Source organism: Pinus tabuliformis, chromosome J (genome assembly GCF_031772625.1).
Source record: "Pinus tabuliformis cultivar Carrire ecotype Pingquan chromosome J, CPIR1, whole genome shotgun sequence".
In the NCBI taxonomy this organism is placed as follows: Eukaryota; Viridiplantae; Streptophyta; class Pinopsida; order Pinales; family Pinaceae; genus Pinus; species Pinus tabuliformis.
The window spans coordinates 1,009,643,053-1,009,715,141 of NC_142295.1; the positions used below are offsets into that span (position 1 = coordinate 1,009,643,053).

A 72,089-nucleotide genomic window follows, 5' to 3' on the forward strand; every position below is an offset into this window, starting at 1 on the left:
ACGGAAGAACTTCATCAGAAAGAGGAAATGGGACAATTGCTCAAGATAATAGAACAACACAGTCGCCAAAGTGAGCATCTAGAGAATTCCCCTGGATTTGACGGGAGCAGAGAAGGACAAGGGCAAATGAAAGAGGGACAGAACAGGACAGAAACATAACAGCATAAGACAGACGAAAGACCAGAGCTTGTTAGGAAGATGGAGGGGGGTAGAGGAAGGACAACCCACGAGAACACGGGGGCATAGATGGCAAGGAATGGAAGAGGAGAGGGCAGGACAGCAAATCCGAGGATGGGCAGTGAGTAAATGCCAAGTGATAGAGTGGAGTTAGTGACTCGACAGCAAGAGCAGCCGGGAGAGGGAATAAGTAAATGAAGAATGGTGGATGGGAGAGGAGGGCAACATCCCAAGGCAGGCGAGAAGGGAGGCATGCCAAGGCAGGAGGGAAGGGAGGACATCTTGCGGTAAAATCACGAAGGGGTAACAAAAAAAGGATAAAGCCTAAGGAAGAGGGAAACCAGGCATATTGCATGTGGACAAGAAAGGAGAAAGGTGGTGAGAATGAAAGAGCAGACAGGAAGTGGGAGCAGAAGATGGTAGCGAAATGTAGAACAGTAAAAGGGTATGTGACATTTCTCACCCCAACCTATGAAAAAGTAATCAGTCTGAGTCATAGAGTAGGAATGAAGAATGTTATGCAAATATGGGTTGATAATAGCAATTGTCATAGAAATCCTAGAGAAATGAAAGGAAATTACCGTGAAGAGCTCCTGGGTGTCAAGGACGAAGAGAAAGGTAATATCAAGGGTGAGGAGTATGAGAGCAATGGCTTGTAGGACCCAATTTCACCTGACCCCGATCGTAGAATAGAGATCCTAGTCAATCATAGTCCAGGAAAAGGAAAAACGCATGCTGCATTGAGAAACGACAGAGGGGATAGGAAAATCCAAAATGCCAGGGGGATGGAGGTGCACCTCATGGTGAGGGGAAAAACCATAGCTAGCCAAAATGTGGCTGACCATGCCAAAAGATCCATAACAAAGAGAAGGGCCTGCAACCCAATTCGCACAAGGAGCAAACTTTCGAGAAATAAAAAGCACTCGAACCGGGAAAGGGCTTTTCATATGAATTGGGCAAATCCAAGTAAACATGGGTACCCCAAAACAAAAAGAACTATAACGGCCATAGCTATTCCTATCAAGGAAGGGAACTCGAGTTTAGAAACTCAGAGGGTGGGTAACCAAAGGAGTGGAAAGAAGAGGCGAGGGGCAGAAAACCCCTGTACAAAAATGAAAACTTAATTGATAGGACTGACAATTGTGTGTATTCTGTTATAGGTCTCGCATTAGCATAGGCGAGACTATGAATCATAACAAAAAGAAATAGGCAAAGAGAGCTAAAGGCCAAGAGGAAACAAGAATGGTGCCCAAGAGAAGTAAGAGGATGATTAAAAGAGAAGAAGGCACCAACAGTAAAGGAAAGAAAAGGGATAGGAAGACTGATAGTGAGCAAATGAAGAAAATCATAGACTCCTATATGGAAGGAAACCCGAAGGAGGATAGAGACCAAATTTGGAGCTGGGAAAGAGATTTAAGAAACAACCTCAAGTGTAGAGACTTACCCATGGAAGAATGGGAAAGAATGCTGCAAGACCTGGGGACATCAAATGGTAGGCAATCGTTATTCAAAAAGACCCTGCAGCAATACTCGATCATGGAACACGTTGTAGCCCACGCTATGACTCTTCACCAAGAACACATGGAAGGCGAAGTTCTAGACAAACAGGAAAGAAGTAAGGAGATAGACCCAGTTCGGGCAGAAATTCTCAAAGATATCGCAACTATACAAATCCAAACCTACAGGAATAATCTCGCACTGGGCCAGATCGAGTAGACTCTGTCAGAGATTAAATGGAAACTAACACAAGGACGCGAGCTTCCAGGCCCTGGGGTAAAGGCTTTAGGCCCTGGTGCAAAGGATTCAGTTTAGATAGCATCCTTTGATCAAAATTAGTATAGTTTAGAGTCTGAGTTTTGTATTTGAATTCTGTTTTAGATGCAAAAAATAAGTAATCATGTTATGATTTGCAGATACAATAGTAGAGACAAGCATTCTAGAAGTAGATGGTTTCTGATGAACTTATTCAAATTTTGGACTGGTTATAATGTTGACCAGTGGTCACCTGGTTTCCTTCGGGCAGGTGACTAACTGGAGGATATGGATGTAAAACTTTTTCTAAAAAAGTAAATACAGACAGCTATACAATAATTACAAAAAAAAAAAGAGAAATATATCACAAGAAAAGTATTGATACCCACAGACATTTACCATCCATTTAATCTATATTATTGCCCTCTCATTTAGCCCAATTTTAAGAATTTGAACATAATAAGCTTAAGACATTTTGAAGGAATTAATATTTAAAACTTTTTTGGGAATGCATGGTGGAGCACTATTATAGTTATTTGTCACTCCTAATATGGATTGATGACCAAACGTAGACATCTTTGTGAGATACAAATTTTCCTCAATACCTTCAACTCTTTCAACCCATAATAGCATATAAATATTAATATGAAACCCTTTAAATCAATATAAATGTTGACAACTTTGACATCTAAGTTGATCTACTCAATGAAGATAACTTTTGTCATTTAAATTCATAAGGTATTAAATACATAAGATATGGATGGGAAAATCATATAAATCTAATATTCATAAGAAGAGAAACAATACATCGACCAAGTTTTCCTAAGGTATTAAATACATAAGATATGAACGGGAAAATCATATAAATCTAATATTCATAAGAAGAGAAACAATACATCGACCAAGTTTTGTTACGTTATTCTTCTCATACTACGTCTCGCCTAAGTTGTTTTGTGAATAGCTAAAACGGCTCTAAATCATCAAGACTAATTGAATGGTTAATCGAATGGTTTTATATAGTTTTTTTACTTGAGCATTTAAGATGGAAAAGAATTTTTGGGAAATATTCATTAGCATATTTCATGATTAGCTTTCAAGAGCAAGTGTTCGATACATTGTACTGAGTAGTTCAATACGACCACATCATGATCTACATTATGGCCATAATTGGAGACTATTCCATACATTATTAGGGGAAAATATGACCACTTTTGATTCACTATTAAATATTTCTGGTTGTAACATCCCTCCATTATATGGAAAACTTGGCTAATCTAAGCTTAGAAAAGCTAGGTCTGATGTGTAAAAAGGAAAGTAAATAACTTATTATTAAATAAATAAAATAATTTAATCACTTGGAAAAATGAGACACCAAGAGATGAGATTCTTGCCAAATCCCATTGGTGAATGGGAAGGGATAATTCTTTCATGATAAGGCTTCTAGATCCAATTCTAGATAATCATAATGGATTGGAGATAAATATCCATTAAGCTACTTAGCTAGAGAAAAATGCTAAGTTAAGAAAAACATAAAAGCCTTCTGGGAGAGAAAGACAATCTTTTATGAGGAAAAGCCTCGCGGGAGATAAAGGAAAGCTTTTATTGGAAATCCCTAAGCAAATGGATAAAGAAGATCCATAAAAGTGAGAGGCTGCTAATGGAAACCATATCATGAAGAGGGTATTAAATACCCTTTGAAGATATCAACAAGAGGCAGTTGATCCATGGCATGAACTCTCGGCTCGTGGGTGAACTGGAGAAAGTCGATTCTAGGTTGGGTGGTAGTGCTCAGTTTTCCAAGTGACGTTATTTCCATTTTTCTTGTCAGATTCCATTTCATGGGATGTACTTTATGTTGTTCCTTACCCTGTATATTGTTGAATTGTCTCAACATATATAGATAGCTGCATGTGTGATCCTTGTGTAGGAGGATGATTGAATAATGATCCATGAGACAACGAGGTATGATGAATAATTATTTTTTTAAGGTTGTCATCGTATAGCCAATGGTTCAGGTTATTCATGCTAGTCCTTTTGCACCATGAATTTCATCCACTAAACGTTGTCTTGACTATTTATTCACTATGAGTCATATTGCATAATATATATGTCAACGATACTTTCGACTATCATAGTAGGACTATGAACATGTTATATCGCAAAGCTAGCTAGAGTATATTTATGACATTGTCTCCATTAATTCTTGTGTTGAATCCTTAAAGGAAGGAAACTCGAATGCAGGATCTTAAATGATCATGATTGATTCTTTCCTCTGCGATGTGATGTATAGAATTTCCTATGTTAACTTGGTTTTTGAGATGACTATATATAGATGCATGTGACAACTATTGCATATAATCCAAGCTAAATTTAGTGAGGGAACATTATGTGGTTTTTAATATTCTGTCAAGAAGGTATCTACCAATAATATGTGGTTTTTAATATGGTTTCAAGGAGGTACGTGACAAATGATATCAGAGCTCTAAGTTCCAATGTTGTGGCCTATAGGCCAATTCACCTCTATAAGATATAAATGAATTGTAGGTCCTAAACTAGGTTTACACAATAAAGAATTTCAATGAAGGGTTCCGTCATAAATTTCTATAAGGCAAATGTTTCAGAATTCATAACAATTGAAATTAAAATGATTTATTTTGACAGTGTGAAACATAAATTTTGACATGGAAAAATAGATATGTTTGTTGACTAGGAAGACACAACAAACCCAACCTTCTCTAATCTAGTCATCCATGCACTAATCTACTCACTAAAATTATTCCAAATAAACAAGTAACGAAACAACATCGTGGCTAATTCATATCATATTGAGTCATACTTAACTACACCCTATGTACCTCAACTAGAAGTTGTGAAATCCAAAATTTGTTTCAACCAATGTGTTAATAAGAATTCATTAAGATGAGTCTGGTTTGAGTAGCACATCCTCATTTCAGCATTTGATTGGAAGTGTATTCTCATAGTTGTGTTTTGAAATCAACCTGGGTGCACAGATTTAGAATCTCATGGAAGATTAGTTTTTTTTCATCTCTTGCTAGCTCTTGTAATGGAGGAGAATAAAAAAAAATCGATTCACCAAGGAGATTCAAAGATAGTTTTAATTAGACGTGGATAAATTTTAGAGAGATTTTTCTACTTAAATTAGTTTCTAGTTAATCTCAATAATTCCAGTGGGAGACATGTTCTACATAAAGAATTGCAGTGATAACCTAGCTGTGCACCTCCTACAGTTAAATGCATAGGGAGTTCCCCCGAGCGCTCCTCCCTTCACTTGTCACTGGCGAGGTTGGCGCTGAATTAATGACTGTGGTTTACCATTGATGGGATGAGGTGTAAAGTGTGTTGGCATGACCATTTATGCAGTAAGGCCAAGAATTTTCCACTCTCCATGTGCTGGTGAGAGAGTAGCGCCTTTCTCAAGTTAAATCCATGCTCACGAGATTTACAAAAAGGAAAAACCCCATGCCTTTGAGCCTTAAGGAATGCTTTAGGAGCATGTTTTATTTGTATATCTAAGCAACAACACTTTTCTAATTAAAGGTATAGAGAAAATAAATTAAAAACTATTGTTTCCCTTTTGATCCATAATACTGCTTGTCACCGTGGCTTATTCGCAGATCTGGAGGCATGCGTCACCCATAAAGTAGTCAGTATTTTTAACATGTCTGACCAATTGATTGGAAGGTTCTCACATAGCTTCTCGATCAATTGGAAGAGCCAACAGATGATAAGCATATCTATTTCCCTCTGGGGGAGAGTACTTTTCACAAGTACTGACATCTACAGTTAATCATGTCTCATTTATGTTGGCATGGATTAAGTTTTCTCTCTGTTAAGGTTCTTCTCAATACATGCTTGTTGTATCTTATAAACATACATATGAGAGCCAAAGAGTGACAATGGCCCAAGACCTCTCCCAAATCCTTTTACATTCTCCCACAATTTCTCCTACCAAGGTGATCGAGATGACCTCCATTATCTCTTGTTCGATCTACCTCAACATAGATGTCGGCATTGGCAGTGCACTAGCATGGATCTCTGATGAACATGGAAATATTTTAGGTTGAACCAGCAAATATTTTAGGTTGAACCAGCAGTCCTTTACATGTATGGAAGGAGGGTGACTGTATGGAGGTAACGAAAGTAACAACTACATAACTCGTGTTTCAACATCAACATCTTTAGTACCTTTTTTCCTCTATGTAATCTGATAATAATTTGTTGATGTTAAAATGGTTAATCCATATCAACTTGTATAACAAGAAAAATTGCTTGTGTTAAAATATATAGAAATTTGTTGACAGCTAGTTGTTGATATTGTCACCCTATCCAAATTAGCAATCATCAACATATATATGGCATGCAATTTGTGCAGCAACCAGAGCACCATGTAAATTGGCAAAAGTGTCTCGTGAAAACATTCTAATGTGGGTTTTACTGCTACGTGCTCTCTTGTTGTTGTGGGTGCGGATGACTCTCATGTTACTATTTCTTAGAGTGTTGATGCAAGATGAAATGTAATAGTTTGGATGGATCATAGAGTTGTAGAACAGGCAGAGCAGGTCAATGCATGCAATCCACCTGTGTTGCGGTATGTTGATGGTGCACTTTCCCCAGAAATGGAACCTCCTAAGGTATGATGTGATACAAATTGCATTGAATGTTAGGAGTAGCTACTTAACTAATGTTTCTTCTACTCATACACTTTCTGAACATTGAATCTACAAAATATCATGAGGATTAAAGTCTAATTTGCATGGGAATATTTTGATATATATATTAAGTCATTTGGTCTCTCACACTAATGGTGTAGCTAGTGATACATTTCTAAATCAATTATCAAAAATGTATTTATTTACACATTGCTGTAAAATCCATGATGCTCTTGGAGTGATTCACAAAAGGGTTGTTTAATAAAACATGTTTATCTTTTCTTATTTGACACTAGAAATCAAACAAGATTATTCGATTTCTATCTTCATGAAGAGGCATTGAAGTACTGGATAATTGGTGGAATCTTTTACCATACAATTTCGCTGCTAAGGGAATGAGACTATTATAACACCAAACATGCTATAAAAATACATTGCACTAATTTTTTCAACATTGTAGTGAGCATATCAATTCTAAAAGAAAGGTAATCTTGTTTACAATTTCAACAATAAATATGTTCCTAAACCACTAAATGCAAGCTATCACGCAAAATTTAAGGATCTCATTTGTTAGGGTTGTAAAATATTCCAACCATTTTGTGTACCTAAAATTTTTTACAACATCCAAGAAGCAAGAATTATAGCATACACGGTTATGTTGTTGTGTATTGTGAGGAGAAAAGAAGAGTTGTAGGGTCTTAAAATAAACTTTCTGAGGTTTCAATCAAATCACTCAAGGCTATTAATATAGATCTGGGTGATTTCTAATAGTGGTATTTGGTCAACCAAATGGGGGACAACCTTGTAATTCCTTTATATACACACAAATTTATTGATATTCAGGATCTCAGGATCAATCTAACAAAAGTCAAGTAAAATTAACTCTTGCAAATGTAAATATGATACAATGAATTTGAATGAAAATAATGTAGAGAAGGTGTACATCAAATATTGCATCGCATGGTGTGACTCAATAGAAAAATATTTGGGTTGCCCTATAATTGTAATGATACTGAACACTCCCAGTGGTATAGATTCAAACTGTGGATCATTCTTTTAACACTTTGCGATTCACGTTGTGTGCTATTGGAGGAACCTTAGAATATCCGTAGTTTGTATTGAACATATATGACATTTGTTGTCTCTATATACTATCCTATGTGGCTATATTTTTTGGTGGGATCATGATATATAGGACAATGACATCAATCTAGATATTAGTGATCGCATAGATAATAGTTTCTAGACTAGAGATTCTCGTCGCTCTTCAATAAAACCATTATGCAGAATTATTGTAATTACAGTAATCGATATACTCTCCCAATGGTTCGAAGACAATTGAGTTTGAAAGTTTAGATTTAATCCTTGCACTTTAACTTAAGTCTAAGTGTGGTATTTCATACACCATGGCGGATAGCTATAGTAGCACTATGGAGAGGAGAAAACTGGAAAGGTTAGATGGGAATAAACAATTCTGCATTGTGGTTATATAAAATATAACTTTGCAGTGATGTGGTGGACTTAAGAGTCATACAATGAAATAACGACAAATATGATACTTGTAAGAGATCTTAAGGCAAGAAATGTTGAACTCTTATGAGGTAAATGGAAAACATAAAAGATAAAACGAAAAGTGTCATTTCCATAGATCATGGTCAACATGAATAAATATTTAAAATAAAAGTATATAAATGGACACTATATAAGTCTCCATAAATTGATGGTTAATTAAGTGGGTACCATCCTAAAATAAATTCTGAAGATTTTACTCATGGAAGATATCTCCTTGTAACCTACCGGGACTACGCAATTTTATTATTGTGATGATTGGTACATCTACATGTAGTGATGCAGTTCATTTCTGATATGGTTTTGCCAATCAATGAATTATTTAATCCACCCTTAGTGGGAAAATGATCCACATATATACACTATTGGAGGGAACTAAACCTTACCAAGGTATTATTCGGATATTCAAAAGCAATATGCGTAATTAATTGGACATGCATATTTTGGAACTTTGAAGTTCCATTGAGTAAAGAAATATCTCAATAATTATAACTAAAGTAGATAAGAGACAAAAATTATATTCCAATCTGGATGGAACTAGGGTTAGAGTTTTGAAGGAAATGCAAAAATGCAGTACAACTCACTATATGCATGTTGTAGGAGACATCATACATTAATAAATTTTGACTCTAATAAGAAGGTCAATGGGACTGATTCCAAAAGTACATGTACTATAAATACATAATGTGAGTGTAAAACAAACTCTTGGTGCTTCTCGGTTAATAGCAGAAAGACAATATTAAGCTTAGGAGCACATACTCTTAAGGCTCACTGAAATTCTAATATGTAAAAATTTGCAACTTAAAGTGTGAAACCTCAAACTACACAACCTTAATGTACATATATGTTTAGCTATAGATGGGATTATGTTAACATCTCTCAAATAAGAACCTTTCAAAAAATATGCTTCCAGTAAAATTATGAAAGATATTACAAATGTACTTCTTGTGGAAATTGATAAGGTAAAAATGATCAATGTGTTTCTACTTTATAGGAATAAAGTATACTTGCAGATTGGAGATGGTGGTGCTTAATGCATTAGAACAGTTCAGAGGAGCCTAATGATTAATAGGAATTGTACACTAGATTCGAAACATGACTGGTCCGAATTAATAAACCAATCTTTATTAAACCAAAATCTTTTGCAGTAATACAACTTAAGATAATCAAAATATCTTAGGGGGGTAGTAAAATAATGAATGCATCAAGTAAAATGGAACATATAAAATGTTCTAGATGAGGAAGAATGAGGATAACAAATCATGCAACAACTTGGTGCTAATTTAAAAAGATGATGGCTAAGTGGCACTAGTAATCAGGATTGTTGTGCACAAAGATATTGGGTATCTAGCAATCTATTCAAACAATCTGGAATAGGTCTTCCAGTTAGATTGCATTAATATTGTTGTTTGGTTCTGAATAGGACAACATAACAAGTAGTGCAGAAATGACGCATGAATTCATGGTAATTGATAAATGAGTTATATTATCTTGTAGTCGAGGGGTGATTTAAGGTTTAAGGTGAGGTGTAAACATATATATGACCTAGGTTCACACTTGGGTACGCATAGTGCCTAAAAACTTGGAGGGTGTGAAATTGAGAATATTGTAACCTTCATTTATAACTCATGTATGGGAAATGTATGTATTTGCATAGTGATTGCTCAATAATTGGTTTTAGGCATACATTGAATTATTCATGGCCAACAAGGTGTTGGAAGAAGTGTAAAAAGAGCAATAATAAATCATATGGCATGATTAGTTAAGTGTGGAGTACTCTGAGTACCAAATGCTTATTTTCTTGGTTAAAGACAAAGTTAAGGTTGTTATTAGACTTCAAATATAACATTGAAGTCCATACTAGACTAACTATCATAGTCTATAGTTTGCTTTATGATTAAGCGGAGGTCATATTTTGGTGTTGTTAAAACCTTGTCTAAGTGATAGATTTAATCCCAAATCTCAAAGTTATTGTATGATAAAGTTCTAGTATGCATGATTACCTCTATGGTACTATTTTGTTGACATTGTACTGCAACCACAAGATACATGAAAATTATTAGCTAAATAAAAGCACTTGAATACTTTGACATAAGAATTATTTACGTATGATCTGGTTGCAGAAATTGAACAGGTCCATGGAATTCCTTATTCTCTAGTCGACAAACCAATCATAGTTTGATCAGACTTTCCTAAAGGTAATATGAATAATTGAAGGAATTTTTGGCATAATACTAACATGGTTGAAAACATGTGGATGAAGAATATGTCATGTAAGTGATGTTATGGACATTAATATTGGGTACATGTGTACATGTGGTACTATGTACAAACGGTACATATGATATTGGTATGGATGCACATATTGCATGATAATATATGACATGTATAGTTGTGTGTGTGTAATGTACACCATGTGTAGGTGCACATGATAGAAGATAAGGAACTGGGTGATTGTTTGGTATGGCAACTAACCCAGAGTGCATATAGAAGAAAGAAGATAAGAAGTGATTCAAGGATAAGTATCGGTGTTTTATTTTTGTTTTGTATGCATGTGATTATGATTCTGATCTATGTGGATTACGTATGATCTATAATTGATGGGTACATATGATTTATAGTTTATGGTTATTTTGAGCTAACCTAATGTGATATTTTTATACCTGTTGATTTGTTAAATGTGCTAGTTTCACTTGTTGTGACTAATTCAGGGAAACTGTAAGAAGCAAGTGTTCGGCAAAAACACAAAGGAATTGGAAGAATGCATTAGAAGAACATTCATTTTCTTTAAGTATAATGAACATGAGTAATCATATTTAAATTGTGGGCAACATAACCCATAGTTACTCAAATAGTAGTACTGTATATCAAGTTATGATATTAACTATGGTAAAAAAAGTGCATCTTAAATCTCTCACAAAATTGATTTAAGAAAATGTTACAGGTAACAATGGAAGGAGATTTTTTCGTAGAACTGTTTTGTAACCGATATAAAATGGAAGACCCTATTCAAGTAGTAAGGCCATGTGAGTATGTAAAGTAAGAAATAACTACTTGTGAATGAGAAATAATGTTGTAAAATGCAGTAATACACCGAGGACGGTGTAAATTTAAGGGGGGAAGTATGTAACACCCCTCCACTGTATGTAAAACTCGACTAACCTAAGCTTAGAAAATCTAGGTCTGATGTCTAACAAAGAAAGTAAATACTTTATTAATAAATAAATAAAATAATTTAATTGCTTGGAAAAAACGAGACACCAAGAGATGAGATTCTTGGCAAATCCCATTGGTGAATGGAAAAGGATAATTCTTTCATGATAATACTTCTAGATCCAATTATAGATAAGATTAATGGATTGGAGATAAATATCCATTAAGATACTTAGTTGGAGAAAGATGCTAGGTTAAAAAAAAGAAAACATAAAATCCTTGTGGGAGAGCAAGGAAATATTTTATGAGGAAAAGCCTCGCGGGAGATAAATGCGAGCTTTTCTCAGAAAATTCTAGGCAAATGGATTAAAAAAATCCATAAAAGAGGGACACCGCTAATGGACACCATATCATGAAAGAGGGTATTAAATACACATTGAAGAGATCAACAAGAGGGATTTGATCCATGTCAAGAACTCTAGGCTCAGGGGTGAACTGGAGGAAGTCGATTCTATGTTGGGTGGCAGTCCTCGGTTTTCCAAGTGACATTATTTCCATTTCTCTTGTCAGATTCCATTGCATGGGATGTACTGTATGTTGTTCCTTACCCTGTATATTGTCGAATTGTCTCAACACATATGTATAGTTGCATGTGTGATACTTGCGTAGGAGGATGATTGAATAATGATGCATGAGACAACTAGGTATGATGAATAATTATGATTTTAAGGTTTCCATCGTATAGCCAATGGTTTAGGTTATTCATTCTAGGCCTTTTGCACCATGAATTGCATCCACTAAAGGTCGTTTTAACTATTTATTCACTATGATTCATATTGCATAAGATATATGTCAGTGATACTTTCAACTATGACAGTAGGACTATGAACATGTTATATGGCAAAGCTAGCTATTGTGTATTTATAACATTGTCTTCATTAATGCTTGTGTTGAATCCTCAAAGGAAGGAAACTCTAATGCAGGATCTTGAATGATCATGATTGATTCTTTCCTCTGCGATGTGATGTGTAGAATTTCCTGTGTTAACTTGGTTTATGAGATGACTATATATAGACGCATGTGAAAACTATTGCATATAATCCAAGCTAAATTTAATGAAGTAAAATTATGTGGCTTTTAATATTGTGTCAATGAGGTATCTTCCAATAGTATGTGGTTTTTAATATGGTGTCAAGGAGGTATGTGACACCAGTTATTCAAAACATTTTCTATTTTTAAATCTCTTTATTTTTAGTAAGTCTATTTTAAACATAAGATGCCACCTTGTTGACATGTGTCACTGATTAGGCATTGGTTGAACAATAGTATAGATAATTCCACCCCATTAATTACGCCGTAAGGCGTTTCCCTCTGAAATAAACTCTCCAAACTGCTGTCGTGTCAAAATATATGCCATTCGATTTGGATGTTAGACGATCCAGTAATCCTTAACCGTTGATTTCAATTGCGCAATGCCAGGCGCCAGGCTCCATACGAACCGTCAACCGTCTTTCAACAAGATAGGTTGCGGTGAGCACAGACGAGAAGGAGGCGCCTGGGGAGGCCAGACATCGTGGTGGTGTGGAGGGAGAGACATTAGTATTCGCAGAACCACAAAATCGATGGCCACGCACAGCCAAATAATCAAGCAAGACCGTCATCCCGTCTGGCTTGCCGATGCGCTGATTCTTTCAGCCGTTGCATACAGCGACAATCCTCGGCAGGAACTTGAAACACTGAACCGTAAAATTTACCCTATCATCGCCGAGTCCAAAACTACTTACTTGGTCTTTGTATGTTTTTTAGAGCAGGTAGCCATGGCAGCCATCGGGAACCCAATTGCTGGATTAGTGCCTGATCCTGAACCTGAACGCGAGACAGGTATGTTGGACCTGCCAGAGAGTTGTATACTGGTCATTTTCTCCTTGACTATGCCGTGCGACATTGGCAGATTGTCAGTTGTCTCCAAGCTCTTCAATTCTGTGGCCTATTCGGGCGATCTGTGGAACAAATCCCTTCTTAAAATATGCCACCAGATCGTATCCAGGGCTGACCCCCCTGTCCCAGCTTCAATGGTAAAACTGTGCGCTCGCCTCGTCGATCCAATTCTCATAGATGGGGGCACAAAGGTATTTATATATCACTTATTCTCAGGGTTTTGGTTGTCATATTTGGGAAAACGCCGTTCATCAACTCATTAATAATTCATATTCATATGTTTTTGTTCTGCTGGAACAACAATAGATGGCCTGGCTGGAAGGATCCCCAGCGAAATTGGGTTACATGTGACTCCAGGTTTGATTATCAATCTTCTTCTTTTTATTTTTCAATTTGTTTGTTTAAGGGTCTCCTTCTCTTGTTGGTTTTGAGGTCACGGTATTCTGTGATGGCTTCTCATGGAGTTATCTGGTTCAAAAATCATATGCAGGCAGCTATTGGCTTTAGAGCATGACGATGATTTGGAGTTCTTTGGGGTTAATTTTTTGGTCGACCCCATATTGTATTTTCCGAAAACGAGGCTCAGGAATGCCTACATTGCTCTACAGGTATGGAGGATTGCGTGTGTTCAAAGCGATCCTTCTAATGTAAGTGGAAGCTGGGTGGGAGTCAATTTTTGCACAGTTGTGTCTTTCGCCTTTGGACCAATGTTGTGGTTGGGGTTTATCTGAATCATGCTGAGATTACTGGATATGCCTTTGGATCAATGTTGTGGTTGGGGTTTATCTGAATCACGATTCATGCGGAGATCACTGGATATTTCCCTGGGGAGCTTAGGTTTGGGCTATGATCTATCAAAGGTCAGATGCCCAGGCGGTAAGAGACTCTGAGAAAGCCAAATGAACGCCTAATGAGTACCTTCCTCTTGATGTATTTAATACCCTCTTTGCTTTGGGTCTTCCTGTTGATTGCACTTGCAGGGAAGTTGCACACATTTTGTCTTTGCTTAGCCTTCTGTGGCAGGTTGAAGATTTTATGTAGACTTTTATAGGTCACTTGATTCTTTTTAGAATTTGGTCCTACTTTATTCATTTAGAGTTTTGGTCATACTTTCGGTTAGCAGTTTTTAGTCTTTACAGGACTCTGGTGTTTGTATTCGTTTGAAGTCTTTGTTGTGGTTCTTAATCAACACCAATTTTCTTTCAAGCTCTTTGGAACATTAATATGACAGTTATTAGTGTTTGCCGTCTCTGTGCCTCTGCATCTCATTTTTTTGCCGCTTCAGATTTCAATCATGTTCTTTGTGGTTACTTGACCCTCTTTTTCAGAGATTTAATCATACTTCCTAATTGGATCTTTCAACCTCCTCAGGCCTCATGTTCATGCATTTCGATACATTTTTGTGAGTTCGTCTTTAGTTTCAACTCCTAAGTGTTTAGGCATTGGTGTTACTTCCTTCTCAGGGTCTGGTTCTTTGCAAACACTCATCCACAAAACACAGGGTATCTATCCAGACCTTGTAGCCCAGACCCATTTTTTATTTTTCACGTCTTTTCATACTTCCCTAAATTGCACTTATAAGTTATAAGGTGTGTTTGTGTACATTCACCATGTGGTTATGTTTACAGTGATCTAAAAGCTGTGTATATTTGACTTCTGACTTGTTGCTGTTGTTGGGTGAACTACCAACCGCCCAACCTTAATGCCGAGTATTCCCAGTCTGCCGTAGATAAATGGCCTTGCTCTCTATTTCATAAAAGAAGCAATGATTCTCTAGTTTTTTCGATTGTTTTTAGTGTCTGTTCTTTTTATAAGTTGTGTGCTCTTTGTATGGGGTTCAAGCTAGCGCATGATCCTGGTTAACTCTCCTTGTTTTTAAACAGAGGAAACCCTCACAGATTATACATTGACGTTATGGTTTGCATTCAGATTCGAGGTGCTGGTGGAATTATCAGTGGTTTGGTGGTTGGAGATCCGTGGTCAAATCGACTGCAGGCTTTTGTCTCCGAATACCAACTACAGAGTGGTGTTTGCCCTTAAATTCACAGAAAATCCCTCTGGGTGGGAAGTGCCAATTAGGTTTTCTGTTACAACGCCAAAGGGAGAACAAATGGAATTAGAGAAGCGTTTGAATGAAAGAAGAGGCGAAAACCAGGGTATAAATGGTGGATGGATGGAAGTGGTTGCAGGAGAATTTACAACCAGACCCGAAACAGACGATGGTGATGACTCTCACATCAAATTTTATATGAAAGAAGTGTTACGGAGGATTCCTAAACGTGGGGCTTCTTCTGGTCGGCGTGAAGATTGAGCCCATCTACACATAATTGCATCTATTGTGTATATTGCATCTGTTTCATGTTGTAGACTTAGTTGCATTTATTGTGAATAGTGCGTCTGTTTCGTCGACGCTGCTGGTTGTGTCCCTCCCTACACATATTTTATTTGGTTTTGGAAGTTGCACATGATGACTCTGTTTCGTAGGCTACTCTGTTGACTTTGTTGAGTTTTACCATTAAATAAAACAAAACCGGCCCTGATTTACGAAATGAAAAAAGCCTCATTTTCACGAGATTTTATTTCCTTTTCTAGATGGCATTTTTGGTTTTTTGATAAAAAGGCAAGCACTTATTTTGTAGTTGGTAACTATGTTGGAAAAGATTTTGACTGAATTGAGAGTTACATATTGTTAGCGTTGGTCTTTTCCAATGCATATTTTTCCATGGAGCTAAGTGTTGTGATTCATGTAGGATTATTATCTGCCTAGTTGTTACGCCGTAAGGCGTTTCCCTCTGAAATAAACTCTCCAAACTGCTGTCGTGTCAAAATATGTGCCATTCGATTTGGTTGTTAGACGATCGAGTAATCCTTAACCGTTGATTTGAATTGCGCAATGCCAAGCGCCACGCTCCATACGAACCGTCAACCGTCTTTCAACAAGATACGTTGCGGTGAGCACAGACGAGAAGGAGGTGCCTGGGGAGGCGAGACATCGTGGTGGTGTGGAGGGAGAGACATTAGTATTCGCAGAACCACAAAATCGATGGCCACGCTCAGCCAAATAATCAAGCAAGACCGTCATCCCGTCTGGCTTGCCGATGCGCTGATTCTTTCAGCCGTTGCATACAGCGACAATCGTCGGCAGGAACTTGAAACACTGAATACCACATTCGGCTTGCCGGAAACGGCGATCTATGAATTTCTGGAAGAAGACAAGCTGCGAAAAGAAGGCTTCGAGATCGGCCGAAAGCAGGTTCTTCTGGTCGTTAAAAGCCTGGCCAAAGATCACATGATCATCGCCTGCAGAGGCACCACGGGGTTTATAGATGCGCTAACGGATCTCAACATAATGCAGAGGTCCTTGAGCCTGGGAGCGGGAGCTGCTCATGTGGGGTTTCTTGACAGAGCCGAGAGCATCCCATTGAAGTATCTTAGGCGCCAATTAATACAAGGGAACAAAATTGTATTGACGGGCCATTCTTTAGGAAGAGCCGTTGCCTCGTTGCTCACCCTCAGATTGTTGGAATCGAGCCCTAAGTTTTGCCACGAACAAGTTCAATGTTATTCGTTCGGATGCCCTCTCTTCGCGGATTCAAAATTGGAAAAACATATAAATTCGCGTTACAGAAGACACTTTGTGCATATAGTTTCCAAGAGCGATATCGTCCCCAGGCTTATGTCGTTTGTGCATTTTCTGTACACCCTGTGGGCCAGCTTGGAGGTCGGCCCACTGGAAGATGTGTTCAGCATAACGCGGCTAGCGCTTCTGGTATGGCAAGTGCTCCCCAGAATCCGTAAGCAGCGTCTAGGAATAGCAACAGTGGCGACGCAAGCGGTGTCGTGGGTACTCGGCTTGATTCGTGGCTTCGTCCATCGGTTGTTAGCTTTGGCGTTGTCCTACCATTCGGGGTCAGGCTACTCCTTCGTAGGCCAGATGGTGCTGCTTGATGCAGACAAAAGCTTCGATGAGGATATCGATGACTCCTCGGATGTGGATAAGCACCTGGCCTTTCAGTTTACTCAGGTTGTTTCCATGGACAGCATAAATGAGCACAGCCTTCTTAGCTACATCGAAAATGTCTTTTCTGTTAAGACGAAGGAAGAAGAATCTGATTCAGAGCCGGAGGTCCACAGAACCACGGTTAGTGTTTCGCTTGCTGATGGTAGGGATAGGAAGAGTAAATTGAGTAATAATCGGATTCGTCTCACAGAGTTCGAACCCGAGACCTCTCATTCTACCGAAAACCCTGCCGGGAATATTTTGAATAAAAGAAAGAATTCAAAGTCTTTCCGAAGCAAGGTTGCGTGCTTAATCTTTGCTAAGCGTATGCAGGAGTCTGCTCCCATACCCATCAGGCAGAAACCGAAAGAGAGAAAGATGGCTTGCAATAGTAATGAAAAACCTGGGCAGATTGGGCAGATTTGCTCGCAAGTGGAACACACTTTTCGTGACATCTTCCATTTATTATGCAGTTATGCAATTTCGCAAATTTTATGCATTGCAATAGCAAATGAAAGGACCCTGTGGGATGTAGCCTGTATCGCAATTTCTCCTGTGCAAGGAAAAATGTTTGCCCTTAACCTGAACCACACGTCTCGATGTTTGGTACGAACATTTCAGCTGTTCCTATCCTGTCATTGTTCTGAGGATGTACGGTTGAAAATTAATTATGTTCGGCAAAATGGACGTCTTTTAAAATGCAAAACGGTCAAATATTTTTACGCTGTAAGGCGTTTCCCTCTGAAATAAACTCTCCAAACTGCTCTCGTGTCAAAATATGTGCCAGCACGACGCTCCATACGAACCGTCAACCGTCTTTCAACAAGATACGTTGCGGTGAGCACAGACGAGAAGGTGAGGCGCCTGGGGAGGCGAGACATCGTGGTGGTGTGGAGGGGGACTGATACAGAGATACCCATTTGGGTAAAAGGTTTCCTATTTATGATGGTGGAAGACGTTTGTACACAGCTGGGCCATTGCCCTTTACCTCAAAATAATTCAACATCTTGCTTGTTGAGGGGGACGATGGACGTGGTCCAATAAGGGAGCGTCAGTTCAAGATACTTATAAATTTTAGGTCAATTCCTATCTGGGAGGGAGGATGATGCTCTGCATGAAGCCCTGCAAGTTCTTGATATTGTTCTATGTGAGCCACCAACTAAAAGGTACATTCCTGTTAGCAGATCATTTTATTCTGGCAACCTGGGGGCAAAGCAGTCCCTTGGAGAGGGATTGGAAAGCTGGCGTGGGTTTTACCAAAGTTTAAGGCCAACCCAAATGGATTATCGCTCAATATTGATATGTCTTCAACTGCATTCATTGAATCATTACCTATGGTTGATCTTGTTTCGCAACTGTTGGATAAGGATGTGAGAGCAATACCGTCTCCATGCTATACAAAGAGATTGGTCAACACAGGCTTCTTTAGTTATCTGGATGTATGTTTCAATTGCCTCGTAAGGAACGAAGGAACCGTCTCTGAGTGTTGGGGTTGCTTCTCGAAGTAGTGAGGGGCTGAACCGTGCTTTCCTTTGGTCTGTGTCTCAGTCAACAATACTTTGTAAGTGATTTTGAAACTTTTGTAACGACATCTTACAATATTCCCGTAGCTAAAATTCATTTGATTGAGCTGAAAATTGTGCATGACTTAGCATCATCCCAATGCAGAAAATTTAGTTGAGATCGAGAAAATAACCGGTGGCTTCGTAACGCAAATTGGCAGAGGAGGATTTGAGCGTCTACGCCATGCATGTCTCTATGCCATCTAAGTACTGTCAAAAACATCGAAACAAGGAGAGCAGGAACCCTCAACAGAGGCATAAATTATTGCTTGAGAGGTATATATAATTGCTTGATTGATTAAGGTCTCATGTTTTCATATATAAAAAACAAAAAATTGTCATTAAAAATAAAATGTCAAAAATTTTGTTGTCATAAAAATTAAATGGTTTGATCTCTCTTTGGGCAGTTTTGGAGAAATGTGTGAAAACAAAACAATGACACGTGGGAAAAACAAGGTATAATATAAGTTTCTTTGCGTTCGAAATTCCACCATAAATTCGTGTGTCGTTTGTGGCATATTGCGGTGAAGGAGAATTATAAATATTGATTTACCATTATATGTCCATGGTAAACTTCCCTGACCTATGGTTGATCTTGTTTCGCAACTGTTGGATAAGGATGTGAGAGCAATACCGTCTCCATGTTGTACAAAGAGATTGGTCAACACAGGCTTCTTTAGTTATCTGGATGTATGTTTCAATTGCCTCGTAAGGAACGAAGGAACCGTCTCTGAGTGTTGGGGTTGCTTCTCGAAGTAGTGAGGGGCTGAACCGTGCTTTCCTTTGGTCTGTGTCTCAGTCAAAAATACTTTGTAAGTGATTTTGAAACTTTTGTAACGACATCTTACAATATTCCCGTAGCTAAAATTCATTTGATTGAGCTGAAAATTGCGCATGACTTAGCATCATCCCAATGCATAAAATTTAGTTGAGATCGAGAAAATAATCGGTGGCTTCGTAACGCAAATTGGCAGAGGAGGATTTGAACGTCTACGCCATGCATGTATCTATGCCATCTAAGTACTGTCAAAAACATCGAAACAAGGAGAGCAGGAACCCTCAACAGAGGCATATATTATTGCTTGAGAGGTATATATAATTGCTTGATTGATTAAGGTCTCATGTTTTCATATATAAAAAACAAAAAATTGTCATTAAAAATAAAATGTCAAAAAAAATTTTGTCGTAAAAATTAAATGGTTTGATCTCTCTTTGGGCAGTTTTGGAAAAATGTGTGAAAACAAAACAGTGACACGTGGGAAAAACAAGGTATAATATAAGTTTCTTTGTGTTCGAAATTCCACCATAAATTCGTGTGTCGTTTGTGGCATATTGCGGTGAAGGAGAATTATAAATATTGATTTAACATTATATGTCCATGGTAAACTTCCCTGTGATGCTCTATTATGTCCAACCTTGTGTTTGATAGGAAAAAACAATTTCTAAATCACTATATGTCCACTCGTTTTAACTAACAATCTTGTTATTGAACAGGACCAAATGTTTTATAGAAGTGACCGACTCAAAAACAAGACTCGACATTCCATTGAATGCAAGCCATGAATTAGAGTATCTATAATATCTGGGAGAGAACTGGTGGATACAAATGTCTCTAAGCTAAGGAAAAATAGTCATATCCTCTCGTATGTAAGCTTTGTTCATGTAAATATATTCATATTTGTGGGTATGAAGATATTGGAGAACTAGAAATGTAATGGTGTTTTGGATTTTGAATTTTATCTCTCAGGGAGATAAATGATTTTGATAGTAAATATTGAAATCTTTTGGGATGAATAAGTGGTAAAATAGGTCAATATGAGCACAGTGTGGAAACTGGCGGAGTTGGCCATGCTGGGAATAAAAATCCAACACAATGAAAAACAGGCAACGAATGAAGTTATAAGTGAATTGAAAAACAACAACCGAATGAAATACAAACAACGAATGAAGTTGTAAGTGAATTGAAGAAAAGACATTTGATTTATTAGGGAAACTAATTCACTAGATCACAAATCTGTCCATGATCAAATCTTTTATGTGGCTCTAGCATCATACTAGACTAACAACTCATCTCCAAAGTATCTATATTCTCAAACTTATATCACCTACTTACATAGGTTGGGTTTCTATGGTCATAAAATATTCACTCTTTATCCTGAGAATATAAGATTTGTGAGAATCCCGCAACAACCTTTAACTAACACAGTTTCATCCCGTATGACATCACTGGAGGCCGAAAGCAATTGAGCCTTTTTATCCCATCAATGCAACTTTTTAAATCCCCAAATACCTGAATATCTTTGATGTTGAGCCACTGAAACAAGTATAAAAAACCCGAGATGCAATAATTTTTGCCCAGTTATTAGTACCCTACCACCTTAAAAACATGTTTATGTTGTATATATGGCCGTAGTACCAGCTGAGATATGTCAAAATAATAATATGGTATAAGAACTCTTATAAAGGTTCATAGTTGTGTGTATGAAAGATATATAATTTATCAGTTCTGTTGAACATATAAAAACCAGTCACAAAGTTTATAATATAGAGAAAATAAGATTGTCCTCCTGATAATCTGCAATCAAAGAAAAAGCATGTAAATTGCTTTGAAGAAAAACTGACTTTATTACATTCTTTGAAGAAAAACTGATTTTATTACATTGTTCCGAGAATTGTTGATCCTTTTGTTTAAATAGCCTTGCTTTGCCTTTGTCCATTTGAATTGGATGCGGAGGAATTGTTTGGATGGCCAAAAGTGGTAGGAATCTGGGCAAAATAATTTCAAAAAATCTTGTAGATGCAGTGTTTGAATTTTATTTTTGATAGTAGAAATAGATTCAGCACCATCAGTAGAAATAGATTCAGCACCATCAAAAACGTCTAGGACACTTAAAATTTTGAAATTTAACAACTATAACTTGGATTTACAAAAATCTTTACCACATATTTTCTAAATATAACCTAAATTTCCATAACAATCCAGACAATTCCTCAGCTAGTTAAACTATGGCATTTAGATTTGTTCTTACACAATTCATGGATCCTTTGATTCTATGCATGTGATGAAAACTGATAGGAGAGGCATGAGATTTGAAATCATATTTTGATATATTGATAACAAGGTGTAGTTTCTTATTTCAAATGTTCCACTAATCAATCTATAATAAGTTTGGAATTTCTAGGTGATATTTTTTTCCTTTGCCATTAGGATATTTAGAGAAAATAATTGTGGATAATTGTTTCACACTGTGTCTATATTTACACAGAATAAAAATTGGAGTATGAATTGTTTATAAAAATTTAGCCTCCCATCCATCCTTTTGATGTGTCTCGTCACGCGGCTCTATTTTCTGTTTTACTTTACATATTTATTGCCTAGCATATTTATTTCTTTACATATTTACGTCGTAAGGCGTTTCCCTCTGAAATGAACTCTCCAAACTGTTGTCGTGTCAAAATATGTGCCATTCGATTTGGTTGTTAGATGATCGGGTAATCATTAACCATTGATTTGAATTGAGCAATGCCAGGCGCGACGGTCCATACGAACCATCAACCGTCTTTCACATGCTGCAGGCAACGATAGCAAAACTCGCCGTATTCTGTGCCTGCCAGGAGAAAAAGAGAGGCTCAGACTCTTCAAATCCGACCTCCGCCAAGAGGGAAGCTTCCATGCTGCCGTTGAGGGTTGTGAGTACATTTGTCATTTGGCAACTATAATGGATTTCGCCATTGAAGCACAGGTATTTTTTAACAACCACCCGAATGCACAACTTCCGGAAACAACGAATTTATTACTGGATTTTGACCCCTTTTTTGGATATAAATTTTCCCTTTTAATGTACTTTTTCTTCAAACACAGATGAATGTTATCGAAGCTGAGGTGAATGGTACTCTTGATATTTTGAGGACTTGCAGTCAGGCAAAGTCTGTGAGGCGTGTAATTTACACATCATCCATAACTGCAGCCTCGCCACTTAATGATGATGGCGAATTCAGGGACTGCCTCGATGAATCTTGTTGGACCCCAATCGATATCATGAGACGTGAAAAGCCTATTTTCTGGGTAAGTTCGTTGTTACTACTCACTTCAAAGATTTGTATTAAAAGATCTGTAAGTTTATCTTAACTTCAAATATAATCAATCTAGATTTATTAGGGTTAGGGTCCAGAAGATCAAATTTATGAGTTGTAAAGTTGCATGCTCATAATAGATTTAGAATTAGATCAATCTAATCAATCTGGATTTATTAGGGTTAGGTTGTAGAGGATCAAATTTATGAGTTGTAAAATTGTATGCTCATAATAGATTTAGAATTAGATAAATGTAGACCGGTTTTAAAAAGTGATGAAATCCCAAATAATTTTCATATTCCACTATAAAATGAGCTTCTTAACACAATCTCTTACCCAACACAATCATTATTTTGACTCGACTGTAAAATGAGCTTCTCAACCATTATTTTGAAATTAATTTGAAATGCAAATCTCTTGATATTTAGAAAAATGTAATTTACATTTTTATCTTGTCACACGTATGGTATGCGTTCATTAGATATTTGATCTTATTTTTGTAAATTTTCATGGCTTGGTGTTTCTCTTATGGATTTTTTTATTTCATTGAGTTTAGGTTGATTATGGATTCTCTGTATCTCATGGGTATAAGCATAGTTTTGTTACATATCAATAAGATAAATGAAATCTGAAATCAATATATAAATGTTCATTTCATCTAATCTTATATTAAAGTCGCATCTCTGTATCAATGTTGAACATTTTGATTCTCAGTATCCAATGGGTAAGAGCATAATTTTCAGATCTGCCATTAACAGAAAAATGCCCATTTTTCCTGTTCTTATATTAATGTTCACATCTCTCAGGCAACGCTGAACATTTTGAATGGTTAAGGGAGCTTCATGATATCATGGGTTCCATTTTATTAGTCCACACTGAGGATGCTTGTAATGCTCACATATTCTTGATGGAGCGTCCCTCTGCGAGAGGTCGATATATATATGTTCAACAGTCCGTGCTACCAGCATTTTTCCAAGGAAAATAACCTTGCAAATTGAAACCCAACGACACCCTCTATGAAGAAACCAAAAACACCAGAAACCCTTGTCTTCTCGTCAAATCTACCAAAATATTCGTATAACCGTAAGTAATTTCAATACTCTTCCACAAGAATCCTCAGCAAACATATCAGTCTTCAACAGTCCAAAGGTGAGAAATCTCTTCAAAGATGACTTATTGCTTTGGCTCACTGTTTCCAATAATCCATCTTTCACAATCTTAGAAATGAACTGTGTATGCAAATAGCCACGCTTACAAAGATAGAATTAGGTAGAAATGAGGGTGATGAATATGCAATATACAACCAATCAATAGGATGCTCATTGCTATCATTGTTACAGTCACACATAAGTCAATGTCATGCAACCAATGTTACTCTTACAGCATCAACAAATCGTCAAGGATTTGTCACACAAGGTTTCTGTCCTGTGTCAAGGTCTTTAGCTATTAGTGATACTGGTGAAGCTTCAGACCTAGGATCACAACTTGAAGAGAAGAAACAGGTAGAGCCTCCTAATATGAACATAAATATCACAGATACCCAAAGAAAAGCTCGGTCTTCTCAAGTAATGGTGCTTCTGAGTTTGCTACTGAGGCATGACAACACAAAGTTGTACATTGCTTCCTTTCTATTTTTTGAGGGGAAATTTACACTATGAGTAGCCACTTGTGATATTAAAACAGTGAGCTCTGAGGTCAATATAATGCTCAGACTTATTGAGAAACAAGAGCTGGAGATATTCAATAGAAAAAGATGGAGATGGGTGTTTCAATGGACAATCTGCTTCAAACAATTTCAGATCACGGAATCAGGAATCGATTTCAATTATTATGCCTCTATATAATTCATTCTCTGATGAAGGATTCATGGTGGAAGGAACTTGAAAAAAACTCGTTCCTCAGATTTTGGCAAAGATGATTAGATTTCAGAAATGACAAATCAAACATCCATAACCATCAGTGTTGTTAGATTTATCACCAGCAAAATCTAACACTGAAAATTCAAATTCACCAAAGAGTATTTCAGAGGAAAATCATCGTGATGATTGAGTAATATGGAGAACAACTACAGATCCATGCTACGAGCATTTTTCCAGGGAAAATAATCTTGCAAATTGAAACCCAACGACACCCTTTATGAAGAAACCAAAAATACTAGAAACCCTTGTCTTCTCGTCTTCCACAGTCCAAAGGTGAGAAATCTCTTCAGAGATGACTTATTGCTTTGGCTCATTGTTTCCAATAATCCATCTTCTACAATCTTAGAAATGAACTGTGTATGCAAATAGCCACGCTTACAAAGATAGAATTAGATAGAAATGATGGTGATGAATATGCAAAGATGTGGTTGATACAGAGATTGCAAACTCAGAGGTTTGCTTTATTTCTGGATGAAGTTTGGAGAGATGGTTCCCAGTTGATGGAAGAAATTTGGTTTCTTGCTGCGAACCCACCACTCCAACTCGAGACTCGTTGTAAGTTCAAGGAATCACAAAGTCCTGTTAGAAATTGGAGTTGCGGAGACATCTATAATAAGAATGGGGCATTTGGTAGAAGAGGAAAACTGGCAGCTATTTTTTATTCATCCTTTTCGAATTCCATGATTCAGTTGGGGCTTACTCACGAGGTTCTTCTTCGGTTGTCCACACTCAGAGAAAGTGTTCAACCTTCATCCAGTTCTTTGTTCTTGATTGGCATATCTGATTACAAGTTATTTTCTCAGTGATATAGTGATAAAGTAAATTCAAATTAACTCACATGTACAATTTATAGTGTTCTTCCTACCTCTCCTCTCCTTTGGCTATAGCTTTCCCATTGAGCAACTTGGTAGCTTCATAGGCATGAACAACAATTTATATGCAATATTAATTCAATAATTAATAAAAAACAGTGTAAGGCACCCTAAATCAATTTCATTTCTACTACATCTCTACATTTCATTTAGATTTGCCCATTCCATGTCCTGATTGTTCCTCAATTTATGCCTTACGGCGTTTCCTTTGCAACATTTGGTGCAAATGCTAGTTTAAATTATCCCATATGTAGACCTTTTATAGTGGGTACACACTTCCTCTCTGATTTGTAGCAGTAAACCACCATCTTTTTCTCTCCTCCCCTTATTAGTTGACTTTTAGTCTTATTTTGTAGTTTAACTCCACTTACTTCCAACTCAATCTATTTTAGGATATTTTTCTATTGATGACTCTCCTAGTCGTATTTTGACTCATTCTACAACTAGGAAAAGTCAATTTTGAGTTATAGTAAGTGAATGCAAATGAAATCCACAACTTAATTCAAATTAGTTGACCCGTCTCCTTCGTTTATCAATTAAATTTTCAATGGTTTCACTCTCTCTTCTTTCCTATTTTGCAAGTAGTTAATCTGGTATTTTTTACACATGGTTCATGTGACTATGCTTCAAATCAAATATTTTTGACCTCATCAAACTTCACATAGAGAAAGCACAATTTCATATCCCATTGAAAATTTAGCAAACTTAATTATCTTTAGGATTTCAAGATTGATGAGACTGCGGCATTTTCATTGAATTCTATCATATATGAATGTATGTGATTGTAATTTAATTAATAGAAACAAGCTCTACATGAACCGCAATGTTGGTGGTGTTGATTTTTGAAATCCTTTCTCATGGCTTTAATAAAAATTACTTTTCACTCAATCCAAAGTCATTGAAGATGCATATTAAGTTTTTTCTATCCAATTTTGAGGCATAGATTAGAAAGTTTTAACAAAATTAAGCGGTGTTCATTAATGTCCCTAAAGGATCAACATGAAAATAAAAGATGGAAAAGAAGCAAAGTGTGAAGATGAGGATCATGGTATAGGTGATGGTAGAAATTTTTTTGTGAAGATGTGGAAGAACGTGCATGGTAACACTGCCACACAACTAGAACATTTGCTAACATGGGTGATTTTGCAATATGTGAACTCTTTTGTAGAGGTGTTTAGTGAGTGGCCCTTCTTATTGCTTTGACGTTTCGATCTTCATACTTAAGTGTAGAGATGACCTATTTTGTAAACAATTAACTATTGATTAATGTTATGGTTGATAGTTTTATTCCATAATTTAATGATATAATTATAGATTATTTATTTTGAGATGATTAATAATTAGCATTTGTACTATAATAATAATATATAATGTAAATGGAATAGAATACAATGTATAAAACATAAAACGTGGCTACCACAGAATTTTTTGAAAATGACTCTTCTCCAGGTCTGTGCACGAGCAGCTATGTTCTCTATTGTAATAAATATGGAACCAACCGTTACAAAGGAGGAATGAAAAGATGACGTTTGCTTACCTGCTTTAAAGGCACTTATATCCGTTCAAAATGTCCATGGTCACAATCATATTTATGCGTAATTGTACTCTGATAGGTAATTCAAATCAAATCTACATGACTAAAGACTAAACATATTTAAGCACTCGTGTTTTAGGATGTCATGAATAAAACAATCCAATACATTACCAAATCTTCAAAGTTCAATTAACAATTTATGTGATGCTTCCCTGGATGTAGTGTAGGGATGTGGTGATTCTTATGTTCATAGTAGATTTTAGAGTTGTAATACATTTGTTATATGTTTTCGACTTTTCCACTCCATATATTTTGTTTTAATTGGTTTATAATTTGGTTTGGATTTATTGCCATTGTAAGTTTGATATGTGAGGAGTTTTTGGTTTAATTCGTTTATAATTTAGTTTGGATTTATTGCAATGGTAAGTTTGATTTGTGAGCTTCCTGGTTTTGGTTTTGTTTTTGAGCATTGGATTTATATATGTAATTAAAAACATATTTTATACTCTAAAAGATAAAGATTTGATCAAGAATTATTTGACCAAATAACAATAAAAAATTTTGAAATTTATAATAGTTGGAAAACACATATTTTGAAAATATAAATAACTAGCACAACCTTATTAGCAAAAGTGGTTTATATACGTTGATAGACATCATTTTCATACAATAATTAGCATATGAAAAGTGGAAAATGACATCAATCAGCGTATATCAATCACATTTACCAATGTGGTTATGTCAATCACATTTACCAATGTGGTTATGCAAGTTGATGACTGACGTGTGTGGGGTGGATTTGTTGACCATGGTGGACAATGGTTGCAAATGGTTGATGCTTTTGATCATGGTTTATGAGGTTAACAAAGGTTCAATACAGTTTTTCCATGGTAAACCATTAATGTAATGACATTTGAATGTTGCATGAACTTAATAATGCTACATTAATGTTGACCATTGTTATGTGAGGTTGAGGATGTTTGACCATTCTAACCATGGTTGATAATGGTTTCCCAGGTTGAGCATGGGTTGACTATCATTATCCAAAGTTGACTATGGTCAACTAGAGATGACCATGGTTCGTCATGGTTGATCATCATTGACCATTGTTGACGATGCCTTTTGATGGCTAACTAAAGTTGATGGTCGACTATTGTCCACCATCATGAATTGTCAACTACGGTTGATGATTGACAATGGTGACCATAGATATCTACAAGCTACAATAGTTGATTATGGTCAACCATAGTAAGACATGGTTACCATAACTAACTATAATTACCTTATATAGTGAGCCTCCCCCTCCACCTCCTAGTTATTATTATTTTTTAACTTTATTATTATTGTTTAACTTTATTATACTTATTTAGAAACTCTAATATATTAATAGCATCAATAAACCTTATTCATGTTAATACAACTAATAGTAATATCAATAATATTAATAATAATACTCATCACTTTTATTATACTTATTTAGAAACCTTAATATATTAATAGCATCAATAAACCTTATTAATGTTAATACAACTAATATTAATATTATTAATATTAATAATATTATTATGGCTAATAATAATAAGAATATAATATAATCAACCTTAATATTAATATTAATATCAGTATGCATCACCTTTATTATAATTATTTAGAAACCCTAACATATTAATAGAATGGATAAACCTTATGAATATTAATACAACTAATATTAATATTATATTAGTAATATTAATAATATTATTATTGTTAAGAATAATAATAATATATCATCACCCTTAATATTAATATTAGGACCCGTTGCCTTTATTATGCTTATTTAGAAACCCTAATATATTAATAGCTTCGATAAATATGATTAATGTTAATAATAATAATAATAATAATAATAATATAATCAACCTTAATATTAATATTAATATTAGTACTCATCACCTTTATTAATATTACTATTTTTATTATAGTGTTGACCAAGTTTCATCACGATGATGATAATAATAATAATAATAATAATAATAATAATAATAATAATAATAATAATAAAGTGAACCTTATTATGATTATTCTTTTTATTCAACTTTATTAATATTAATAATACTATATAGTCTTGACTAAATTTAATCATGGTTAACTCTTAATAATATATTCAATCTTATAATAATAACAATAATATAGTTAACTTTATAATTATTATTAGTAATCTTTATTTTTATTAATATTTTCATTATTAAACATTTTAAAGTCTTTATTGTGATTGACCAAGGTTGACTTTGGTAACTCATATATAATATTTATTGGAAAATTGTAAATCTTGATTGTGACCGACAAAGGTTGATCTTAGTTGACTAAGGTTGACAATATTTAACTTTAGACAACCACAATTGATTATAATTAAAACCCATGAATATAGTAAGATATATTATTATCATTATTATTATTATTAGTAAATTTTACTAATATTAATAATAATGTTATAATTTCTGTATTCAAACTTCTCTGATCCATAAGGAATTAAGCAAAGCCTTTCGGTAGAAATCCCTTAGAGAATTTCTTTTCCAACGCATTTCGAACCAACAAGTATTGTTCGTCATTAGGACCTTCGAACCAGATAAGGTTCACCAAGTTTTGACCATGGTCAACTATTAATATTAAATTTAAACATATAGTAATAATAATAATAATATAGTCAACCATATTATTATTATTAGTCAACTTTCTTATAATTATTATTATTATTAAACATTTTTAAATCTCGATTGTGACTAACTAACGATGACTTTAGTTGACAATGTTTGACTTTAGTCAATCACATTTGACTATAATTGAATATGATTGAGTTACATTGACTTAGGACAACTATGAGTGAACAAAGTTGACTGTTATTCAATCTAGTAACCATAGGGTTGACCAAATTTGATCATTGTCAACTTTTTAAGCAATGACTATAAAGGTTGACTTTATTTGACTAATGTTGTTCACTATGCTTGATTATTAATATGAAACAATAATATTAATAGGCGATTATGTCTGATTGAATTTTAAGAGTCTTAATTGTCAACCATATTAAAAAGCAGTTGAACATAATCAACCACATTATTAAATGTGCTTCGCTAATTTTGTAATGTTGCATTGTGGCATTGGATAAATTGCAATGTAATATAACATTGCAACACTATTTGTCACATTACGATGCTTGACAGATTTTTTACCATTGTGATGTCACGCGTTAGATTCTTAATATCGATTAATAATATTAATAAGCGATTATGTTTAACCGAAGTGGAAGAGTGTTGACTCTAAAACATTGTCGAACATAGTCAACCACGTTATTAAATGTAGGTGACTAATTTTTGTAATATCGCTTTGTGACATTGGATAAATTCCAATGTAATGCAACATTACAACATGGGATAGATTTATGCATCATTATGATGTCACGATATTAATATTATTATTATTATTATTATTAGTCGAACTTTTTAATATTAATATTGTTATTCTTAAACATTTTTGAATGTTGATTGTGACCGACCAAGGATGACCTTAGTTGACTAAGGTTGACAATATTTGACTTTGGTCAGCCATCGTAGACTATAATTGAATATGGTTTAGTTATGTTGACTGAGGACAACTATAAGTGAATAAGTTGACCATTGTTAAATATAGTAAATGTAGAGTTGACCAAATTTAATCATTGTCAAATATTTTAACATCAACTAAAAGCATTGACTATGTTTAACATTGTATATTGATGAATAATAATAATAAGCGATTATGTTTCACTGAAAATAAATAACATTAACTATCAAACATAATCAACCTCATTAACAATCCAATATATTTTAAACCATGTTAATATTATTATTTTTAAACACTCATAACATAGTTTAACCATGGAGGAAAATGACTTTACCAAATCCACCGTGAATGAACATGGTTTTGTGATGATTGTAACGGAAATTAATGAATTTGACCAGCAATCCTCTCGACGTGATGTTCTTGGAGAGCTGTAACAATGGATTTGTGTGCCCCGTTGTTTAGTATGGCAATAACATGACGTGTGCATTAAGCCTCTCTCTTTGCCGTCTCCATGTCTATAATGCAAGAGTTGCAATTAGGCATACAAATTTATAGAGTAGAGGTAGGAATTGAGAATAAAGCTCGTGAAGATAGATCATAAAGAAGTCTCCCGCTGACGCTTCGTTATTCGTTTAACAAATGCAACAATAAAACTTAATTTTCAGCGAATGCGTTCGACTTGGGATAATTGGATCGAACTGATCGGGGTGCATTTAGGTTGACATAACCCTCGGGAAAATCCTCAAACACTAGAATTGGTAATATGTGGGACTAAACCTACCCGCTGTTTCAATAATGTTACTGCTGACGAGATCCCAAACACAACTAGAGCAAAAATAATGTTAAAATGAGGTTTTAACACATGTTATTGATGACAAAAATAGGAGATTCATGAGAAAGTAGGTTTCAATATGATGCACATGGGATAGATTATTTACAAGTGGAGAAGACAACCTGCTAGAAGTTATGTGAAAAGGTGTTACCGAGACAGTTTATTTATGCAGATATACAACAAATCATGCAGAAACACCCTCCATAACATAGTGAACCGCTATAATTGTGGAAACTTAGTTAAATGGATAGTACAATAAAGTGACCAATTAACAAAATGCAGAGAGTCCAACAAATATCAATTATTATATTCTCTGTATTTGGTAGTGGATAGTAATATGTTGCTACTCAATATTTCTATGCCATAAAGTGATGTCGCTAGTGGAATGACAAGGGAAGTTGCGAAGAAACAAGTTGTAACACCTAGTGATAGACACCGACAACTATTGTTATCAAGTTTAATTTACCACTGTTATTTTATTTTAGTTTATTCTGAATTGTTAAAACATTTAGGCTGAAAAGCCAGAAGAGAAGTTGTTAAACATTAATTAAAATATTCTAATTCACTGGAGAATGGAACTAGAAAATCAGTTATATGAACTGTTGAAGAAACAGTTACAAATAGTTCTCTCACTCTCTTCCTTGGAAAAGGGAAAAAGAGAGTATGCAGTGGGGGGTTGGAAAAGAAAATCAAAACATCGTAATGTGATTAATTTATTTCCCAGAGCTGAGCAAGTTAACCAGTGGGAAGGAATTGAGATAATAGTTAAGGTACACGACTTGAGGCTGGATTAGTTTCCTTATGCCCAAGGTACCAAACTGTCTGTCCTTGACAGAAGTGGAAGAGCTCGGAGGGGGATTCTGGATGTAATTTCCAGATCTGAGGCTGGGTGGTGAGACCTTCCAAATCAAAGGAATACAGGCTTGAATCATACTCTTTAGATAGCCAAATAAGTAATATTATTGTGTTAGCAGCTATTTATTATTAGGGAAGTATTTAATGTTTATTGTCATGATAGAAATTTAGATTAATAAATTAGTATGTTGTAGTAGCATTGCTCTGTTATAGAAAGAAACATAAATGAAATCTTTAATAAGTTCTAATGCGAACAGAAAACACATAGTTACGAGAACATATAAGAGAAAACAAATATTGCTATCTTTATGATGATAATGTTTACAGAAAGAATTCTAATTTACTCACAGAGGAATCATAGATCTAACAGTCAGCATTTGAGATAGAGAGTTAGCATTCGGGTCTAGAATTCTCATACTTAACAAGCCTCTAACTCATCTGTAAAAAAATATATTGTATATTAAAATTATGTACCAAGAATATATTAATAGACTTCTAGAAATCACAATAGCAATCGATGTACGTTTATAATGACAAAATCATGTATATTGATGACCCAAATCATATATGGTGTGAAAATATGCATACCGCCGAAGGGTTAGGGTTATTAGCTCGATCGAGTTCTGCAAGAACCCTCCAAGAGCTGAATACCTAGGCTCCTTAAAAGCTTCAAAACCCTTAAATATCATAACAGAGACAACAATATAACAAGTTTGACACATTTAGAATCATTCAAAATGGAAAACAATGATTTATTTCATTCAAATATTAAACCATTCTAGACAAGTAAAAGATTAATCATGCTCAGCCTTTAAACAAAACTTAATCAATATGTATAAAATAAAGCTTTATAGTAGTTTGGGTCACAACAGTCAAATAAATTACAGCATGTATATAAATGTAAATTCACCGTCCGGTTCCCATAGAATACTAGAGCTAAGCCAAAAATCAAAGTCTAAACAACGGTAAGACACAGACCGACCCTATATTTTAAATAAAACAAATAGCTAAAACCTTCGAGCACAGGTATTCCAGCCGCAAGGCCTAATTCCATCGTAATACAATTTCAAGCTCTCTGATCACAGGAGGAAGCTTTAATAACTTGAAGAAAAAGGAGTTTCTTGGCCCAAACCACCTGGAGAAAAGACGACACAACAGTACTTAGAACATTGAAGCCCAAAAGGTCATGCCACAATGCCGAAATGAAACCATCGAAATAATTACATGTTCAAGAGAATAAGGAAATAAGAACCAGTTCTAGTTTAAGAAACTCAGAATTAAAAACAAATGATAGGTAAAGACCCTTACTTGAGCTAAGACCTGCACTCCTCAAGGCTGCGACAAATTCCTGTAGAATACTTAAACCCTTAGCAAATATTCAGGAAAAAGAAATTCAACTTAACCAAGAATGGGTAAGATTTTACCTTCCGCCGACATGTGAAGCCAATTGCTCCATCTGGAGGTCACACCCATTTGAAAAACGAACCCTTTTGGTATCAAGAACCCTTACCCAAGAGCGATAGTGAGAAAACCCCCATCTCATATGCATATACAACAAGGAAAGGACAATTATGAAAATGCTCAAACAACAGTAAAGGCTTGCCATTACCTGGTGGTGAAGAATGCACCCATGGCAAGATACGAACAACGAACACGGAACTAAGATTAACCTTCTACAAATAGGACCACAAAGGAGAAGCACCGCAAAGCAGAAGCACCACATAGTAGAAGCACCGCATAGTAGAAGTAGGAACAAATGAACGTTTCCTCACAGCCAGAAGGCCTTAACTCTATCCTTCAACCTCAATCAACCAAGACCGTGGATCAAATGGGATCTAACGACGAATATTGCACCAGACGCATAGCCTCAAAACTCCTCTAAATGACCAAAGTTAATTCCAAGTTATGAAGCCAGCCACGGAAGGGACGACGATGACAGCAGAGGACCTCGAGGTTCTCTCACCTTAATGAGTTGGATTGGCCTGAGGCAAGGACCAGGAAAGCGAATTAATTGCCATTCATTAACAGAGTTTACGTGGAGTCCAACCGGGATTGGGTGGCACGTTGTCCACATGAAATAGCTCTGTAGATCATGAAAGTTATCGGTAGTGTAAACTCCCGTTGTTAATAATCAATTTAATTTATAGCCCAACTCTTTACTTATGTAGTGGTTAAATATTTTTTTTTGATATGGATGTTATAAATGGTATCAGAGCCCAGGCTCATATACTGAGACTTCTAGGTTAATTTAGTACAATTCATCAAGTCTTTTATCTATGTGTAATCATGCAATAAAAAAATTACATAGATTGAGTTTGGATGTATATGAACACAAAGAGAGAGAGAAGAAGAAATAGAAGTCAACACCAAGACAAAAAATGCAGAGAAGCCCCAAACCAGCAAGCCAACCAGAAACGTCTTATGTGGAGACCAACCCGGAACAATGGGTACAATTGGTAGAGGAATCACAATAAGCCAACACTGCTTTGCTGGAAACATTGCAACAACTACGAGCAGAAATGATGAACTTGAGGACAGACAACGAGTGACTAAGGCAAGAGCAGGAGAATATCCTTAAAAGTCTGTCCGATAGACAAAATCAGTGTGGTCCCAACCCCAGTACAAAAAATAGAGAAAATACCCCAAATGCCAACAATGGGGAGGATAATGCGGAATTAGTAGAAGGCGATAAGGAGGAAGAAGAAGGGTGTTCAAATAATCTTTTTGATCAAAAGAGGACAAAAAGGTAGAAGACAGAATTACAAGGCGAGTTCAAAAAAAACAAACCATCGTTGTTTGAAGGAGAATCCGAAGAAGCAGCGAAAGCCTAGCTAATCGACATGGGTAAATATTTTCAGATTTATGAATATACTGAAAAACTTAAAGCTCGACTAGAAGTTTACCAATTATAGGGGAAGGACACCCTTTGCTGCGAAGAAATTAAAGTCGTGAGGAAGATAGATGAGGAGCAAGTAATGTGGTAGGAATTCCAGAAACATTTTAAAGGATACCTAACTGAACGTTACTATGATGAAAAAGCAAAGGAGTTCCATGAGTTAAGACAGGGAGCCTTAACCATGGATGAGTATTTGAAGCGGTTTACTTCCCTGTTACGGTATGTTTCGTATATGCAAGAAGAAAAAGCTAAAATTCAGCTTGCCAAACTTCATGAAGGAAAAATTAGAATTCGATTATCCTAGAACAGTGGATGATGCAGTATGTAAAGCCTGCATCTATTATCAACATATGAAATATAAAAATGAAGGACCTAAGGGAGCCATTGGAAAGAGAATGAGGAACTTACCACCAAACACGCAACCAAAAGTCATAAATGGCAAAAATAATCAACAAAGGACTTTCAGAAAATTTGCAAGAAATATGCCCAAAACTCAGACTTATACTGAGAATAGACAGCTGGAAGGAGTTAGCAAAATGGCTACAGACCAGTCACCAAAGCTGCCATTGCAATGTTGGGGATGTGGGGAAGCACATTATTACAATAATTTCCTACACAAGGCTCGAACTGAACAGTTGTCGAACATGCAAGAAGCATCTACAGTGGGAGATATCGTAAGAAGAATGCCCGGAATCAATGCTGCCTTGGACAATCATCAAGCGGAATATCAGCCCACCATGATCGAATGTGAAGGTATGATTGTTGATCAACACGTTTTTATTTTATTTGATCTAGGCAGTAGCCTAAGCTACATTAGTCCTAATCTGGTAGAAAAATGTAAGTTGCAATGCAGTAAATTTAAGAAACCTTAGCTAGTTCAACTAGCCACTGGGAAAAAAAGGAAGGTGTCTGCAATAACAGAAATTGCCCTATAACACTTTCAGGACAACCCATTCATGTTGACTTGAACATCCTCCCCTTGGGATCGCATGATGTATTGATAGGAATGGACTAGTTGGAGGGTCACTGGTCTCTGGTGGATTGCAAGGAAAAATCAGTTAGTTATCTTACCGAGTTAGGGCAGCGAAAACAAATTCAGGGAATCAAGAAGAATGTCAAACTACGTCCTATTACAGCCAACCAACTCAGAAGATGCATAAGGAAGGGCTGCCAGATTTATGTTGTCCAAGTAGGGTACAACAATGATAGGAATAAGATGACCTCCTGAGAGAGCATTCCTGTAATTCAAGAAGTTGTGGATGTATCCCTTGAATCCATTCCTGGATTGTCACCAAAGAGGGACATCAATTATACCATTGAGTTAGTGCCTGGAGCAGCTCCTATTTCTAAATCCCCTTATTGCATGAGCATTCCTAAATTAATAGAATTAAAAATGCAGCTTTAGGAACTATTAGATAAAGGTTATATTCACCCTAGTGTGTCCCCTTAGGGAACCCTTGTACTATTTGTATGAAAAAAGGATGGTACATTAAGATTATGCATCAATTACCGTTAACTAAATAAGCTGACCATCGAGAACAAGTATCCTTTACCTCATATAGATGATCTATTCGATCAAGTACAGGGAGCTAGCGTATTCTCCAAAATCGACTTAAGGTCCAACTACCATCAAATCAGAGTAAAGGATGAAGACATCTGCAAAACCACATTTCAAACTCATTATGGACAATACAATTTCATGGTACTGCCTTTTGGCCTTACCAATGCTCTGACCAGTTTCATGAGCCTGATGCATGGCATTTTCCAACCATTTCTGGATAAATTTGTACTGATTTTTATTCATGATATCCTGATCTATTCAAAAAATTAGGAGGAACATGAGCAACACTTGAGAACATATTGCAGATATGGCGAGATAACCAACTGTATGCAAAATTCAGTAAGTGAAATTTCTACAAAGATCAAATCCAATACTTAGTCCATGTAATATTAGCAGAAGGTATAGTGGTGGATCCGGAAAAGATTGGAAATATCATGGAATGGACCACATTAGAAAACATTGCTAACATAAGATCCTTTTTGGGCATAGCAAGTTATTATCACTGGTTTATCAAAGGCTTATCAAAAATGGATTTTTCGTTGACTTCACTGCAGAAAAAGGGGCGTGCTTTCCACTGGACAGCAGAATGCCAGCAAAGTTTTGAACAATTAAAACAACTTCTCACAACCTCCCCGGTGATAAAAGTGGTATATCTGGAAAAGTCTTTTGCAGTATGTATAGATGCGAGTAAGGAGACTGTCGGTGGACTATTAACTCAGGAAGGAAAAGTCATAGCCTATGAATCATGCAAACTGAAGGATTATGAACAGCGTTAGTCTACTTACAATCTGGAGCTGACCGTAGTTGTGCGTGCATTAAAAATTTCGTGACACTACCTTCTAGGAAAGAAATTTCAGTTATTATCTGACCACAGTAATCTTACAAATTTCTTTAACCAATCCAGTTTAAATGCTCGGCTAGCCAGATGGACCACATTCTTGAGTGAATTTGACTTTGACATGAAACACCTCAAAGGAAAAGAAAACCGGGTAGTAGACGCTTTAAGCCAAAAAGTACATTGCATTTATGAAGTACAATTCAGCCAAGCACAATCCAACCTACCAAAGGTTATCCGAGAGGCCTCCCTCAGAGACCCAAAATATACATTATTATGGCATCAAGCTTCGGAAGCTCAGGAAAAAGGGGAACAGTCTGAGTATGGAATTAGCCTGAGAAAATGTTAACATTTGAAAATAGAATTTATATTCCCAACCGAAAGTACATCAAGCAATTGTTATTAGATGACTTTCATAGAAAGCCTTACGCAGCTCATCCAGGATACCAGAAATTGTTTTCTGCTATCAAGAAAAGTTATTTTTGGCTAGGCTTAAGAAAAGATGTGGCAAAATACTTGTCCAAATGTTTAGAGTGCCAATTGGTGAAGGCGAAACACCAACATCCTGTCGGTTTGTTACAATCCTTGCCCATTCCTGAATGGAAATGGGAGACAATCACTTTGGACTTCATTACTGGATTACCTCGTACAAAAAAAACAACATGACTCAATCATGGTTGTGGTGGACAACCTGAGAAAGACCGCTCATTTCATTCTCGTAAAATCCACTTATAAAATGGTGGAGATTGCAGAGATATTTATGAGAGAAATGTCCCGACTACATGGGATACCCCGAGCGGTGATCTCCAACAGAGATGTAAAATTTACATCTGCATTTTGGAAAACCCTCTTTGCGGGTTTGGGCACTCGAATTCAATTCAGAACTTCCTACCATCCACAAGAAAATGGCCAAACAGAATGAGCAAACCATGTCTTGAAAGACATGTTGAGAATGTTTGTAATGCAACAACCCCAGAAATGGGAGGATTACCTCCACTTGGTGGAGTTTGCCTACAATAATGGACATCATGAATCATTAGGTATGAGCCCTTTTGAAGTGCTATATGGACGAAAGTGTCGGGTACCCACGGACTGGAATAGTCCAGATAACAAATTAGCATTGGGTCCTGATATGTTAGCGAAAATGGAGGCCACCATCAAGAAGGTTTGCCAGAATTTGAAGGCTACTCAAGATAGGAAAAAGGTGTATGTAGATAAGAAAATAACCCATAAAGAATTCCAGTTAGGAGATCATGTATATTTGAAGGTTAAGCCCCAGAAAAGCACATTGCAATGGAAGGGTTGTGAAAAGTTGGCACCACAGTATTGTGGGCCTTTTCAGATTCTGGAATGAATTGGACCTGTGGCATACAAGCTAGCACTCTCAGGCCACATCCAAGTCCACAATGTCTTCCATGCATCCTTATTAAAAGAACATTTATACGACCCTCTACATATTATTAACTGGGAAAGCATTCAGGTAATGATAGAATGAAGTATAAATATTAATAATTGTGGTTTATAAAAAGAATTTAATAGAAGGTTATGAATGTGCAGGTAGAACCCGAGGGAGAATTTCTGGAAGAGCCTCTTTGTATCCTAGATTGGAGAAAAACCACCCTGCGGAGGTGAGCCATCACCCAAGTTAAAGTATAGTCGAAGCACTTTGGCCCAGTTGAGGCGACTTGGAAAGAATAGGAAGCCATGCAAAAAGTATATCCACATTGTTTACTTAAAGAAAAAGAACACGAAGGACAATGTTCCTCTTAAGGGGAGGAAGCTGTAACACCCAATGACAAACATCGACAACTGTTATTATCAAGTTTTATTTACCATTGTTATTTTATTTTAGTTTATTCTGAATTGTTAAAACAATTAGGCTAAAAATCCAGAAGAGAAGTTGTTAGGCATTAATTAAAAGATTATGATTCAGTTGATAATGGAACTAGAAAATCAGTTATATGAATTGTTAAAGGAACGGTTACAGACATTTTTCTCACTCTCTTCCTTGGAAAATGGAAAAAGAGAGTATCCAATGGGGGGTTGGAAAAGAAAAGGAAAAAATTGTGTTGTCATTAATTTATTTCCCAAAGCTGAGCAAGTTAGCCAGTGGGAAGGAATTGAGATAATAGTTAAGGTATGCGAATTGAAGCTGGATTAGTTTCCTGATGCTCAAGGTATCAAACTGTTTATCCTTGGCAAAAGTGGAAGAACTCGGAGGGGGATTCTGGATGTAATTGCCAGATCCAGGGCTAGGTGGTGAGACCTTCCAAATCAAAGGAATACAAGCTTGAATCAAACTCATTCAAATATCCACATAAGTACTTATTATTGTTTATCAGCTATTAATTGTTAGGGAATTATTTAATGTTTATTGTCATGATAGAAATTTAGATTAATCAATTGGTATGCTATAATAGCATTGCTCTGTTAGAGAAAGAAACATAAATGAAATCTTTAATAAGTTCTAATGCGAACAGAAAATGCATAGTTACTAGAACATATAGGAGAAAATGGATATTGCTACCTTTATGATCATATTATTTACGGAAAGAATTCTAATTTACTCATAGAGGAATCATATATCTAATAGTCACGCATTTGAGACAGAGAGTTAACATTCGGGTCTATATTTCTCATACTTAACAAGCCTCTAACGCATATGTAAACAATTATATTGTATATTAAAATGATGTACCAAGAATATATTAATAGATTTCGAGAAATCACAACAGAAATCGTTGTACATTTATAACGAGAAAATCATGTATATTGACAGCTCAAATCATATACAGTGTGAAAATATGCATACCGCCGAAGGGTTAGGGTTATCGGCCTCGGTCGAGTTCTACAAGAACCCTCTAAGAGCTGAATACCCAAGCTTGTGAAAAGCTTCGAAACCCTTAAATAACATAACAAAGACAACAGTATAACAAGTTCAGCACATTTAGAATCATTCAAAATGGAAAAGAACAATTTCTTTCATTCAAATATTAAACCATTCTCGACAAGTAAAAGATTAATCATGCTTGGCCTTTAAACAAAACTTAATCAATATGTATACAACATAAAGCTTTGTAGTAGTTTGGATCACAACAGCCAGATAAATTACAGTATATATATAAATGCAAATTCACCGTCCAGTTCCCATAGAATACTGGAGCTAAGCCAAAAATCCAAGTCTAAACAATGGTAAGACACATACCGACCCTATTTTTTTAAATAAAATAGATAGCTAAAACCCTCGAGCAGAGGTATTCTGGCCGCAAGGTTTAATTCCATCATAATACAATTTCAAGCCCTCTGATCACAGGAGGAAGCTTTAAGAACTCGAAGCAAAAGGAATTTCTTGGCCCAACCCACCTGGAGAAAAGACGAAACAACAGTACTTAGAACGTCGAAGCCCAGAAGGTCATGCCACAAGGTTGAAATGAAACCATCGAAATTATTACCTGTTCAAGAGAAAAAGGAAATGAGAACCAGTTCTAGTTTAAGAAACTCAGAATTAAAAACAAATGATAGGTAAAGAACCTTACCTGAGCTGAGACCTGCACTCCTCGAGGTTATGACAAAGTCCTATAGAATACTTAAACCCTTAGCAAATATTCAGGAAAAATAAATTCAAGCTAACCAAGAATGGGTGAGATGTAACCTTTCTTTGACATGTGAAGCCGATTGCTCCATCTGGAGGTCGCACCCATTTCACAGACGAACCCTTTTGGTATCAGGATCCCTTGCGCAAGAGCGGTAGTGAGAAAACCCCCATCTCATACGCATAGACAACAAGGAAAGGACGATTATCAAAATTCTCAAAAAATAGTAAAGGCTTGCCATTACCTGGTGGTGAAGAATGTAGCCATGGAAGGATAGGAATGATGAACAAAGAACTAAGACTAACCTTCTATGAGCAAGACCGCAAAGCAAAAGCACCGCATAGCAGAAGTAGGAAAAAAGGATCCTTAACTCTATGATCCTTAATCAACCAATACTGTGGATCAACTAGGATCCAATGACGAAGATCGCGCCAGATGCATAGCCTCTAGACTCCTCTGAATGGCCAAAGTTAATGCCAAGTTATGAAGCCAGCCATGGAAGGGATGGCGATGACAGCGGAGGACCTCTAGGTTCTCCTGCCTTAATGAGGTGGATTGCACCGAGGCAAGGACCAGGCAGGCGAATTAATTTCCATTCATTAACAGAGTTTATGTGGAGTCCAGTTGGGATTGGGTGCCACGTTGTCCACATGAAATAGCTTTGTATATCGTGAAAGTTATGGGTAGTGTAAACTCCCCTTGTCAATAATCAATTTAATTTATAGCCCAACTCTTTACTTACATAGTGGTTAATTCTTTTTTTTTGATATGGATGTTACAAAAGTGCCTCCCCTTATCCAACCATGCCAAAAAAATAAATAAACATGTCCAAAAACATTGAAGTGCATACGCCCACTCAACCTCCACGTCAATCCAGCAAACCCACTACAGGCTTAGAAGTTGTAAATATTCTAACATCGGATTCTATTATTTGGATTGTGTTTGGAGCCTCTACTTCTATTTCATGCGGTGCAATTAGCTTAATCAGAAAATAATTGATTGCACTTGGTATCACCCATGGATTTTGGATGACCAGCCATGGAAAGTCTCTTGAAAAGTTTTCAGATACATCTAATCTACAACTGCTACTTCAGTGCACAACTCAAATAGATATAATTTCTTAATTAAATTTCTCTTTGCTATTTAATAGAGTTGAATCAAAGATGCAAGGCATAACACAAGTCCATAGCCCTGATTTCTTATATGATAGTTTTTCGAGCAGGAGTGTGGAGTTAAACACAATGAACTTTCTTTGGACTCTTAGCCCAACCTATAGTGTTAATGAAGGTTGTCTGGAATGCATTTGATGTCTAGAGGGAGATTAATTCATCACAGAGAGTCCTTGGATTGAATAATTTTGTGATGATTGTAATGAATGTGACCAGTAGTCCCTTGTAGGCGATGTTCTTGGAGAACTACAACATTGGATTTGTGTGGCCCATTGCTGGGTATGACAATACCATGACGTGCGCCTTAAGAGTTCTCTTCACCATCTCCATGTCTGCAACAACAAAACATACAAATTTATAGAATAGAGGTAGGAAATTGAGAGTAAAGCTCATGTGGAGAGATCACGTAAATGCATTCCATGTGAAACAACGAGAAGAGAATTCTCGTCCAACACAAATGCAGGTGAAGTTTATGGCAATAATACCATCATAAAGATTTTTTTAGTTGACACTAAATCATTCGTTGAACGAATGAGGCAATAGAATTCAAGGAATATAGCTTCTATTGTGTTGGTTAAGGTTAAAGACTTATTGATGGTCTAGCGGGTTGTAATTGTAGAAAGGATGTGATAGGGAAGAATAGTTTTAAATTATTTTACAATGTGATCCTATATTTTTGGGTCCAGGCAAGGGTGCTCAATTTTCGTACAAGAGGATTGAACCTTTGGTTTCAATTGGTAGAGTGAGTATAATCTAAAGATTACAATCACAGTTTTTGTGCATGGAGCTATGAAGTTGAACGCTAGTGTTATAGACATTTTTGGGCACTGCAACCCCAATCATAAATGTCCATAAACCAAGGGATCCTAAGTCCCTAAAGGTGTTTTTCCAACCCCTAAAAGAACAAGGTCAATTGATTACAGCATCTCCCAGATGTTCTCCATGAAAAACTACTCAAAACTGGTCAAAACTAGACCATTTCACCTGCTCCATGGTCAAAGTGCATTGCATCCCACCGAAATACACAAAGTAGGTGCGATGCATATTGAAAATCCCTTCTATGGGGTGCGATGGGTGAGAGTGGACAAATGGTAGGGTCAATCCGCAAGGTGGAGGGGCATGGAATCTTCCAGAAACTTCTCCTGTGACACTTGCCTCTCTGCATTCGCCCAAGGATGAGTAAGAGATCATCAATCTCCAAGTGGAATCAAGAACTATCAGAGAGAGGACACTAATCAAATCTCAGAAGCTGACTCACCTCCCTTGCAAACATCTATATATGGATCCCTCATCCCAGAGATCCAGAGGCTGGAATTTTGTATCTTGTAAGGAAGTGCTGTTGGTTTCTTGGTGCAACATCATAGTGTTGGGTGATCTAAGCTTTTCATGAGGTGAAGAAGGGTGTTCTTGCTGAGAGGATGATGTTGGGTTAGAACAATTGGTTGTAATCCTCTTTGCTCTTTCTTGATTATCAATAAAGCTATTCAAGTTTTCCTCCACATTCTTGTATGATTGATGTTATATGCATTTGTGTGGTCAATATATATCTGGTCCTATATTGTTTATGATAATAAATCTATGTTCTTGGATAGTGTTATGCTACTTTGATTCTACAGGTTCTCTTTGAAGCTGGGTAGACGAGGAATCAAGTGGCGAGGAACTATCAGAAGGGAGAGGAATCGAGCAAGGAACCAAGTGCAAGACAGAGGTTGGTCTCCTTATTCCCCTCTTATCTATTTCTCATAAAGGAAAACGAAAGTAGTTTTTAGTTTGTCTGTTTCTAAGGTAGCTACCAGCCTTAGTGGGACTAGCAGCTCTGCATAGACACTAGTTTTCCCGATAAAAAAATGGCAACTCCACTGGGGAGCGAATAGATTGTTTGTTTATCTACATTTGTTTACTTTATAAACTTACAGACGGAGCCTGAATTCAAACCAGCTAGCCTTGGAACTGCATTTGCTATGCAAGTGCAAAGTAGATCAATGTTGCTTCAGTCTATCTCCGGGTTTTGTTTATGAATTAAACAATTGATTTACAAGCTCTCTAATTGGCCTTGTGGTGGCTCTAGTAACCTCCTTAGATCTACCCCTGTGATTGATTTACTTATTACTACTTGCTCGGCCTAAATCCCTGAACTAAGCTGCAAACTGTGACTCGGAACCCAGCTAAAGTCTCGTCCCTGGTCCATTGCACTCTGTCTTCTTTGAAACCTGAATGCATCGCACTTCCCGAGTGTAGTAGGTGCGTTGCATTTCAGTTTCCCTATGCTACAGGTGCGCTGATCAGACCTCTTCTACTCTTAGATTTTGGCTTCTGTGTTCATACTTTTCAGCTCTATTCAGGAGTTTTGTTGCCTGTAGTCAGTACACCTCTGTTGGAAACCCCCTTCCTTGCCATTATTCCGCCTCCATTTTGGAAAAAACTGTAAATGTTTTTATGTATTTTTGAGTCATTTTCAGTTCTCCTTTACAAAGAAGTAGTGTAATTGAACTGTCGTTTCTTGATTTGAAAGTGTTGCAAGTGTCGTTTTCAGTCATAGAAGAGAATTCAGTTGTTCCTGATAGTCGATTACACTGTTGCTCTTGTATTTGATTTGAATTAATAGTTGTTTCAAGTTTCGAAAGCAAGTTTTCAATTCCAAATAGCAAAGTGTCGTCATTGTCCTCATTTTGTTTTGAAAAGAAGCTTGTTAGTAATTGTCGCTTTGAAAAATAATTCAGATTTGCGCTTAGCTTTCTTTTTATCATTCACACATTAAGAAGGCTGAAAATAAATACATGCATGTGCATTTGCATTTAGACTATTTGTTGGTTTGATTTAGGACAAGTGCATATAGTGTGTTCTCTCTGCTCTTTGTTGAAAGAACGCCATCTCTCTTTCCTTAGTAGCTAGGATTTTCATTGAAAAAAGAAGATTAAACGACTGTTTATCATCTTATATTGCATTTTAGGAATTGTACATCTACATCAGGCGGTGAACCTGAAAGGAAAATTTCTTAAGCAAGATCAACTATAAAATAAATTTAATGAATCTAAAAACGCTTTGGAACCTAACACACAACATCTAGAAGTCTAGGTTAGAGATGTATTCCAGCGTCGTAAAGCCTGGTAACTATTGTTTTCACTGTTGGTTGGGTGATTCCTCCACTTTGAGACGACAAGTGCCAGTACGGACTTGGGAGACCACAATAGGCTTTATCCTTTATCCATAGGAAGCCGTGTTTGCCGCCCTATCGATCGCAATTCACTGAACACAGCATTCGGGAAGATTGACTGTCGTACCGTAAAAAGTATTCTGCAGTTTTGCGATTGGTTTGGTAATCCCTCTGTCTAGATTTCCAAAGTAGTCCCTTTCGTTCCTTTTCAGACTCCTTAACGGAAAAGGTCCATCTGAGCACTTGTCACTTCAGGCTCATTAAAATTGAAGGCGACTAGAGTCATCTTTTTTTTTTTTCTCGACTCTTAAAAATTGAAAAAATAAGTTGTGTCAAAGCATCTAAAATTTATTTTAAATGGAATAAACATCACCTTTCTTATGTTGGTCCTAGGTTGAGAAAAATGGAGTCCACCAACCAAGGAGTTCCCCTTGGAGGAAATCCTAGTCCCTTCTCCTCTTGGGGAGATGTTGGTGCACCCCATATGGCCACATTGTCTCTTCCAGGATTGACAATCGGCTTGCCCGTATGGCTCTTCTCAACTTTTGTCATTCAGAACACCGTGATTCCTGAACAATCAAGTTAGCAACTAAATGATACCAGAGTTACCCCCCAACCCTCTACTTCGTCCAATTCTTCTTCTCCTCCTTCCTCTTCGCTTGATGAAGCTGCTAAAGCCCAAAATCAAGTAACTGAGAAGAAGAAGGAGAAGAAGAAGAAAGAGAATAAGAAGAAGGAGCCGAAGGCGAAGAGGGGTAACCAAGCATCGTCTAGCGAAAATCCACACACTGCACCGACCAGGCCTAAATCACCATGTGTCATTTGCAAAGGAGACCAATATCATTGAGATTGTCCTTGCATCCCTCGGATCTTAAGGGACTGGTCTCCTGGTTTGCACAACCCGATGTCATCAACCTCTAATGATCATGTTGGAAGCACACCGTCAACTAGTGAAAGTGAAGCCCCTGGACAAAAAGGAAAATATAAATTTCCTTGTAGATTGTGTGAAGGCGATCACGTGTTCCACCGTTGTCCCTTCTTAGACGAAGCTAAAATAGTTTTGGACGACCGTTCGGTTTCACCGTTATGGCTTCCTCCTGGATATAAGAAACTCTTGCCGAGTCCATCACTAGTTGAAAATCCGGCTGACACGCCCTTGTGGTTAGCCGAAGCATCTATCATTGAAGATAAACCATCTGAATCCACACCAGACGAAAGTCAAAAGGCCGAGGCGGCAATTGACTCGGTCGTGCCTTCAGAGGATCAATCTTCAGATGATACAGTCACCGAAGAGAACAAGAATGACACCGTTCAAATTCTCTTCGTAACCACAGACTCCGATGAACATGGGGGCAGTCTACCCGCTCCTTTACCGCAAGAAGGAAGTTCATCAGAGTCATATCCGGCCGTTTATTTGGTCCCACCTCCAAGCAACCTAGTTGTTTCCTTTGACTGGAATATACTAGGCAGACCCCGTTTACCGGCTAGTGTACCATTTCGAATCATTGCTCAAATATATAGAATGGTCATGGCCGGTACCATCATAGATGAAGGGGCTTCTGTGAGTATCCTTTCCTCAACTGCTTGGTTCTCCATCGCTTTTGCCTGAGATGAGAAATCTAACAGGCTTTGACAAAGGAACCAGTCGACCGTTAGGGATCCTTCCCAATGTGCTGATAATGTTGAGAAGGAAAGACGTTCACATGAACATAATGGTAGTCCAAGGACCCCTGGATTATAATCTACTCCTTGGACGAGACTATATTTATTGCATGGGAGCCATTGTCTCCTCACTCTTTAGAGTAATGTGTTTTCCGCACGAGGGAAGAGTGGTCAAGCTCGTAGACCAACTTTCATTCCCCGGCTCACACATAGCAAATAGTCATATACCAACCCTGAATGGTCTTTTCACGCAAGGAATGTCTCATCAATCCTCAGTCCGTCCTCCTGATGAGCGCGAGTGATTCGGAGGACATGATTGAAACCCAGGGGGCATGCACCCTGGTCTTCTTCGGCAGGAAAACCTTGGGTATAGGGTAGGTTTCCGCGGAGGATATATGACTAGTCTGACACACCCGTCCGTTTAGGAAAATGGGATTAGGATGGAATAAGATTCCCTCGTCAAAGTTATGTGAGTGGAGGCGTCTGCGCCACTCACATTTGTCTATTTCGGTAGACATCACCGAGGAAGTTTTTGTCTATGATACAGATAGAACAATCTCTGGTAACCTGGAAATTTTTCGCTATACCTAGGGGCATGCAAACCTTTTGGTGTGCAAGCAAAGAGCGACCATTTATTTTTTAAATTTATAGGTCCTCTAACCCTTTAAACTCGTAGGATTGGTCGTTTCCTAGCTTGCATAAAGAAAGGATCCGGAGCAAAGCTTTGTAAGGTGCAAGCTCCATAAAAATGGCATCTTAGATGATACATCCTTATTATACGACTGGATCGAGCAGTTTTAACGCGGAATTCAAGCTCGTTAAAAAATAAACATAAGCAATGAGAAAATGTTCCTCCAGCATTTAAGCTCATTAAAAAATGAACCATTTCTGGTAAATAACCATCGTGAATGTATTATCATCAGCCTTTGAAGCCTTGGTCGTGTTCTCATCATCACCTCCACTCTGTGTTGGCCGATCATTCACCTCCACTTGATTGTTAACCATTTTTGAGGAACAACTGCGAAGAGTGATCCTGTTAGCCATCCTTGTGACACTGTCGTGATTGGAAAATTCCAAACCTTACCTAGAATCAACTACTACCTGAATCTATCACTCGTTCCTCAAAAAACGAGTCTCCTTTAAGCTCTTTTCAACTGACTCGTAAAATATGAAAAGATTGCCGAGCCATTGGCCTCTCTAGCTCGTTAAAGTGACCGGAAGTGCTATCCCTCCTCTAGATTTTAATCTTTTTGGACCTGAGGGATTATTACACAAAAAGATCGAGCGCTTGTTTTGTTCGGCTTGTTAAAATTACCGAAAATTCATCCCTTTTGTAATATTTTATACTTTTTTGGACTTAAGGGATTAGATGACGAAAAAGGATTTTTAGAGTTTCCTTTACATCCCTTTCCAGACTCTCTAAAATTGAAAAGGACCGAGTTGTCTTTGTCGTTAAACTCGTTGTTGAGCCTCAAACTTGCACTCATTTACCCATCCTCCCAATAGCCTTTTCCTACTCATTTCCTTCTTTTATCATCATTTCCTTCATCAACTTGTTCAATTCATTGCATTATAGGACTTTTTAACATGATTTGCTAATTGTGCTAATGATTGACTGTTGGTTTAGATTTTTGGTTTAAGTGCTGCAATTCCGCAGCTTATACAGGGTTTCCGCAGCCGATCTCTGATTCCGCAGCCGATCTCTGATTCCGCAGCCGATCCCAGATTCCGCAGCCATTTTCTTATTTGCTATGCTCCAGGTGTTCTCCAGGGGAAAGAGCCACATGGGCAAGTTTGTATGACTGTGTACATGGTGCGTGTGCTGTCAGCTCAGCGAAACTGGCCATCTACTGTTATAGACATTTTTGTGCCTTACAACATGGAGCACGAAATGTCAATAATCTAAGGGATCCAAAGTCCCTAAACATGTTGTTCTTACCCTTAGAAGAACAAGGTCAGCAAACCACAACACTGCAAATCAGTTCTCCACTGAAAAAACACTCAAAAACAGGTCAATTTTGGATCAAAGCAGCTGCTCCACTAGGCATCTGCGCTGCATAGCAGGTACAACAAAGGCTACCTGCGTTGCATAGCAAGTAGGACAAAGGCTACCTGCGCTGGGCATACTTGGACATGTGGAGGAATCTTTTTCTCAAAGTGTCAGTGCCCAGGAAGCTTCCAAAAAGGCACTTGATCATAAGATTCGCCTAATGATGAGTTAAGAGCTTCTAAAACTCCAAGTGGAAGGCAGAAACTCTGAGTGAAGGACTGAAGAACAACTGGAGTTGAAGAGGACAACGAGTCACACATCAAGCTGACTTATCTTCACTCCAAAACTCTATATAAGGATCTCATCCCATGGGATCTGGAGGCCGGAATTTAGTGCAAAGAATTGCTGTTGGTTTACAGTTGTGAGCATTGGGTGATTGCTTGAGGGAGGTGAAGAAGAGATTTCTCTCCGTCGGGAAGGTGATGCTGGATTGGACCTCTCATGGTTGTATCACCGCCTGAACCTTACTTCCATATATTAATAAATCTTTTGAGGTTCTTCTATTCGCATCTGTTTCAATGGTGTATTGTCTTACTTGCGTCTTTGATTTATGCTAATCCTTGAATCAGTTATGAATGCATGCTTCTTGTAGTTTCCTTTCTTTGTCTTGTTTGCAGGATCTCGTGTAGCTGGGCCTGTGAAAAGACTTGGATCTGGGAGCAAGCGGCAAACAAAGGAGATTGGATCGACCATTTGTGCAAGACACCGGTAAGTGGATCTCTTCCTTTTATCTCTTGCATGTCATAAAGAAGAAACTTTAGATAGCTTTGCTTTCAGCTGTTGCTAAGGAACTGTCACCCTTAGAGTGGGTTAGGGTCATTCCGAGTTGGATACTTTCCCCCACAACAGACTGGCGACTCCGCTGGGGAATCATGTCTTGTTGGTAGCTTGTGTTTATTGCTATTCATTTCTTAAACAAAGGGAGTACCGAATCGAACTGCATTCGAGTCCTTCGAATGCAAAGTAGAGGGCAGCTACTCTAGCCCAGTGATGGGCATGTTTATGATTTGAAGAGCTGATCCACAAGGACTCTTTTTAGCTCTTTGTGATAGTGTTCATCTTCCTTTAATCATCCTCTAGTGTATACTTGACTGACAGCCTCTGATTTGGCCAAAAACCGCTCATTTTTGAGCAAACTGTGACCCGGAATCTGAGAGAGACGTGACTTGTCTCATCAGTGCAGCTGCAACAAAGGCTACTTGCACTGCAACGCAGGTCCCGAAGGGGCTACCTGCGCTGCATCTCAGATTGACAGTGCAGCACCTGCGCTGATCCAGTTTTGCCTTGTGCAGCTGAGATTCCCCACTGTCTGTTGCCCAATTTTAAGTATTGTTTTTGCAGCCTGTTGTCAACCTGTATACCCAGCTGAAATCACTTCTCTTTGCCTTCATTCCGCCTCAGTTGTATGAAGAAACCGTGATTGTTCTTATTGTATTTCTTGCTGTCATTCACAGTTTCCCGTAGCGAAAGTGAACTAGTCTTGCTATGACCTCTTGGATCTAAACCTGTGAGAAAGTGTCGTTGTGATTCTAAGAGTTAGTTTATTGCTGTTCATAGCTGCTTGAGCATTTGCTTTCGTTATATGGTTCGAATTTCAGTATTTCTTGTGTTGAAACGAGTGAATCTTAAGGTGTTCTTTTGATTATTGGACAAAAACTTGTTTTCTTTCACTTGAAATTGAATTCGAAATTATACAACAGCTTTCTTTTTCTAATCACCAACATTAAGAGAGAAGAAAAGAAATACTTGCATTGTGCATGAGCATTTTGATAGTTTGCATGTCGATTTAGGAAAAGTGCATCAGTGAGTGCTCTATGATCTGTTTGAAAAGATGATGTCTTTCTTTTCCTTCAGTAGTTAAGGTTTTCATAAGTTGAAAGAATTGAAAAAAGCTTGCTTATCATTCTTAGACTGCATTTAGGAGTTGTATCATACATCACGTGGTGATCCATAAAGGCAAACTGCTAACCAAGATCAACCTAAAAAGAACTGAATTTATCTAACAACGCTTTGAAACATAACGAAACACAGTAGAGTTCTAGGTAGAGACGTGAACCAGCGTCGTTAAACATAGTGACTGTTGATCTCTACGAAGGTGGGTGATTCCTCCTGAGGGACGATAGCACTAATACGGACTTGTGCCCCCGCGTACCGTCGCGTATATTGGGGGACCCCTATAGGAATAAATCCTTTATCCATAGGAAGCCGTGTCGGCCGCCCCACTGATCGCGATGCAGTGAACACAGCATTCACGAAGATTGACCACTCGTATCGTAAAACGTATTCTGTGGTTTCGCGAAAAGTTTGGCACACCCTTGCCTAGAACTCCAGAGTAGTTTCTTTTAGCCTTTTTCAAACTGTATAACTGAAAAAGTCCATCTGAGCATTTGTCACTTCGGGCTTGTTAATACATCGAAGGAGACTAGAGTCATCTTTAGCTTTTTCTCGACTCTTAAAAAGTGAAAAAGCAAGTTGTGTCTAAAGCGTCGTCATATAAAATTCATCTTAAACGGAACATATTACCCCTGATTCCTGCGTTGATCTTAAGGTTGAGAACATGGAACACACCAACAAAGGGATTCCACATGATGGGACCCCTAGCCCTTTCTCCTCTTGGGGAGAAGTTGGTGCGCCCCACATGGCCACATTGTCGCTTCCAGGGCTGACAATTGGCCTGCCAGTTTGGCTATTCTCAACCACTGTAGTTCAGACCACCACGGTTCCTGAACAGTTGAGTCAACAGTTAGACCAGTCTAGAGCTACCCTCCAGCCTTCCACTTCTTATACGCCTTCCTCCGATCCTTCTTCTTCGAAAGGTCAAGCCGCCAAAAGCGCGGCTCCCATAGAAAAGAAGAAGGAAAAGAAGAAGAAAGAAAAGAAGCAGAAGGAGCCAAAGGCGCCTGGGGGCAAGCAAAAGGTATCTAACGAAAACCCACACACAGCACGGACCGGGCCCAAATCGCCATGTGTCATATGTAGAGGGAACCACCTCCACTGTGATTGTCCCAGTATTCCCCGGATACTGAGGGACTGGTCCCCTCGTTTGCACAGTTCGGAAGCGTCAACCTCTGACAACCAGGTTGAATGCTTACCGTCGACCAGCGGAAGTGAAGGTTCTAGACGACGAAGGGGAATGAGATTCCCCTACGAACTGTGTGAAGGCAATCACACTCTTCGCCGTTGTCCCTTTTTAGACGAAGCAAAGAGAGTTTTGGAAGATCAACCGATTGCACCGTTGCTACTTCCTCCTGGATACCAAAAACTCGCGCCAAGTCCTTCGTTGGTCGAAAATACAGCTGCCCCGCTCATAGGGCCAGCTAAAGTGTCAGTCACTGAAAGTGAACCTACTGAATCCGGACCAGACGAAAGTCCAAAGGTCGAAACGGCAGTTGACCCGGTTCTCCCTTCAGAAGTTTCATCTTCAAATACCACAGTCACTGAGGATTCATCTTCAGTTGACACCCTCACCGAAGAGAGTAAGGATGACACCGTCCAGGTTCTCTTCATCAACACCGATTCTGATGAACATCAGGGCAATGTGCCCACTCCTTTATCGCAGGAAGGAGCGTCGTCAGGATCATATCCGGCCGTATATCCGGTCCCACCACCAAGCAACCTAGTTGTGTCCTTTGATTGGAACCAACTAGGCAGACCCCGGTTACCAGCCAGTATACCATTTAGAATTATAGTCCAAATATACAAAATGGTGATGGCTGGAACTATCATTGATGAAGGGGCATCTGTGAGTATCATGTCCTCTATTGCTTGGAAAGCACTGGGTTGCCCGGCGCTTTTGCCCGAGACAAGGCATCTCTCGGGTTTTGACAAAGGAACCAGTCGACCATTAGGGATTCTACCTAATGTGCCTATTACACTGAAAGGGAAGGCTGTCAAGATGAATTTGATGGTCGTCCAAGGACCCTTGGATTATAACCTACTCCTTGGACGAGACTACATATATTGCATGGAAGCAATAGTCTCCTCGCTCTTTCGAATAATGTGTTTTCCATACGAGGGAAGGATGGTCAAGCTCGTAGACCAACTTTCACTTCCGGGATCACGCATCGCAAGTAGTCACATACCTATCCTGAATGGTCTATTTGATCAAGAAAGGTCTCTACCTCCGGTTCTTCTACCTGATGAGCGTGAGTGATTCGGGAAAGTAGGGCCGGAACCCAGGGGGCATGCATCCTGGTCTGCTCTGGAGGCAGAAAAAACCTTGGGTGTAGAGTAGAATTTCCGCGGGAGAATATGACTAGTCCGTACCCCGTCCCCTCCTTCTTCTTCGTAAAACAGAAGAGCCGAGAAGAGCTCTCATGCGGAAGAAGGGGCTGTTAGGAATGGGGTTGTTATGGAAAAAGATTCTTTTGTTAAAGTTATGTGGGAGGACGGGGGCCCGTTACTCACCTTTGTCTAAATAAGTAGGCTCTGCCAAAGAAGGGGATCCGTTTGCGGCAGCAAGTAGTAACCATCTTTGGATTAAAGGCAAGCCTCACCCGTTAAAACAAATGTTTTAGAGGATAAGTAGGGGCAGCCTCCAAGGAAAGGGATTCAATTGCTGCAGCAAATTGTAACCATCTTTGTGTAACCTAATGATAGACATCGCCGAAGAAAGTTTCTGTTTGAAAGAATTAGCAGAACAATCTTTGGGTAACCTGAAAGAGGTAAGCCTCACCTGTTGAAAACAAAGGTTTTTGACGGAAAAAGTAGGGGCAGCCTTGAAATTAGACTTACACCTGGGGGCATGCAAACCTCTTGGAATGCAAGCGCGGGCGGCTTTTTAGTTTTAGGTAGGACTAACCCCTCTAACCCTAGGATAGGCCGATACCCAGCTTGCATGAAGAGAGGATATGGAGCAAAGCGTAGGGAGATGAAGCTCTTTAAAAAATAGGAATCTTCCATGAGACCTTCCTACTTTATGACTGGTAAAAACGAGCAGTTTTGGCAAAGTTCATGCTCGTTAAAAAATAAACGCAAGATCCGAGCAGTTTTAACGCGGAAATTCATGCTCGTTAAAAAATAAAATAAGCTTGTGAGCAGGCTTCCCCGCGAGAGTTCAAGCTCATTCAGAAAAAATGAACCGGTAAATAACCATTTGAGACCGTAAATTCATCAGCCACAAGAGCCTTGGTCGTGTTTGTGCACCGTCACCTCCACTTTTCATTTGGCCGATCATTCACATCGACTTGATTGTTTACCTATTTTGAGGAACAGCTGCGAAGAGTGATCTCACCTAGCCATCCTTGTAATACTGCCATGATTGGAAAATTCCAACCTGTACCTGGAATCTGTTGCTATCCCTGTTTATCACTCGTTCCTCAAAAGACGAGTCTTCTTTGAGCTCTTTTCACTGACTCGTAAAATATGAAAAGTTTGCCGAGTTTTGGCCTTCCAGCTCGTTAAAAGGACCGGAAGAGCTATCCCTCCTCTAGATTTTAATCTTTTTGGACCTGAGGGATTATTGCACAAAAAGATCGAGCGCTTGTATAGTTCGGCTCGATAAAGATATCGAACATTCATCCCTTCTGTATTGTTTTACACTTTTTCGGACTTAAGGGATTAGATGACGAAAAAGGACCCCTGGAGTCTACTTTATGTACACTTTTCAGACTCTCTAAAAATGAAAAGGACCGAGTTGTCTTTGTCGCTGGGCTCGTTAAAAATATTAGATAGCGACAAACTTGTCTTTGGACGAGAACGAGTTTCCCTATCGCTAGGCTCATTAAAAACATAGCGATGGGCTTGCCTGAAGGGCAGGTTATAGATCAAGCATATGTTATCCTCCTCAATCTTGACAAAAATAAAGAGGTACTGGTCAGAAATGACTGGGGAAAAATTGGGAAGAACCTCAAAGCTTAATGGTAGCAAGTCGCTCTTGAACATGACACTTTTGCCTCCGTAAATATCGGGTTGGGTTATTATCATTCTCCGGTCCCTTCACCATGGTCTCGCCATACCATCCATACATGGGGTAATGCTACCGATCCATCACATCAGTGTCGTTATATGTTCAAGAGATGTCATTCAGAAAGTGTCAACCGGGTCCCATCCACTATCATACATCATCTTTCATCCTTCCATGACCGCCACCCTGAATCATATTTCACAGATCGTTTTCACCATCATCACTAGCTCCGTTCCGTGTCACTGATGTGGGATTCATTAAGGCCCTCCTTTGACGGATCACTTCTTGTCGACATCAGCTCATTATCCAAGAAGTTGATCTAGGAACACCCCCTCAGTACTTTGAAGCTTGCATGCCTCAATGGCAAGTTTCTCACTCCCGGCGATAGGTATACATTAATGACCTTCGACGGGGAGACTTTGCGTGGTGTTCGACGTCAGATCCTATATTCACGCCACATGAATTGTGTTGCAGTACCTTGAGGGTCATCATCATTATCGGTGATTCCTCTCGCGCTTGTTAACAGTTTACATTATTGACTGGTAATCAAGCGATGTCTTTCCATGTTCGACTTCAAGAAATTCTCACATGGATCGGCTTGTACTAAAGTGAAGACCGGACAAGTTTGAAGACCCCGGATCTAGTTTCATCCATCCGGGCTGTGATATATATTCAGGAGATAAAAACATAGACATGTGCAGCATATGATCATCCTACTAAAAAAGGATGATAATTAAAAGCAGAGAATTATCAGTCTATTATCAGACGATCGTCTGTTTATGTACGGCAAATGTATTTATAAAGCTGATCATGGGAAATGCCCGCATCAGCTAGATCATGAAAAGAAAGTATGAAAAGATAATGTATTGTATTGTATTTTGTTACAGGTCACCTCCCGGCGATTGAATGAACTTCGGATCCTCCTAATAAAGCATTTCACCCGATAAACGACCTCATACTTTAGGGGGAAACTGTTATAGACATTTTTGTGCCTTACAGCATGGAGCACGAAATGTCAATAATCTAAGGGATCCAAAGTCCCTAAACATGTTGTTCTTACCCTTAGAAGAACAAGGTGAGCAAACCACAGCACTGCAAATCAGTTCTCCACTGAAAAAACACTCAAAAACAGGTCAATTTTGGATCAAAGCAGCTGCTCCACTAGGCATCTGCGCTGCATAGCAGGTACAACAAAGGCTACCTGCGTTGCATAGCAAGTAGGACAAAGGCTACCTGCGCTGGGCGTACTTGGACATGTGGAGGAATCTTTTTCTCAAAGTGCCAGTGCCCAGGAAGCTTCCAAAAAGGCACTTGATCATAAGATTCGCCTAATGATGAGTTAAGAGCTTCTAAAACTCCAAGTGGAAGGCAGAAACTCTGAGTGAAGGACTGAAGAACAACTGGAGTTGAAGAGGACAACGAGTCACACATCAAGCTGACTTATCTTCACTCCAAAACTCTATATAAGGATCTCATCCCATGGGATCTGGAGGCCGGAATTTAGTGCAAAGAATTGCTGTTGGTTTACAGTTGTGAGCATTGGGTGATTGCTTGAGGGAGGTGAAGAAGAGATTTCTCTCCGTCGGGAAGGTGATGCTGGATTGGACCTCTCATGGTTGTATCACCGCCTGAACCTTACTTCCATATATTAATAAAGCTTTTGAGGTTCTTCTATTCGCATGTGTTTCAATGGTGTATTGTCTTACTTGCGTCTTTGATTTATGCTAATCCTTGAATCAGTTATGAATGCATGCTTCTTGTAGTTTCCTTTCTTTGTCTTGTTTGCAGGATCTCGTGTAGCTGGGCCCATGAAAAGACTTGGATCTGGGAGCAAGCGGCAAACAAAGGAGATTGGATCGACCATTTGCGCAAGACACCGGTAAGTGGATCTCTTCCTTTTATCTCTTGCATGTCATAAAGAAGAAACTTTAGATAGCTTTGCTTTCAGCTGTTGCTAAGGAACTGTCACCCTTAGAGTGGGTTAGGGTCATTCCGAGTTGGATACTTTTCCCCACAACATCTACACCCCTGGTCAACACGGAAGTAACTCTGGTCAAACGGCAAGGTTGCAAACGGTGGCACGGCTCTGCGTGTTCAGGTGGAGCACGGAACTCACAGTTGGCCTCTTCTTTAGCCACGAAGACTGCAGGGGACAAGAATCCAATAGTGGATTTATCAACCATGATGACCGTTTCCTAAATCCGTGCACGGTACTGCTAAACATGTCTTTTGCACAGCTCTTAGTTAGCTTAGTTTACGCACAGAACAATTTTTGTTCCTGTTATAAATAAAGCGTTTGCACACGCTGATTAGTTAGCTTTTGGAAGTTAGTCTTTTGTTGTTGTTAAACTCTGTTTCAAGACTCTTTTACATAGCGTTTACGCTCCCCACTGTATTTTATTATGTGCTGATTTAATACCAAGAAGACAGTTCTGTTCTTACCTGCGTAGCTGATCTTTTTAATTGGTTGAAGTGGATGGAGGGCCCCTGTCTGCTACAACCATTATACAGTAGCTTTTAAATTTATTTTCCTGCATTGCTTTTTTTTCTAATTTACCATGTATATTAATGTACAGTTTGATTTTTGCAATTTTGATTTCTTTTGACATGTATATTAATGTACAGTTTGAATTATGCTGCTTTACGTTTCTGTACTTTTCATGACTGATCAGTGTGTGTTTTTGCAGCTTTGTTAGGAGCCCGGGACAGTGTGCTTTTCCTTCTTTTTATCACTAGTGCCATTTGAAGTTGTCTTATCTAAACTACTGACTTTTGCTTTGATTTTCATTAGTTTCCTTGCTTAGTTAGTTTCCTTGCCTAGTTTACTTTATCAGGTTTTGTCAAGTTGCTAATCTCTTGATGGTTCTTTTTATCATAATTCACTAACTTTTATGGGACCAAAACATCATCCAATTGCAGCTTGGTTTATTTAGTTTTAGACTCATATTGCTAATTCACTCCTAACTCTTTTTCACATGATCAATTTAGCTAAAAGCAGAATGTTAAGGGAGAATTAAGTAGTGTGATTTGTCACTTAATTTTTGCATCGCTTTAGAGGAGTTAGAGTAGTGTTCTTGCTTTCAAACAAGTAGATGTCATTTTCATTCTTATCAGCAGTAGAGGTATTGGACTAGTGCCATTGGTCTTTTTGTTTGATGCTTTACTTTCATTTGAAGCTCTAATTTCATTCCAAATTATTGTTCAAGTTTTCTCTTTAAATTTCAAGAAGCATTTAGAAATCGCCACATAAACACACATTCACTCACTTTTTTATAACTTCATCACATCACATTAGGAAGATAAGTCAAACATGAACTAAAAACGACAAAAAGAACTAGGAAAGGTTGCTTAAGTATATATTGTACACTTCACTTCATCAGCTTACGAGCCCCGGGTTGACAATTTATGATAGCAATTTAGACAACACTAAATTGACCAAACATTTTGGCGCCGTTGCCGGGGAAGTGAAATTAGGTAGCCAATTTCTGAAAAAAAAATTAAGAAAATTTCAAAGAAAGGGAAATTGATAACCTCTCAAAGTATGCTCTCCTCTTGCACCTAGAGTGATCTGGAGGATTAGAAAAGAGAAAGTTATTGGTTTAATAGTTTCTTAAGTATGCTCTCTTCTTGCACCTAGAGTGACCTGGAAGATCAGAAAGAGAATTATTAGCCTGACTTGAAGAAAAATAAAAAAAAAATGACATGCATAGAGCTAGAGATTCTAGGAGAAGGTTTTTAGCTAGAGCCAAGAGTTCGATTTTTACAAGTCCATCTACTTCAAGGAATAGACAAGAGACACCTCCCTCATCTCCAACTGACACTCCTAGCCCTAGGATTCTTGGAATTCAAGAGGCAAGAATTGACTCTCCCACACCTTCTATTGAATTTAAATTAGAAAGAGATCCTTTCCTTCCTTCTACAGAAAGACCAATTGTAATTGAAGAAGTAGAATCATCTGAAGAAGAGGGAGAAATTCCTTCTCATTCACCCTTTGTAGAAGAACCAGAAGACTCTGAAGTCTCTAGGGAAACCACTATGACAGAGGAAGGAGGTGGTAGAGGTAGAGGTAGAGGAGGAGGAGGAGGAAACAATGGAGGAGGTAGAGGTCACATTGGAGGAAATAGAGATGGGGATAACTCATTTGGGTTTCCTATCGTCGATGAGGATTCCCGAGCCACTATGAAAAACATATCACCATCTGTCCTCCCAAACTTCCATGGGTTAAGAACTGAGGACCCTGAAACATTTCTATTCGAGTTTGAAGTTGTGTGTCGAACTTATGACTATCTGGATGACTCTCAAAAACTCAAATTGTTCCCTTCAACATTGAAAGGACAAGCTTTGAAATGGTTCATGGGGTTACTCACTCAATCCATTAGGTCTTGGAATGATATGAAACAAACATTTTTGGATAGGTACCTGGACTATTGTATGCCTACCAATCACAAGGATGAGGTATTTGAAATGGTACAAAGAGAAGATGAGAACTTAGAGGATTTACTTGAAAGATTTCAATATAACCTGAAAAGAGCAAAAATGAGTAACTTGGATGAGGAGACCTTGAAAGCCCTCCTATTAAAAGCCATTAGAGATGAATGGATAGATATTCTGAACATGATGGGGAAAGGAGATATATCTCAACTTTCACTCAATGATATAGCAGAGCTATGTATCCATCTCTCAAGGGGCAAATCAAAAACTCAAAAAGGGCCTAGAGATCCTTCTCTCCTTAGAGCAAATAAATCTGCAACTGGATCAGTAAGTAGGGCTGAAATCGGCAATATGCCTGATGAATTCAAAACTGACATCTTAGGGAGTCTTAGTGAACAATTAGACACCCTTAAGATTCACAATAAGCAGAAAGCAGAAGCCGAGGCTTTGGCCATCTTTTGCCCGAAATGTAGGAAGAAACATGCTTTAAGGGAATGTCCCTTAGATGCACAAGTTGTAGAAACATGTGTAATTTGCTCAGAAAACCATGAGACCAAGGATTGTCCTTCAATCCCTGGGCTCAAAGCAGTCTTTCAAGAAGATCCAAATACACTTGAATCTCTCTGTTTTGTTACAAGGAGACCTTGGCAGGGGCAACAAAATCAAGGGTTTAACAACTCTATGAATTTTCAACCCCAACCAAATTGGAATCCTTGGCAACAACCTTGGTCCCAACCTCAAAATCCTTTTCAATCATGGATGCAAAACATGTAAAATTCTTATGGGAGATTTGCTCAATTCTATCAATATCCTCCATCTTTTCAAAACCAGCAAGCTCCACAACTTCCAAATCAAAGTCCACAACTATCATTGCCATTCCCTCAACAACAACAACCTTCTCCACAAAATCAAAATTCTCAACTCTTGCTTCCATCCCAACAGAAGACAAATCAACTTCCTTCTCAGCCATTGCCAAACCCCAATAATAAGAACCCTCAAAATGCTTACATGATGGAAGGTCAACCATTTCCTACCTATATGATTGTTCCTCTCAATGAAGTACAACTCAGATCAGGTAGAATCCTAGATCAACCTTCTATAAATGTTCAACAGCCAAGCATTTCTGAGGAAGAGTCTCTTAAAGCTAATAAGGGTTCTGAAGCATCTCTTCAAAACCCAAACACTCAAAAAGAAAAAGAAAAAGAATCAACCCCCACAACTCCCATAGTTGAACAACCTACATCTTTGGCCACACCTCCTTTTCATGAAAGTTTACAAATCGACAAAGGAGTGGAAAAACAAATTTGGTTGCCTGACTATAATTTTCTAGATGAATTGAAGAATGTCTGTATCAAGATTCCCTTGTTACAAGCCATTAAAGAGATTCCTATTCTAGCAAAAACAATAAAGGAGTTGAGCCTTAAAAGACCAGGAAGGAAACCAAGAGATACCAGAAGGATCCACCTGGTAGGAAAAATTGCAGATATCATGATGGGAAAGGTGACTATGCAGAAATATGTAGATCCCGGTAGTCCAATTGTCAAAACACATATCAATGGGGTAGAAATACCAAATACTTTGATTGATTTAGGGGCTGCTATCAACATTATGAGTAGACAGACCATGGACCAGTTAAAACTTCCTAACCTTCTCTTTACACCTACTTTACTGCAACTTGCAGATCGATCAATCATTAAACCTGCTGGTGTATTGGAAGACATTCCAGTCTCCCTAGACTCTTGGGAATATCCAGTTGATTTTATGATTTTAACTCCCAAGAACAATCTAGGAGGACATCCTCTTATTTTAGGAAGACCTTGGCTAGCCACAACTGATGCTTTTATAAGTTGTAGGTCTGGGGATATGTATATTTCTGATGGCAATTCAACAAAGAAGTTCAATCTGTATCCTCCAGCGAAAGAAATTACAGAAATAGGAGATAATGAGTGGGTTGATGATGAAGATACTATACAACCTGTCTTTACCATTTCTGAGATTAGTGAAGATATTCAAATTCTGAACACATTAGAAAACTTTGAACCATCTTCAGAATATGACTCCACGCAATTTCAGTTGGATTCTGACATTGAGTGTCTATCATCTAGACAAATGTCTCTTTTCTCTATGGAAGAATTTGGTAGTTCTGCCATTGAGATCTTTCCAGGAAAAACATTGAATATCAATAAAAACTTGGAAAAATCACAACAGGAGGAGCTAACCAAAATCTTGCAAAAACATTCTACTGCATTTGCATGAGAGTATACTGACATGAAAGGTATTGACCCTAAGACTTGCATTCATCACATCTACATTGAGGAAAATAGCAGACCAATCAGACAACCTCAAAGAAGGATGAATCCAAACCTTAGGGAGATAGTGAAAGAACAACTCCAAAAGTTACTTAATGTAAACTTCATTTACCCCATTTCAGATAGCCGATGGGTTTATCCTTTGGTTATAGTACCTAAAAAGAATGGTAAATGGAGGGTTTGCATTGATTACAAGGAATTGAACAAAGCAACCTTGAAGGATCACTTTCCTTTGCCCTTTATTGATCAAGTATTAGATACTTTAGCAGGCAAAAAGTATTTCTCATTTTTGGATGGTTTTAGTGGTTACAATCAAATTTAGGTAGCACTTGAAGATCAGGACAAAACCACATTTACTTGTCCATGGGGAACTTTTGCTTACCGAGTACTTCCTTTTGGATTATGTAATGCACCCGCAACATTTCAAAGGGCAGTATTAGGAATCTTTTCCGATCTAATTCATGATTGTGTAGAGGTCTACATGGATGATTTAACAGTTTATGGTAACACATTTGAAGAAGCATTAGAAAATTTGGAAAAAGTCCTAATTAGATGTAAAGAAACAAATCTTTCATTAAGTCATGAAAAATGTTTTATGATGTTTACTGAAGGGATTGTTTTAGGACATCATATTTCAGGAGATGGAATTAAAGTTGATAGATCAAAAGTTGAAGTCATCTCCAAGTTACCTATTCCAAATTGTCAGAAAGATGTTAGAAGTTTTCTTGGGTTTACTGGATATTATAGAAGATTTATTGAAAACTTCACCAAGATAGCATCTTTGCTCTTCAAATTACTTACAAAAGACTGTGAATTCAAATGGGATCCTGAATGTAAATCTGCATTTGAAACTTTAAAGACTAGAATATCTGAAGCACCCATTTTGAGAGGACCAAATTGGAAACTCCCTTTCCACATTTCTACTGATGCTTCAGATATAGCTCTAGGAGCTGTCTTGGGACAAAAGGATTTGGTCCCTTATGCCATTTACTAGACCAGTAAAAATTTGACTCCCACTGAGTTAAATTATACTGTGACTGAAAAAGAGTTCTTAGCCGTTGTTCATGCAATCAACAAGTTTAGACATTATATAACCGACTATGAAACTTTTGTCCATACTGATCATTCTGCAATTAGATATCTTATGAACAAACCTGTTACTAATGGCAGAGTTACAAGATGGCTTTTACTTTTACAAGAATTCAATATTACTGTGTTAGATAGACCAGGGAAACAAAACACAGTAGCTGATTTCTTGTCTAGAATCCAAAATACTAACGAAGATTCTCCTGTAGAGGATAAGTTTCCAGATGAATACTTGTTTGCAGTAACTACCAAAACTCCTTGGTATGCAGATATTGCCAACTATTTAGTTACAGGGAAGCTACCTCCACACTTATTTCCTAATGAGAAAAGGAAAATCATTCAGGAGAGTTCACATTATTCATGGATTTCTAATGAATTGTTCAAAACAGGGCCAGATTGTGTGATCAGAAGATGTGTTCGGGAAGATGAAATGCCTGAAATCCTGAAGGCATGTCATGATGAACCGTGCGGCGGACACTTTGCTGACAAGAGGATGGCCTATAAAATCCTTTCTTTAGGATATTATTGGCCTTATCTCTTTAAAGATGCAAAACAATATGTCAAAAGGTGTGACAGCTGCCAAAGAGTAGGGAGACCAACTCTTTCAAATGAAATGCCATTACAGCCACAGGTATGCATCGAACCCTTTGAAAAATGGGCTTTAGATTTCATTGGACCTATTAATCCACCATATAAGCAAAAGAAGTATATATTGGTTTGTATTGATTATGTTACTAAATGGGTAGAAGCAAAGGCATTGCCTTCTGCCACTGAAAATTTAGTTGTTCAATTTCTTTTTGAGGATATTTTTACTCGTTTTGGTGTCCTAAGAGAAATTGTGACAGATCAGGGAAGTCAATTTACATCTAACTTGATGGAGAAGCTGATGGAAGAATACAAAATCAAGCACAGAACATCTACTCCATACCATCCGCAAGCAAATGGTCAAGTGGAATCTACAAACAAAGTTCTTGAAAGCATCATCACCAAAATTGTTCATCTCCACAGAAGAGATTGGGCAGAAAGGCTTCCTGAAGCCTTATGGGCCTATAGAACTACATGGAGGAACACAACAGGACATTCCCCCTATGAACTTGTTTATGGGAAAGAAGTCCTGCTCCCCATTGAGTTCCAAGTCAAGACCTTCAAGATGGCAGTTCAATTGGGGATGAGCCTATCAGAAGCCCAAAAGCATAGAATGGAGCAGCTGAATGAGCTAGATGAGATAAGACAAGATGCAATTTTAAGGACTGATCTAGTTCAGCACCAAAGAACTAAGTGGCATGATCGACACATCAAAGAGAGAAAGTTTCAAAAGGGAGATTGGGCATTATTTTTTGATTCCAAGTTTAAGGACTTCAAAGGAAAATTTCAAACTCATTGGCTTGGACCATATGAGATTGATGAAGTCTTTAACAATGGAGCAGTTCGAGTGAAGACCATTGATGAGCTTCAGACTCCTTTCATTGTGAATGGCCACCGATTGAAAGTCTACCACAAGCCACTCTCAAAGGAGGAATTTGTTAAAATGTTCCAAGAAGATTCTGCAATGAGGCTGGTGGAGAAGAATTCTTCTCCTCCATCAACCTAGTCTTTGTTTCTTTCAGTTGAAAAAAAAAAAAAAAAGAAAAAAAAAGTCTCTTGTATAAGCCTGAAAACCAATCTTGGATTGGCGGTCTTATGCAGAAAATATAAAGTGAAAATCAGGGTCACCTGACACTTTATATTTTCCAAATAAAAAAAATCTCTCTTTCTCTTTCCATCTCATCCGCCATTTTGTCCATCTCATCCGCCATTTCATCCATCTCATCATCTCCATTCCACTTCATTTTTCTTCCAGTTCATTCATTCCATCTCATTTCCACCAATAAAGTCCCTCTCAGGACTATTCCATTCAGTTAAGTTTGTTCTAATCATCTTTGTGCAGGCAGAAAAGTGTTGTTGCAGTTTCCGCAGCTCATACCAAGTTTCCGCAGCTCATACACTCTGTCTCTGCAATCAAAGCAATTCTGTTTCAAAAAGGAAAATTTACAGTCAGAGGTATCATCATCAAAGAGCAGCAAGGATACATAGCACCTACAAGGCCAGAAAGCAATCAAAAGTTAGCCACCATAATCAACAAAGGGATCAAACGTATGAAGGTATATTCCAAATTTTTAACCAACAGTTTAATGTCATTTATGCATGGTTTTCAAATCGTGGTAGGAGTCACTTAATGCAATGATTGACAAGATTATCCCACTCCTCGTCCACGATCACGCCTAATCCACCTCATCACCCTCCTAACGGTCCCTTAATTACTATTGATTCACACTTAATACGAGCTGCTCTTCCATTAACTACTCGTACCTCAGTGACGTATACCAGTGTACTACGGCTCTACATATGATCATTTCCGCAGCCAAGTGTACATAGCCACCCGACGCTTACAGATTTGGCCGTTGCTTCATCTATTCATATCTCCATTTCCCGCATGCATAAACTCATTGCCGTATGGTTCTCTACTCTCTCATACCACCGTTTCCATTCTCGTTTTCATACACCACTCTCGTTTTTACTATAAATCTCTCTCTGTTCTTTTTCCTCACCTCTCTATTCAAAACCCCGATCACAAGTTCTGCACCATACCGTTTATTACATTACGGTTACTCTGTTACAACTGTAATTCCTCTGTTTTCCCCATAAGCATTCTCCTCAAGCGTCCATATACCACTGTTAGAGCTTCAAGTAAAACTGAGAGCCGAAAATGGGGAAATTGTTAAGAGCAGAACCAGAGGGTTCGAAAATTTTAGAGGGTTACCCACAGATAAAGGAAGCACTGCAGAAAGCCAAATGGTTGAAGTTCATCCAGAAATTTAAAGGGTACAATAAAGAGGTGACAAAGGCATTTGCCCGGTCATTTAATGGAAATACCGTGGAGGTAGGAGACCTGCAGTTCATCATAACAGAGAGCACCTTGGCCACAGCAAACGATTTTCCTCAAAAAGGAGAACGTTGGTTCAAAAACAGAACAGTTGAAGATCAAGAGTGGAAAAATATGCTCAAGAATCCAGGTATGGATACCTCCATTTTCACTAAGGGAATCCCTGTACGTGTCATTAAGGAAGAGTGGACTTCATTACTGTTGCTTGTTCAAAAAAATTTAACATGTGAAGGCCGCTTCGGTGTCATGTATGCATACCATGCAAGAATCATGATGCACTTTATGGATGATCATGCTATCAACCTACCTTATTTCTTGTTAGCTAGTCTAAAGAAGATGAGTGCCACTGTTCAGAAACACGTGGGAAACATTGAACCCCACTTGTCTCATCATGGACTCATTAGAATTTTAATTGAGGAGCAGTTGAAAATTAAAAATGATACGTGGGAGAAGTTTCTAGTTAGAAACCATTTTCAAGAGGTAGCTGAAGCCTCTAGCAGCTCTCCTAGGATACCAAAGAGAAGTAGGAGAAGAGGGAAAGAAATTACTGCCCAAGAGACTGCTGAAGAAACTGTTCAAGAAACTGCCCAAGAAATTGCTCAAGAAGAAAGGAAAAAGGGAGGCAGAACTAAAAGACAAAAGAGGGATAAAGGGAAAGCCATTGTGCAAGAGTCATACCCTTCACCTGAGCCCTCAATTGAAGAAGACTCCCAAACACTAGCTGATAGACTTGCTCAACTCCATGCTACTTCCCTCTCAAAGAAGAAACAAAAGCAAAAACAAAGTACCTTGCAAAAGCAAAAGAGCACTAATGCCGTGAGAAGGAGCAGCAGAATAGAAAGGAAAATGAGGGTCACTAAGGACAAACAGCCACATTTTATTGACTTGGGAGAAAGTACACCTGAAAAGGTTGCTACCCAGCTTGATTTTGAATCAAGTTCCCCACGTGTTGAGGTCACTCCTCCACATGAAGAAAGCCCATTTCAGCAAGACGCTCAAACAGAGTTTGAATATGAACCAAGTCCAAGAAGATCACCTGACATTGACCCTGACCAGCAGGAGGTGTACAATTACTTGGAAACCTTAGAGAAATCAGCTGCCGGTCCTAGCACTATCTTGCCTCTTGATCAACAGGTTCAATCTCTAAAACAAGAAGTGTTTGAGCTAGAAGTCTTGAACCGGCATATTAAACAAGAGAATGAAGCATTGAAAGAACAAAGCAAGGTGGACAAAATTGTCCACGACAACACAATGCTTCACTTGGGTCTTTGGCAGAAAAAGAATAGGAAATTGAAGAGGAAATGCAAGAAATTGAGCAGGGCTTTGATTAACTTGAAATTTAGGTGTTTGGTTAGAAAACCAAGAACAAATTTGGCAGCAAGAAGAAAAAGGAGAAGGTTGGATGTCTTGGCAGAGGCATCTGAGCATATGGACTGAAAAATCATGACAAAGTTTTGGTTGCATGAGGACATGCAACACCTTCACAGTGGGGGTATGTTGAGCCTCAAACTTGCACTCATTTACCCATCCTCCCAATAGCCTTTTCCTACTCATTTCCTTCTTTTATCATCATTTCCTTCATCAACTTGTTCAATTCATTGCATTATAGGACTTTTTAACATGATTTGCTAATTGTGCTAATGATTGACTGGTGGTTTAGATTTTTGGTTTAAGTGCTGCAATTCCGCAGCTTATACAGGGTTTCCGCAGCCGATCTCTGATTCCGCAGTCGATCCCAGATTCCGCAGCCATTTTCTTATTTGCTATGCTCCAGGTGTTCTCCAGGGGGAAGAGCCACATGGGCAAGTTTGTATGACTGTGTACATGGTGCGTGTGCTATCAGCTCAGCCAAACTGGCCGTCTACACCCCTGGTCAACGCGGAAGTAACTCTGGTCAAACGGCAAGGTTGCAAACGGTGGCACGGCTCTGCGTGTTCAGGTGGAGCACGGAACTCACAGCTGGCCTCTTCTTTAGCCACGAAGACTGCAGGGGACAAGAATCCAACAGTGGATTTATCAACCATGATGACCGTTTCCTAAATCCGTGCACGGTGCTGCTGAACGTGTCTTTTGCACAGCTCTTAGTTAGCTTAGTTTACGCACAGAACAGTTTGTGTTCCTGTTATAAATAAAGCGTTTGCACACGCTGATTAGTTAGCTTTTGGAAGTTAGTCTTTTGCTGTTGTTAAACTCTGTTTCAAGACTCTTTTACATAGCGTTTACGCTCCCCACTGTATTTTATTATGTGCTGATTTAATACCAAGAAGACAGTTCTGTTCTTACCTGCGTAGCTGATCTTTTTAATTGGTTGAAGTGTATGGAGGGCCCCTGTCTGCTACAACCATTGTACAGTAGCTTTTAAATTTATTTTCCTGCATTCCTTTTTTTTCTAATTTACCATGTATATTAATGTACAGTTTGATTTCTGCAATTTTGATTTCTTTTGACATGTATATTAATGTACAGTTTGAATTACGCTGCTTTACGTTTCTGTACTTTTCATGACTGATCAGTGTGTGTTTTTGCAGCTTTGTTAGGAGCCCGGGACAGTGTGCTTTTCCTTCTTTTTATCACTAGTGGCATTTGAAGTTGTCTTATCTAAACTGCTGACTTTTGCTTTGATTTTCATTAGTTTCCTTGCTTAGTTAGTTTCCTTGCCTAGTTTACTTTATCAGGTTTTGTCAAGTTGCTAATCTCTTGATGGTTCTTTTTATCATAATTCACTAACTTTTATGGGACCAAAACATCATCCAATTGCAGCTTGGTTTATTTAGTTTTAGACTCATATTGCTAATTCACTCCTAACTCTTTTTCACATGATCAATTTAGCTAAAAGCAGAATGTTAAGGGAGAATTAAGTAGTGTGATTTGTCACTTAATTTTTGCATCGCTTTAGAGGAGTTAGAGTAGTGTTCTTACTTTCAAATGAGTTAAGTAGATGTCATTTTCATTCTTATCAGCAGTAGAGGTATTGGACTAGTGCCATTGGTCTTTTTGTTTGATGCTTTACTTTCATTTGAAGCTCTAATTTCATTCCAAGTTATTGTTCAAGTTTTCTCTTTAAATTTCAAGAAGCATTTAGAAATCGCCACATACACACACATTCACTCACTTGTTTATAACTTCATCACATCACATTAGGAAGATAAGTCAAACATGAACTAAAAATGACAAAAAGAACTAGGAAAGGCTGCTTAAGTATATATTGTACACTTCACTTCATCAGCTTACGAGCCCCGGGTTGACAATTTATGATAGCAATTTAGACAACACTAAATTGACCAAACACTCGTTAAAACCGAATAGCGACAAACTTGTCCATAATAGACAAGAACGAGTTTCACTATCGCTAGGCTCGTTAAAACATAGCGATCGGTTTTCCTGAAGGGAAAATTATAGAACAAGCATATGTTATCCTCCTCAAGCTTGACAAAAATAAAGAGGTACTGGTTAACAATGACTGGGGAAAAATTGGGAAGAAAACTTGAAGAAACTTTGTTGGTAGCAAGTCGCTCTTGAACACAACACTTTCACTCCACATCCGAGTCGGGTTGGGTTGTTCCATTCACTGGTCACATTACCATGGTTCCATCACACCATCCATATTTGGGGTTAGTTCTACCAATCCATCATATCAGTGTCACTGATATGTTCAAGAGAAGTCGCTCAGAGAATTCGCTTGTGTCTCACCCACTGCAATACATTCACGCTCCATTCTTTCATGACCACCACCCTGAACCTTATATCACCAGATCGTTTTCACCTCCATTAAAATCATTTGCTCCGTTCCATGTCATTGATGTGGGATTCACTATGGCCCTCCTATGACGGATCGCTTCTTGTCGACATCAGCTCATTATCCAAGAAGTCGATCTAGGAACAACCATTTCGGTACTTTGAAGCTTGCATGCCTCAATGGCAAGTTTCTCACTTCCGACGACAGGTTTACATCAATGGCCTTCGACCGAAAGATTTTGCGTGGTGTTCGATGCCAAGTCCCTTATTCACACCACGTGAATTGTACTGTAGTACCTTGAGGGTCATCATCATTATCGGTGATTCCTCTTGCGCCTATTAACAGCTTACATCATTGGCTGGTAATCAGGCGATGTCTTTCCATATTCGACTCCACAACATCTCTCACACGGATCGACTTGTACTTTGAGTGAAGATCGAACGAGATTGAAGACCCCAGATCTAGTTTCATCCATCCGAGCTGCGATATATATTCACGAAAATAAAGACGTCAAATGTACATCACTGCTGCACAGATAATCATCCAATCTAAGGGATGATGGCTCTACCAGAATCATCGGCCTACACTCAGACGATTGTTTGTCTCATGTACATGAAAATGAATTTATAAAGCTGAGCATGGGAATGCCCGCCTCAGCTAGATCATGAAAATATTATGAAGATAATGTATTTTATTGTATCTTATTAGAGGTCGCCTTCTAGCTTGAAAAAACTTCGGATCCTCATGATAAAGAATTTCACCTGACATCAAAAGATTAACGACCTCATGCTTTAGGGGGCAACTATTATAGACATTTTTGGGCACTGCAACCCCAATCATAAATGTCCATAAACCAAGGGCTCCTAAGTCCCTAAAGGTGTTGTTCCAACCCCTAAAAGAACAAGGTCAACTGATTACAGCATCTCCTAGAAGTTCTCCATGAAAAACTACTCAGAACTGGTCAAAACTGGACCATTTCACCTGCTCCATGGTCAAAGTGCATTGCATCCCACCTAAATACACACAGTAGGTGCGATTCAAGTTGAAAAGCCCTTCTATGGGGTGCGATGGGCGAGAGTGGACAAATGGCAGGGTCAATCCGCAAGGTGGAGGAGCATGGAATCTTCTAGAAACTTCTCTTGTGACACTTGCCTCTCTGCATTTGCCCAGGGATGAGTAAGAGATCATCAATCTCCAAGTGGAATCAAGAACTATCAGAGAGAGGACACTAACCAAATCTCAGAAGATGACTCACCTCCCTTGCAAACATCTATATATGGATCCCTCATCCCAGAGATCTAGAGGCTGGAATTTTGTATCTTGTAAGGAAGTGTTGTTGGTTTCTTGATGCAACATCATAGTGTTGGGTGATATAAGCTTTTCATGAGGTGAAGAAGGGCTTTCTTGTTGAGAGGATGATGCTGGGTTAGAACAATTGGTTGTAATCCTCTTTGCTCTTTCTTGATTATCAATAAAGCTATTCAAGTTTTCCTCCACATTCTTGTATGATTGATGTTATATGCATTTGTGTGGTCAATATATATCTGGTCCTATATTGTTTATGATAATAGATCTATGTTCTTGGATAGTGTTATGCTGCTTTGATTCTACAGGTTCTCTTTGAAGCTGGGTAGACAAGGAAGAAAGTGGCGAGGACCTATCAGAAGGGAAAGGAATCGAGCAAGGAACCAAGCGCAAGACAGAGGTTGGTCTCCTTATTCCCCTCTTATCTATTTCTCATAAAGGAAAACGAAAGTAGTTTTTAGTTTGTTTGTTTCTAAGGTAGCTACTAGCCGTAGTGGGACTAGCAGCTCTGCATAGACACTAGTTTTCCCGATAACAGCTAGAGCTTTGAAATTTTGAAATACTTAACAAGATTTATAAGGAGCAAACTAGCTTTCCACAGGCGTCTCCTAGAGCATTGTCGAATTCACTGAGCTTGAATTTAGGGCCATTGTGAGTGTGTTCATGATAATGGTAATGCTTACACGATAAACTAAATTCATTATGTGCTTTCGAGTGGCTGATTCATAAAGAGTTATTTCATAGCATGTACATCCAAGCTCTATGAATCATTATGTGGAGTTTTTATTCTGTGGAGGAAGGTTTTTCCACACAATGAAAGATCCACACAATGAAAAGTTGCCTACTTTGTAAAGTAACTGGGTCAGTTCTGGTATAATTGGGCAGAGCAGTAGCATAACAATGTGGTGTCAATGTCAGAACTAGCAACTCAAAAAATTAGTTTTTTTTTTTTTTTAAATCAATTGCCAAGCACTAATACTGAAAATAAAAT

The 72,089-nt window shown here is 38.0% G+C and overlaps 1 protein-coding gene across 1 annotated transcript; it reads left to right on the forward strand.

Annotated features, from left to right (window-relative positions):
• The first annotated feature begins 12,846 nt into the window (after nt 1-12,846).
• On the forward strand, nt 12,847-14,053 carry LOC149230272 (F-box protein PP2-B15-like). The gene is made up of 3 exons (XM_089378926.1): nt 12,847-13,450; nt 13,566-13,616; nt 13,750-14,053. Exons 1-2 carry the CDS (start codon nt 12,944-12,946, stop codon nt 13,608-13,610), a joined length of 552 nt encoding a protein of 183 aa, XP_089235052.1. The 5' UTR covers nt 12,847-12,943; the 3' UTR covers nt 13,611-13,616; nt 13,750-14,053.
• The last annotated feature ends 58,036 nt before the right edge of the window (nt 14,054-72,089 follow it).

Excerpts from the sequence above, each read along its gene's own strand:
- LOC149230272 (XM_089378926.1), top strand. The coding sequence starts at position 12,944 with ATGGCCACGCACAGCCAAATAATCAAGCAAGACCGTCATCCCGTCTGG. Across the intron at positions 13,451-13,565 it reads TCATAGATGGGGGCACAAAG|ATGGCCTGGCTGGAAGGATC; the intron begins GTATTTATATAT and ends GAACAACAATAG.